At 41.7% G+C, this 72089-nt stretch overlaps 3 protein-coding genes across 4 annotated transcripts in view; all 3 read right to left on the bottom strand.

The window, feature by feature from the left end:
- The window catches only part of LOC132095932 (NACHT, LRR and PYD domains-containing protein 3-like), a 9308-nt gene extending 3182 nt beyond the window's left edge, over positions 1-6126 (bottom strand). The window contains exons 1-2 of the mRNA XM_059501019.1: positions 4154-6126; positions 3836-4009 (exon numbers count right to left, since the gene is read on the bottom strand). Of these exons, the coding sequence (XP_059357002.1) occupies positions 3836-4009; positions 4154-6126 (2147 nt within the window). The remainder of the gene's footprint in view (positions 1-3835; positions 4010-4153) is intronic.
- A 15280-nt stretch (positions 6127-21406) lies between these two features.
- LOC132096908 (oocyte zinc finger protein XlCOF26-like) lies at positions 21407-25416 on the bottom strand. 2 transcript variants are annotated; one of them, XM_059502595.1, is made up of 3 exons: positions 25353-25416; positions 23098-23261; positions 21407-22532 (listed from the first exon to the last, which is right to left on the bottom strand). In XM_059502595.1, the coding sequence occupies exons 2-3, from the start codon at positions 23180-23182 to the stop codon at positions 21553-21555; spliced, it is 1065 nt and encodes a 354-aa protein (XP_059358578.1). In that variant the 5' UTR covers positions 23183-23261; positions 25353-25416; the 3' UTR covers positions 21407-21552. The 2 variants fall into 2 exon arrangements, with proteins under 2 accessions (XP_059358578.1, XP_059358577.1); XM_059502594.1 differs by having other exon boundaries at positions 25006-25378.
- A 10502-nt stretch (positions 25417-35918) lies between these two features.
- On the bottom strand, positions 35919-68768 carry LOC132096901 (alanine aminotransferase 2). Its single transcript, XM_059502582.1, has 11 exons — positions 68095-68768; positions 67642-67731; positions 43939-44047; positions 43454-43587; positions 43079-43322; positions 41909-41988; positions 40201-40337; positions 38250-38424; positions 37834-37989; positions 36463-36575; positions 35919-36259 (listed from the first exon to the last, which is right to left on the bottom strand). The coding sequence occupies exons 1-11, from the start codon at positions 68197-68199 to the stop codon at positions 36169-36171; spliced, it is 1434 nt and encodes a 477-aa protein (XP_059358565.1). The 5' UTR covers positions 68200-68768; the 3' UTR covers positions 35919-36168.
- Between the last annotated feature and the right edge of the window lie 3321 nt (positions 68769-72089).

Raw genomic sequence — 72089 nt, 5'->3', positions numbered from 1 at the left:
CAGACAAAACATCGATCTCCTCATTCGCCAGCAAAAACCTTGTCAATTCCATTTGAGAGTGTTTTTCATATAGCATAATGTTAAGTGCAAGTGTCCAATACAGCACCAACACTGACGACACAGTTTTGTCAACAACCATCAGACATCATATTGTGGGCATTTGGTTTTTGGTTTATTTGGTGTGTTTGGCTGCAACAGTTTATGAAAAATATCTCTTATATAATAATCGCGAGGCGGCCTTATACGTGCAAACTTTGGATGTGACTGTAAGGGCACATAATACAGCCTCTGGAGCGCACAAGTACCAAATGGCTTAAAATACTTAAAGTAGTGCAAATTATACATATTTTTGTGACAAAGCAACAATGACCCGATTAGTCAAGTGACAATTCTATCAGCTGTCCCGAAATGCGAGTGAAAGTCTTGTATCGCAGCATGCAGCAGGTCGCTGTGGTCAAGATGTGCTGATGTGCCACTACTTTTTCAAAACATTTTTTTTCAGGCCTGGAAATTGCTGTTTTAAAATTGTATGTCATTTCCAGATTATTCATGACTTTACAGACCCTAAAAGCAACTGATGCACGCTCTTAATCGCTTAAACTATTCCACCAATGTGATTGCGCGAGTGCTCCATTACTTGTTATTATTCTGTTGAAAAAATAAAATGAGTTTAGGCCATTATTTCTATTTGAATTACTGTTCTATTGATTCCCCCATGCCAAATTAGATCCCACCAATAAAATCCATCAAATACCAGTAGACACCATTATAGTTTACATTAATATAAATATAATTCCCATTATATCCATTAAATCCATTAAATTTTCTATTTTATTTTGGGAGGGTTTCTGTTTCTTGTTTTTGTTTTTTTTGCACATATGCATCAAGCCTTCTCCATATTGCCAGATGTGCTCATTGAGACTTGCGGTGCGGAGCCAGGGACATGAGTAGGCTATAATCGACATTACACAATAGGCTGCATGTGTGCGGCAAGTGTAAATGGCTCGTCCGTGAGACATATACCCCACGTCTCACGGACGAGCCATTTACACTTGCTGCACACATGCAGCCTATTGTGTAATGTCGATTATAGCCTACTCATGTCCCTGGCTCCGCACCGCAGAGAGGAGCGAGTGTGAGAAGCTTTTAAAGATACAGGCCATGTGTGCTGTCTTCTGAATTGGGAATAGCAAACATGCATTCATTATAAAGTTATTTCAAATTAGAATCTGTTTGGGAGATAAAATGTGTAAGAAGATGTTCATGTACTGTTAAAACATAAATATATATATATTTTTTTCTCTAGTACTGAAAACAGGACCGATGTGCTGCCCTCTGGCGTTTAGTTATAGTTCCTAGTCGGACTCGTTTAATTAACAGACCTGTAAGAGCAACAGCGCAGGAATAATTCACGAGTCTGCTTCATTACACAGCTTGGTCAAATATGTGTCTGTAAGTAATTACACGTCAGAATTGTGGTTGTTGTATGATGTATATGCTTACATTCAGTAATGTATTTTACTATGTTCGTGGCTGTTTTCGCTTTCTCGCGTATGCTCTAGATCTAAGCCTTTTGTTTTTCTGACGCTCTGATTTATCTGTTCAGCAACGAGCATAGACACTTCGCCTCAGATTAATTAATTTAGTTGGTTTGCTTTCATCTGCTGATTTGCATAGATTATGCATGTAACAGTGTAGCAGTTAGTTTGGTGATACTGATGATGTTTGTTTGATTTCTACACATTAAGAACATATGTGGTTCATTATGTAAAAGAGTGATATAGAGAATATTGTTACTGGGTAACTTTATATTTGATTGTGTAAAAGACACAACAGACGTTACACTTTTGTAATGTTTATTTGTTCTTTTTATGTTTATTGTTTCAGTCTTACAGACTTAAATGGAGAAAAGATTAAGAAATAAAACTGAGGAAGAAAAGAGAACAAAAGATAAAACATCAATCCTCAACAAGATTTGGATTTTCTGGACATCTGGATTTTCTCTTCTTCATTGCTGTTAACTATCTGTCTAGCTGTACAAAGCAGACGTCGTACATGCGAGGGCAGAATAACTGATACATGGAGCTCTTGATATGTGTTGACACAGGTCTTGCAAATTACCTTTTTTGTTCCGTGCCTGTCATTTCGAAGCCAAATCTCATGTTGCTTTTCTTTAGTATTTATTTGCCTAACTATCAATCTAACCCTGTAGACACCATAACCTTAACACCGTATTGCGATTGCGATCCGATTTTGATTAATCGCTCAGCCATAAATTATATTTGTACAGAGTGGACCAGCCTACCACAGTACAAACATCTTGCAAAGACAGCTTTGAATAGCACCTTTGAAGAAGTCACATGATGGGCATGAGAGTTCTGATACCTTGAGGCAAAGCAATACTGCAAAAGATATTGCATCAGTAACGGAATGCAATAATTTCTACTTGTTAGTAGCAGAACATCAGTTGCACCCACCAAAGCAGATGAAGAGTTGATCAGACTTACACCACAGGACTGAATAGTAAACATAAATCCTAAGGGCCCTGACTGGATACACTCTTTCTCTGGCAAATAAGACAGAAGAAAGCCTGAAGAACGACAAGGCAAAGATGGAACCTTAAAGTGCAAAATGCAGCTACTAAGAAGGCCTACATGTTTACTACTCTCTTGATCAATGTAATCACCAATTACAATAACAGAGCTACCTTGAGAGTTGTAAACTCCTCAAGGATTCAACAGGAGCATCCAATAAGCTGTCCAAGACTATTGCAAGGTCCTAGGTAGTAGAACCCTGCATTTCATCCCAAGCCAGATGGGGCCCAACTCATTTACACCCCTAAGGTTGGGCTTTTGGTCAAGTTTAAAGAAATTAAACGAAATATAACCAACTTGCAATTAAAAACATAACTGAACTATATTTTAATGGCTGCAACAGCATGCTTTGTAATGGGGAAGAGAGAGAGAAAGAAATAAAGACACGGGTAGAGAACTTTGGCAAGCGGTTGGACAAGGGCCAGGGCCGGGCTAGGGCTTAGAATTGAGGCCTGTGTAGTACTCTAATAGGGAGGAACTTGCATTCTGAAAATAGGTCTCAGTCACCTGGCACCACACAAGAAACAGGATGCTAAAGGGTACCGTAGTGACGTCTGCCCCATGGCATTCATCCCTAATGGATATGGAGATTAGAGGGAAAACCTGAGGAGACAGTGGGTCAACCTGACTGAGGCAAAAAAGTCTATTTTGGTTTGGCTGTACCTCTGCCAAATCAACTTACGCTGCCCACAGCTGAAACTATTGACTCCACTCATGCTGGAGACACATTGTAGTCCAATCCCATAACACCACTGGTAGTCTGACTTACAGAAAATACTTTTTGGGAGGTTCAAACTCAGACCCAAGCTCATTAAGTTAATGAGAACATAATTCCAATGTTGAGCAGATCTAGAATTGGATGTAACCCCTCATCCCTTTTGGAGACCAGAAAATAATCTCTGTAAAGGTGGAAGGTGGGGGAGGGCACACTCCTGAAATAAGGAGAATGAGTATGGAACTGATTGTATCCCCATTAGTGTCCCACTTTGCATTCAGTTGTCCCCCTCCAGTGTTAAGATGGATGTGCTAGTGCTAAAAAGGGCATTACATTAATCCCTAAAAGGTCCATGAGAGGATGAGGACTGGCACACCTGGCTGAGATGGACGGCAAATAATAATAATAATAATAATAATAAATAATAATAATAATAAGCATTTTCTTGCCTGAAGCTTATTTTTTCTCCTCTAGCGTAAGTCTGTAGATGGAGTACATTTACTTATGTCAACACGTTTTTACTCACCTCAGTATCTCCAGCAGACAATTTTGATTCTTCAGTCCATCAGAGAGCAGCTTCACTCCTGAATCCTGTAGGTCATTGTTACTCAGATCCAGTTCTCTCAGAACAGAGTTTGATGACTGAATAGATGATGACACAATTTCAAAATCCTGAGCAGTGAGATTACAGTCAGCAAAACTATGGGGAAAAATACAAGGAAGGAGGATGTTACTAATTGTATTTATAAGTATATCAGCAAAGGACGAGTGAAGTATACAAATGCCATGTGATTTTTAGATATTGTAAATATTTAAAATCTTTTATCACAAATTTAACACTCACTGAGCTTTTGTGCAGTTGATCACAGCTAGTATTAATCTTCTTCTTCCCTCATCTGATGTGTTGTATTTCTTGAGATCCAGCTCATCCAGCGGATCCTCGGACATCTGAAGCATGTAGGCGATTGTTGAGCAGTGAGCAGCAGAGAGTTTCTTCTCTGAGTGTTTATCTGAATTCACAAACTCCTGAATCTCTCTGGACAAAGCTTGATCTTTCACTTCCAGCAGACAGCGAAACAGATTGATGGATCTTTCAGTGGAGAGCCCATGTCCATCTTTGATCTTCTCTGTAATATACTGTGTGGTTCTCCTGATGCTCTCTGAGCTGTTCTCTGTGTGTGTCAGTAGATCCTGTAAGAGTCTCTGATTGGACTCCAGTGAGACGCCCATCAGGAACCGCAAGAGATGATCCAGGTGTCCAGTTTCACTCTCAAGGGCTTTATCCACTGCACCTTTAAGCAAATTTTGTACTGAAACAAAATTGTTTAGTCCCTTCATAGTTGTACTTACATAAAAATAAAACACATGAAAAGCTGCAAGAAACTCCTGAATGCTCAGATGAATGAAGCTGTAGACTTTCCTCTGATGAAACACCCATTCCCCCTTAAAAATTTCAGTGCAAATACCAGAATACACTGAGGCATCAGTGACATCTATGCCGCTCTCAATTAGGTCCTCCTCATAGAACATCACATTACCCTTCATCAGCTGTTTGAAAGCCAGTTCAGCAAGTTTCACAATAACTTCTCTGTTGGACTGCTGGAGTTTGTCTGGCTGTCTCTCCTCATACTTCTGGTTCCTCATGTTGATCTGAATCAGCAGGAAGTGGATGTACATTTCAGTCAGAGTTTGAGGGATTTCTGCACTCAAATCTTCTTCCATGAGCTTCTGAAGCACAATGGATGAGATCCAGCAGAAGACGGGGATGTGGCACATAATGTGGAGGCTTCTTACTCTTCTGATGTGTGAGATGATTCTTCTGGCTTGATACTGGTCACTGATTCTCTTCCTGAAATATTCCTCCTTCTGAAGGTCATTGAATCCATCGATTTCAGTTAGACGGTTGATGTATTTGGAGGGGATCTGACTGGCTGCTGCTGGTCTGGAGGTGATCCAGATGAATGCAGAGGGAAGCAGCTCTCCTTTTATGAGGTTTGACATCAACACACCCACTGATGAAGTCTCAGTCACATCACAAACTTTATGAGCTTCTGAAAACATCAGTGTGATTCTGCTTTCATCCAGACCATCAAAGATGAACACAACTTTACACTCCTCATAAATCTTTGAGTCCATATCTTGAAGTTCAGGATGAAAGTCCAGCAGAAGTCTGTGAAGACTGTACTGATGATCTCGGATCAAGTTCAGCTCTCGAAATGGAAGCACAAACATGAAATCTACATCCTGATTGGCTTTTCCCTCGGCCCAGTCCAGAATGAACTTCTGCACAGAGATGGTTTTTCCAATTCCAGCAATGCCTTTAGTAAGAACAGTCTTGATCTGCTCTTTCTCCTCAGATCCTGCTTTAGCTGAGACTTTAAAGATGTCATTGCAGTAGACTGGAGTGTCTTGTGAGTGCTTTGTTCTGGCTGTTTTCTCCATCTGTAAAACCTCATGTTCTTCATTCACTCCTTCACTCTCTCCCTCTATGATGTAGAGCTGTGTGTAGATCCTGTTCAGAAGGGTTTCATTCTCTTGGGTTTTGATTCCCTCAAATAATCTCTCATACTTGTTCTTCATGCTGTTTTTGTGTTGGTCTTTGCCTCTCTGAAGGTGGTCATTCACTGGTTGGCCCATGACAGCTACTTGTGTGTCATCTACTCTGAGTTCAGAGGGCACTGGTGCATCACTGAAGTCAATGGGTTGAGACATAGATCTGTTACTCTTCACAGACACAGAACAGGTTTCTGAAGTCTCTAATCCCTGTCTTCTGCTAATGCTGCCAAAATCAAACAAAACAACATTGTATCCATACATTTTGTATACCTTGAATGATCTTCAGAATTACATTGATTCATTTACAAATAAGGAATACCATAAAAATGTTCTTGTGACAAGAGAAGTGCTTTAGACATCTGGGGATTAGACATTAACGTACATGCTTGTGTTTTCAAGAGAACAACGTTTATGTGTGGTTAGTGAAAAAATGTGGTTAGTGAACATTTAATTCACTTAAATAAGGCCATAAAACACATACAGTACATTTTGTCACAAGACTTTTTAGAACTGGATGTGGGAGACTTCATTTTTTTATATAGAATTATGTAAAAATCATCATGCTCACTCAATCACTATATATATATATATATATATATATATATATAACTTCTGAAGAGACGGCAGAAAGTGCATTGTTTTCTTATTATGAGTCTATACAAATAAAGGTAGACCCTTTATAGATTCAAAATATGTATTGCTCTTATATGTACAATAAAAAATAATAGAGTAATTTTGTTGTCACAGAACATTTTTTAGACTTTACTTGAAAAAGGACTTCACTTCAGGTAAAGACTATGCCAATTGCTAAAATGGTTAGTGTTTTACCTGGGGTCAGAGGTCAGTGTTCCATCACTGAGTTTAGGAGGATCTTTATTCATAAATGCATTACTCTTTGTAGACATACAGCTTGATCCAGAAGATGGATAAATAATTTTAGAGGCAGTGTCCTCATCTTCTCTCTCATTATGGCGTTTCATTTTAAAGTCACTGTCTTCACAGTCTAAAAAGAATGTTGAGAGGTTAATTTTGGACCTTTTATGTGGGAAACAGAGTTTAAAAGTTTTTGTAATACTATGAAGTTGCTTTAATCCGATTTTTTTTTTTTTTGAAAACTGAAGTGCAGCCACATTACATTCTTAAATTAAATGACATACCAATATTTTAGCCTTCTTCATAATTTTATAAATTAATACTAGTTCATTCTAGTACACTCAAAAAAATAGCTTGTAGGTCTAACTTAACAAAATTATGACACACATTTCAACGTATTTAAACTGATTTATTTGAACTTGGATTTAGTTAAATGTACTGATGAGTAAAATTCATGCTAATTTAATGAGATCACAACAATTTCACTGTACATGTTCTGTGAATGTTCCCTGAAATTTTTATTTTTTTAAATAGAAAGACCTGTTAGAGTTTAAGTTTTTAATGTTTAGTATAGCTCACACAACATAAAATAGTTTTTTTTAGGTTACCATTGTGGTGAAGAGTAGAGCTTGAGCTTAGGTTGTCAATAGGTGCATACACACATGTACAGTATATGTTCTATGATTGTTTGATTGTGAAGGGTAGAAATGCTGACAATATAGACTGTGTAAATCATGTGCTTGTCACGGATTTGCCAGGTCCTCCTGCCCTCACAACCACTTAACCCCGATCACAATCACCTGACTTTTAATTTGCAGCACCTGTCACTCTTCATCATGCGCTCACTACAAAAGTCAGCCACAAACACCCAGTCACTATCCGGTCTTGTCTATGCAACTTTGAGTACATGTGTGGACTAAACCTGACTCTCTCTTGCATCTTGGAGGATTCTCTCATCGTCATCAATTGGATACTTTGGAAAACCAACTATCTTTCTGCACCTGATGGTGCTGAAGTGTGTCTTTGTGCCCGTGGCTTAATTCTGGCCTGCCATCCATCCCTCATCTACCATATACCATCACCCATTCAATAAACCGTTCAAACCATTCATGTAACAGGCAACATAACACTTGTTCAGTACAACATAACACTAAGTACAGTTTTTGCAGCATGCAAGTACAGATCAAGCAAAAGCGTTCTCATGACATTAGCATAGTTACAGCTCATGTGGCCTATAGCCTAACCACAAAGTCTGTACTTCACCATAATGGTAACCTCAAAAATAATCATAAACATGCTCTTTTAAGTGTCAAAAATAACTAAACAACAAACTTTAATATGTCTTTCCCTTTAGCAAAAACACATTAAACAGCACTTAATTTCAACATTTTTTCTCCTGGTCTATCCCTACACAAAGCATGCTGGGAACTAGAAATCCACTACTCAGTTTCAGTCAATGCAACATAACTGATTCATGTAGGCCCAACTTAACTTTAATGGTTTGTTAACATTTTACAAATGTAATTTCAATTAACATGATAAAATTTAGTGCAATTGACAACTGAATAAAAAACTAAAGGTTAATGTTGTTTAAGCTTATTTGAAGTAAACTGAGCAAACAACTAAAATCATTTTTTTGAGCGTATGAACAAATATGGTTGTTTAAAAGTTATATTAACTTTCCATTCATGCTGAAATTATTCTTTGTGGATCAGAGTTCCTTGTTCCTGCCTTCTTGTGCTTTCGTCATAATAAAAAATAATTGCTTTTACTTAAAAGAAAGAGACTGTGCATTTAAATAATAATTTTTGCCATGACAGTCACATGCCAAAGGCACATCATCTCAAGGGAGGAACTGACACTCAGTCACACCAAAATGCCAAAACCACATCATCTGCAAAGAGGAACTGTTAATCAATAACAGCAAAACACTCATACAAAATTCTGGGCAATGAAGCCATTATACAGGCTCGCTAAGATACTTTACAGGAACTTATTTTGTTTTTGTTTTTACTTCTTTTTAATAATAATTATTAAATAATATATACAGCTTACTGTCAGTATTTTATGTAATACCCTGACTAGATGGCATATGAATAAATGAATAACAATATTTATATTAATACACAGTTATTACACAGCTATTAATTCTTTTGTAACACTGTGAGTTGTTGATTAAAGTAAAGATTTTTGAAGTTGTTGATTTATATATATATATATTAATTTCTAAACATATTACTTTGTAATATGTAATACTTTCTAAATATGTTTAGAAATTTACAACAGTTTTAGTACTAGTATTTTAACACTAATTTAGTTATTTGGATGGAGTAGAAGTAGAGTATTCAGCACTGCTTTTGTACAGAGTAATATTTATCACATTTGTATTATAGTTAAACCCAACCAATTATACACAAAAATAAATTATGCATTTTCAATGTATAGTCTTTTTATAGTGTTCAATATTATATACCAATTATATATAATTAGTAAAAAGCAAAAAATAAAAATAAAATTATTTTGGTCAGGCCTAAGATTATAAGCAATTATACAGACATATAAGGTGAAAAAACATGTTAGCCTGATTGCACTGTAAGTCGCTTTGGATAAAAGCGTCTGCTAAATGCATAAATGTAAATGTAAATATAATAGGGTTAACCAAAAATTGCACAAAAAAAATCTAATCATCTGGATTTGAAATCTCTTGTAAGAAAGAAAAATAAAACAAATTCATATTTTTGCAGGATGTTTATATTAAGAATAAGTTCTGAACTTACCACCGAATATGCAGCCGTTTCAATGTTCAGTGTTAACAGTTTTTGCCTTGGAATAGTTTCTTTCATTCTCTTTTACTTTCAGTTTCAGGCATAAAAAAACTAGGTCATACTCTGGTGACAAAGCTGCATTTCATTATCAGAGTGGTTTTGTTTTAAGATAGCTTGGCTGACTAAATACACAGAGTAGTTCAACTTAAATTACTGTAAAATAGATTTATTTAATAAAGTATATTAATAGCTTTTCCCGTCAGTCACCAGTATTAAGCTTCCTACCAGCCTAAGATGCCCTAAAAGTAGTTAAAATCATCTAAAATTACAACATGGAAACATTTTGTGAGGCAGAAAATAAGCTGTTGAGACTACTACTGCACTAAAAATGTTAAGGTAAGAGAAACTCTTTTCCTTTTGTGATGCACATACTACAGCTATTACCTACATTGTTAAAGTGTGCTTAAGTGACACAGTATGAAAATTTGACTTTCAAACGGCAAATTCCATGGTTTCCAATGTTTGATCTTTTTGGTGTGGTATTTTTAAGTTTATGTTGTTTTCTAGTTCCCTTTTGTGCTGTGATAAAGTCAATTCTGTACAGCCATGGTAGTATTTTTTGGTTTTGTTTTTTAAGTGCCAGACTACTTCAAAAATAAAAAAAAATGTTATTACAAAACCACAAATCTCATCCTTCAGCCACTGCAGTTTGATGGACACCCAGGCCACACCCAGGGTCCAAATTGTGTCTGCTTTGAAGTCAAAGTATTCTGTGATGGTGAAAGGGCTTGCCTAGACACAGCTCCTTTAGATGCACTGTTGTTTTTACTCAAGATAAACATAGAGAGACATAAGTTAGTACTTTAAAGTTGTGTTATGTTATGATTTACATAGGTTTGTTATGTTGGTTTTGTTGTGTTACCGTTGTGGTGAAGCTTAGAACCTGTGGTTAGGTTGAGGATGGACAGCAAAAAAAAATATATATATATATATATTTTTTGGTAACTACATTAGTACATGCCAGTGTGCTGTTGCTAACTAGCAGTTATATATAAAGAGTTGAATGAATGTTGTCCGATCGTTGTGGTTTTTCACACACATCCACTTACAATTTAATGGACTTCTTTCATAAATTGCTTTGATTGCTCTAAAATATGACACGCCATAGTTTATGGAGTTTAATTCACAGAATAGGACACATGCTTATTCGATAACTTTCATTTCCTATTTGGGTTTATTTATATGAAAAAGTAATCAAAAGTAATCAGTTACATTACTTCATTAAAGTAATTGAAGTAGTTAACCTACTTGTTACATTTTAGATAGGACAATTTGTAATCTGTAACCTATTACATTTCCAAAGTAACCTTCCCAACACTACTCACATGACACAATGCAATCAAAGTTAAAATATAGAGCTGTATGACTGACATGCATTTCATTTTTTTCAGCTTTTTTTTTCTTGTATTAAAAATATTAATACATTTGTTGTTGATGATGATGTCATACACCGTAAAACCTGATAATCTAAGAATACTCAAATCATTTGAGGAAACTTATTGGCTCAAAATATTTGAATACCGTAATTCCTCAAATAAAAACCGGTAGTCAAATATACCGCCGGACCTCTTATAGTGGCCGGGTGCGTGGTCAACACGGACAAATAAAGGCCGGTCTTAAATAAAGGGCGGGGGAAAATTTGTGCAGCAGAGCCAGATAACGAACTTACACGCCCACTACTGGAGCGTTTCTCGTTCTCGAGTCAAGAACCGGATGCATCGTTCTCGGATCACCAGTACACTGAACCGAGAAGCGTTTCTGTCGGACGCGTCTGATTCGAGAACCGAGGAGCTGATGATACTGCGCATGTGTGATTCAGCGTGAAGCAGACCGACACCCAGAGCGTCTGAACCGAACTGGTTCTTTTGGTGATTGATTCTGAACTGATTCTGTGCTAATGTTATGATTATGATATCTTTGTCCACTGAAACGCTATCGCTTTTAATTTAAAATGGGTTATTTAAAACAATTACTTATCAAACAGATGGAATTAGAAATAAAGGCCTGCCTCTAATAAAAGCCTGCTTCAAATAAAAGCCTGTTACCTCTAAAGTTCAGGTAAATAAAGGCCCCGGCTTTTATTTGAGGAATTACGGTAAATGAACTAAAAAAAATTTAAGTTAGGAGAGATGGAAGCATAAGCGTAAGTTCTACTAGGAAGACTTAATGGCACGTCACATTAAGGTCTAGCTAATCGTCTCTAAACACGAGGGATATAAAAGGGCACTACTCACATCCTATTGTGTTTGCAGATACTGCCGTTGTTGTTTCTTGCTCAAGCTGTCGCGTGATTTATTGCTGGACTTTCCCTGGGTTACTTGCATATAGTTAAGTTTGTTTCCTGCAAACTATTGCAAGTTTGACGTTCCTCTCAAGATGCACAAGGGATCGTTGGCATTGCTTGGTGTCGCAGTGAATGTTTGCGGTCGTTTGTGTTGGATGATATACAGGCTTCTGAGTTTTCTTGGCAGAGGATGGCGGAGTTCCGTGTGCTTTCCAGGGTTGCCAGGTTGCCTCCAAACTACCAATTACTATTCAAAACTAGCCCAATCACATTTCAAAAAGGGGTTCCCTGGTAAAATTCACATTCCAGAGGCTAAATATGACATTATTGTGGTCACCTTAACCCACAGACAGGAAAATCAACCCACAGCAACAGTGTTAAAAAAGCCCAATTTCACAGACTTGGCAACCCCGGCACTTTCCGAGTTGTCGTGTCGGCGCTGACTGGGTCTCAGTCAACAAAATATTTAATCTGTATGCTTATGTGAACCTGCAGGCATGAAGTCTCTCTGGACCTGCAGACAGAACAAGGCTGATGGTCTCCTTCGGCATCTCGCCTCCATCACTTCATCACTCTACAGCATTATAAGTATAATTTGTTTTATGCACTTGTGGTGCTTGGGCATTAATTTTATTCTCTGCAAGGTTATATACTCACACATTCAAGATAAAGCGCTGTGTGTTTCGTGCTTATTTATCTAGCAGACTCGCACTGCATAATTAAGATGCTGATCAAATTAATGCATGCAATGTTTGGAATAACACTTTTGTAATGAGGCATTTTAAGGCTTGTTAATAAAGGCTACAATCTTTTATACTGGTAAAGATTGTTTCTCGCATTATTAATTTCTGTAAAAATATGCTAGGTCTAGCACACTAAAGGAATGTGTTGCATTAATCATTGTTTCATTCGCATCTATCTACAACAATTCCTGAATGCTTTGTACTGTAATGGGGTATTACGATTTAAGTCTCTCCTGTCGCAAAGATCATTGTGCAAAGAGGTCTTCGCTGTCTATTTCTGCACCAGCATCCTCTGAATAAGAGCATCAATGTAAATGGACACATTTTCTTGCTATGCTCAAACACATTATATTGACTAATTATTTCATCATACTTTTGTCTAATCTGTCATTCTTTTTCTATTCTCAGGACATATTTAAGGCGATTAGCTCTAGCATAGCTATGTGGCTTTAGTTTGCTCTGATTAATAACTAGCTGTCGTCTTTCTGTGTGGCGAGCATTAAATAATTCCATTTTGGGACTTTCACTCACCAAAGCCGTCCTATAGTCTTGTGGCAGGGGGGGGCGTGGTTTTTAAGTTAATAAATACGTCAGCAGTCCAGCCGACCCCTTTTTCCCTCTTCCTTTCCACCCACGAACATACTACAAGTCTGTTTTTATGTACTTCCTATCATAGGTGACTTCATCTCCAAATTTCCTCGTAGACTTCACCAATGTCTGGACTTAGAGGTTATATTTACTGTTAATTTAGTTTGTGCCCTGTGATTTAACGTCCTGAACAGTGTATGATCACTCATAACATCTACTTTAAAGTTCTGCAAAAATCTTTGTGTAAGGACTGTATGCTTTTACAGGATTCAATAGGCATTGAAGTTAAATTGGCTAGTAAGGCATCGTTGTTAAATGTAAAGCGTTTTTATCCTTCTGCAAAGGTAATGTAACAAGATTTATTATTCTTTATCTTTGTCCTAGTCCATACATTACTAATATTTGCGATCTGCTTTCTTTTTAAATGTTCAGTCTATCATGTTTTTGTGGGAGTTAGCCAGAGAATAGTTCTGTTTTACAGTTCAGATATTTATGTGTGTGTTTTTACGCTTTCTGCATAAAACGAATTACTTTATTAGATTTTACTAACCTTGGTATTTCATTACAATGCGATAATTTAGATTCCATGGCTGAAGTTGCAGAGAACCATTGCTCTCACTTCTTCTTTACACAGCTCACTCTTTGGACTGGCGCTATTATGAAGATGGGATCTATCAAGCTGATGTATACATGGTCCTATTCTATTTGAGTTCTAGGTAAAATTCAGCTCAATGCTCCGCAGGCATCCTAAAGTCCACGTGACCCGGAAGTGGCTGCTGACTTTATTTCATTGTAGTGACATATCTCCAGCTGAAACAGAATATTAATTAGAGGGCATGGTTTAGTTTGCGCTCCTGGTCTCTGTCTCTCACTCATAGCAGACTAACGACTGGAGGGGCGTGTTTAAGGATATTCTGCACATGCTCAGTTAGGAACCTAGGTGTGCTACTTGATCGCAATCTTTCCTTAGAAAGCCACGTTTCTAGCATTTATAAAACTGCATTTTTCCATCTCAAAAATATATCTAGATTACGGCCTATGCTCTCAATGTCAAATTCAGAAATGTTAATCCATGCATTTATGACCTCAAGGTTAGATTATTGTAATGATTTATTGGGTGGTTGTTCTGCACGCTTAGTAAACAAACTACAGCTAGTCCAAAATGCAGCAGCAAGAGTTCTTATTAGAACCAGGAAGTATGACCATATTAGCCCGGTCCTGTCAACACTGCACTGGCTCCCTATCAAACATCGTAGATTTTAAAATATTGCTTATTACTTATAAAGCCCTGAATGGTTTAGCACCTCAGTAAATGAATGAGCTCCTTTTACATTATAATCCTCTACGTCCGCTACGTTCTCAACACTCAGGCAATTTGATAATACCTAGAATATCAAAATCATCTGCGGGCGGCAGATCCTTTTCCTATTTGGCGCCTAAACTCTGGAATAACCTACCTAACATTGTTCGGGAGGCAGACACACTCTTGCAGTTTAAAACTAGATTAAAGACCCATCTATTTAACCTGGCATACACATAACATACTAATATGCTTTTAACATCCAAATCCCTTAAAGGATTTTTAGGCTGCATTAATTAGGTAAACCGGAACCGGAAACACTTCCCATAACACCTGATGTACTGTACTTGCTACATCATTAGAAGAATGGCATCTACGCTAATATTTGTCTGTTTCTCTCTTGTTCCGAGGTCACCGTAGCCACCAGATCCAGTCTGTGTCCAGATCAGAGGGTCACTGCAGTCACCCGGATCCAGTACGCATCCAGACCAGATGCTGGATCAGCACCTAGAAAGGACCTCTACATCCCTGAAAGACAGCGGAGACCAGGACAACTAGAGCCCCAGATACAGATCCCCTGTAAAGAGCTTGTCTCAGAGGAGCACCAGGACAAGACCACAGGAAACAGATGATTCTTCTGCACAATCTGACTTTGCTGCAGCCTGGAATTGAACTACTGGTTTCGTCTGGTCAGAGGAGAACTGGCCCCCAACTGAGCCTGGTTTCTCCCAAGGTTTTTTTCTCCATTCTGTCACCGATGGAGTTTCGGTTCCTTGCCGCTGTCGCCTCTGGCTTGCTTAGTTGGGGACACTTCATCTACAGCGATATCGTTGAGTTGATTGCAAATAAATGCACAGACACTATTTAACTGAACAGAGATGACATCACTGAATTCAATGATGAACTGCCTTTAACTGTCATTTTGCATTATTGACACACTGTTTTGCTAATGAATGTTGTTCAGTTGCTTTGACACAATGTATTTTGTTTAAAAGCCTATATAAATAAAGGTGACTTGACTTGACTTGACTTGACATGCTGTCAACCTGACGTCATCAGAAAACTAATGCATTACAGAGTGGAAGTAAATGTTCAGATTTCGATTAAAGATTACGAAGACAAAGAATGATTAATTGTTTACATCAAGACTAGCGATGTGTGCTAGTAAGTAAAGTCAATTTTGATTTTATGCGGACTTTAAACTGTAATCAAGGCTCGTTTATTTTGTGCATCTACTAGTGTTGGTTCATTCTGTCCCTCATACCTAGGGGTGTAACGATACGTGTATTCGTATTGAACCGTTCGGTACGAGGCTTTCGGTTCGGTACGCGGTACGCATTATGGACCTAACGGTTCGTTGGACTAATTAATTATATTTGGAAAATAAATAAAAAATTGTGAAATATAACGATATGCGTTCAACAAGGTAGCCCAATAACCCAAAACGACGGAACAGGCAATGCCCCTGACACCCCTGAAGAAGAAAAAAACACCAACTTATAAGTTTATGTTAGGCTACTCAGTCAGGCGCTCGCTCACTCAGTACGCGCTGAAGGCTCGTTGCAAAATGGCCAATGCGTTTAACAGACCAGAAATAGAAGACCCTCCAATAACCAATAGGTCTGGTGTTTGGGTGCACTTTGGATTCTCTGTAAGTGAGCGAGCGCCTTTATGGGCCTTTCACACAGGACGCGGTATGCGCGGCGCTGCGCTATAAAACCCATTCATCTCAATGGCTTGCTCCGCGCAAGGACGTTTTGTTGCTGCGTCGACCAAAAGCGCAAGCGCAGCAGTGCGCATCATTTGCGTGCTTGCGCGCACATTGCGGTCAAAGTTCAAAATAGTTCAACTTTTGCCGCTGCGCTCTGTGACGATTACCAGCGCAACCAATAGGATCCAAAACAAGCACGGAAATCAAAATGAATGAATGGCTAGTACAGTACTGTGTGTGTCAGAATTTCCTGAGCTGTACGATACAAGTTTGAGGTAGTATAGGCACATCGTCAGGAAAGCTGTGTCATGTAGACATATCTCCATTCAAGGAACAACAGACTATGATAGAGCTCCCGCTAAAAGTTTTTAAAACTCCGCCTACGCCATAGCGCAGCGCAGCGCAAATCGCGTTGTATCTGAAGGGCAATGCTGAACCCAGCGGCAAGCGCCGCGCATACCGCGTCCTGTGTGAAAGGCCCACTCTGTAGTGGAAAACATAGGTTTTAAGAACATGCTTAATGTAATTGAGCCCCGTTACAATATTCCTTCACGAGCCCATTTCAGACAGACCGTAATTCCTGCTTTGTTCCAAAAAACATAAGCCCTATAGAGAACCAATTGAGTAAAAACACACTCAATATAAAGAGTTATAGAGTTCCATATAAAAAGTTACATCTTTGTATTTGTTCATAACTACTACAATAATATAACATTTTAATTTTTTTATAAGGAGCTGTTTTGTTTTATACAGTATGCTGCTAAGAAAACACTATAGAAGATGGGTAAAGAATAGCTCCATCATTGTTCAATGTAAAAAAAAAACATACTTTGTTAGTTTTAATAAATAAAACATTTTTTAAAAATCAAGGAAATTTATCTGCCAATTTTTTCTTTTTGCTGTATCTAAAACGTACCGAACCGAACCGTGACACCAGTGTATCGTATCGAACCGAACCGTGAATTTTTTAACCGTTACACCCCTACTCATACCTATTGACTTCGGTTTTACTTCGCTGTTGCATCCTTCACATTACACGGACTGTTGTGGCACCTTGCATAACTCTACTATGGTGGTCTATCAGGTAATTTAGTCCATTACGGTTTATGAAATTTGGCCTATTTTGGCCTTCACATATCACAGTCGTATCGAGGTCTTCATTTAACATTGAGTATCTCTTTTTATGGTCCTGCTGATTGGGCTCATTTTCTTTTTTTGGGGGGGGTTTCGCCTGCGGGTTCTCTCAGTTAGATGGAGTTCTATCAAGCGTGCACAGGTGTCTAGCCTAAGGAATGTTATGTATCGGTGTATATGCTCTTAAGTCGCTGCTAGGACCTTAATTCAACCTCTATCCTTTAACCTAAACTAATGGTCTCTCTTACTCAAAGCGGTGGTTTAGAATTCCCATAATCAGAGGTGGGTAGTAACGAGTTACATTTACTTCGTTACATATACTTGAGTAATTTTTTGGGGTAACTAATACTTTTCGGAGTATATTTAAAGATGGGTTGACTTTTGAGTCAACTCTGTTCAAAGGCTTGATCAAACCAATTGGCAAACGAGTGAATTGGTTCATGAATCAGTTTGAATGAGTCGTTCAGTTCCCTGCCGCATGCGCTGAGAGTCTGAAGCGGTTCACTCAGAGTTGTAACGTTAAAGAACAACAGCGTTGAAAACATGGCTATGGAGATGCACTGAATTGAAAGCAAATCTGCAAAGGCTATTATTTGCTAGCGATGGAGATCCTTATTAGATGAACACCGCGTGTGCTGTCTACTGTTTAACAGGTAATAACTTGGGCTACATTCGATTACAGTACACGATACCACTGTGACATTAGTTTGTTGTACGTGTGAGGCTTATAACAGAGGGGAGTCAAGTTGAATGCAGCTTCCAAAAGACAAAAAATAGCCGATTAAGATTTTATTAATTTTAATACAGTCACACCGGTGCGAGTACATTCAGCAAGTCCAGCTGCTAAATTCAGATCTGTGATTGCTTGCTGGCGCTGAGCCAGAGACACAGACGCGTTTTTACAGCACTGCGCATTATAACCAATCACACATGATTCTGTTGAGCTTATTAAAGCATTGGCCAATCAGAAGTGTTCCGATGAGTCATCGCTAAAATGCCGGTGCTTCCTTCACTCGCTCACTGACTGAATACCTCTTTCTGGCGAATTCTCTCACAGGAACAAAGTGCAGATGTGTGTACGAATCTATAATTAATATTGATTTCACAGTGTTAACAGTTTCAGTGATTTTAATGGGAGTTTCTGAGAGTGATTGAAATCTAGACTGTCAGTGAAAATGATCTTTAATAATGTAAATGTTATTTGCTCTCTTTCTGAACAATGAAAGATTAGTAGCAATATTTATATCACATTAACGTTCAATGTTAAATTCACATTTAATATAAAGTCAGTCGTATTAAAAATATGTTATGGCATGACACCTATATCTGTTACTTAAGTAAACAGACAGGGTTTTATAATAAATTACATAAATTGGAGTAAAGGCTGATGAAATATATACATTTATACACGTACGCATACATTACATACATTTTATCTATATATCTAAATAAAAATAGGCTCAGTATATATGACCTAAAGTAACTAGTAACTAACTACTTGAGTAGATTTTTTATCCGATACTCTTTTACTCTTACTCAAGTAACTATTCAAGACTAGTACTTTTACTTTTACTTGAGTAAATATTTCTAGAAGTACTTTTACTTTTACTTGAGTACAGTTTTTGGGTACTCTACCCACCTCTGCCCATAATCAGCATCAATTGCTATGTACATGATCGTCCTCATCGTATTTCTGTCAAGATAAGACTCTAAACTATTTCAATTAAAACTCAAGGTACAGTATACTCTTCGCAAACTACTGGTGGTGGTCCTTCTCACATGCTCCTCATGTTAAGATAATCACAGTCTTCACATACAATGGCCTATTGCGGTCATCTACACACAAGGCTTTCACATCACACAGCCCATGGGGCCTCACTTTACATGGCCTAATGACGCTTCACATTACTCACCCTATAGCAGCTCCAATGTTTAGATGGCTGTTCAGAGGCTGCCCATTCCAACTCCGGATCTGCTACAGCCTCTGTTAGGATGCTTATAAGCTCAGCGTCCATTGAAGTCGGGGTGCAGCTAGCCTCTTAAGGGACCTTCGACCAGGCACGCGGGTCAGAGGCACAGGTGGACATGTCATCGTCCTCTCCACAGCCGAACAAGATCATTTCCCACGCTTTTACTGGAGAGTGGGATCTCTCATTAACATTCATGAGCGGGGGCTCAAGAGTGCGAGGAGTTTGTGGGCGCTGGGCCGACATCAACCCCTCGGTAGAGCCTCCTGAAGGAGTAATCTGCAGTCTGCCAGCCCGCGGCTCGAAGGTAGCGGCCGGAGGTGATGCAGGAGCCAGCGGGCCACCGATACGAACAAAGGCCAGCCTCACACAAAGGATCTTTATTGGCAATTCCCTGCAAATCTCGGCAAACCGATTCTTCCATTGCCGCCTGTGGATGGGCGTGGCCACACAGATACAGCACACAATCCTTGTGTGTATCAGGTAATATTTGTACTCTGCCGGAACACAAGAGTTATTGGTGTCGTCCACTCTAGTTGCGCAGGTCAACGACAGATTGCGACTCCAGGTGAAGAAGAAACATTCTGTGGAATTCTGGTGCCCGACATCGCTTATATAGTGGGTGAGCCAGCCAATCAGGCGAATGATCGGACGCCATTGGCTACTGCAAGGCAATAGAGTGATTCAATCAGGCTTCAGCATTTCCAGGAAAAGAGTTTCCCCATACACAATGTCGAGAAACCGACTCAATAAGGCAACTCTAAACAGAGCAGGGTTACTAATTTCCTCGAATTATGTCAATTACTATTCCAAGGACTTACTGTATGACTTAGTAATTCTCTCCCTCCTTTTAAACAAACCATAGGAGTGTTGTGTTCTCTCACAAGTGCTGTTTGATAATGCTTTCAGCACAATCAACCTCGATACATCACTACAACACTAGCTCAATGCATTATCAAACATTAATTCACTTCATAAAGCACTTTGCAACTGCAGAACAAAGCGCTGTAAAAGCAGCATAGAAAACAACACACAACCTAGTAAAGTAGTAAAACATCAATTACTAATTATTTCTTCTTCTTCTATGGATTGTGCTGTTGTTGGCGGTGAGAACAAACATCCATATATATATTCTGGTTAGATGCTAACTGCATTTCGTTGCCTTGTACCTTACATGTGTAGTGACAATAAAGCTGAATCTAATCTAATCTAATATATATATATATATATATATATATATATATATATATATATATTAGTAAATTAGCCAGTTAAAAAATAACTAGTGAATTACCTTAACGTTAAACAGTTTTTGGGTAGCCATCTAATCAGCGTAGATAACAAGGAGGGTTTCTAATACCACATTAAGCTATGGGTAATTTTCAGTATTAAAGTATAATCAAAAGCAAATTGTTGATTCAGCTCTAGCCTGACAAACAAAGCAAACCTGATTAAAATAAACGTGAATCAGCTAACATTAAGTGGTTGTAATAGAGCATATTACATTCAAAGTCTCAGGTGAATGAATATAATAATTAAAATCTGTTTGACGCTGCAGTTGGGAACTAGTTTTACACTTGCTAGGAACATCTCAGTAATGTTTTATTAGATTATTTAAAAGTAACTGATTTAATTAAAAGAATGTGAAAATGCAACATGAAAAGTTTGTTTAGCAAAATGCCTCTTTTGCCTTCAAAATACACTATAAAAGCTGAGAGGAAGAATGTGTTGTTTCCCACACAAAGCATGTTCGTCTAAAGTGTATAATTAGCTAGGGTATATGTATATTTTTTTAAAAACACTTTGCATGATAAATTGTTTAAAGTTTGAGATATAAGTTAGAATAACACTGCTAATTCGGTTTTGTTAAACAAAAAAGAAAGAAAGAGATGGGTTCCTCATTCACATACACTTTTGTACTTGTCTACATTTTTTTTCGTAGGTTTTCTTATAATTTCTCACTTATTGATTATGGCTGAAGCCAGTGTTGTTGCTGCAGTAATTTTTTGTTTATTTGAGTTTTATTTCCAACCCATTTTGAGTAAAAACAAAACAAAATCAAAGCCCAGGCTGTTCGTAGCAGGGGTTATTAAATATTGAATTTATTTCAATATATCTGTGACACTGATGACTGCTTCTGTGCTGCAGGGACACGTGATAATAACAGATACAGATCATTTTAATACAATTCTTTGAAGTGATCCCAGACCAACTTTGTCAGCAGTACACATCTTTTATTAATAAGTATCAGAGTCTGATCTGTTATTCTGGCAGAAGCTCCTCCTTCGGGTGAATGGTGAGTGTTTCACCTGAGGATGACTGCTCCCCCGGAGGCCTGAAGAGGAACTGCGTCAGCTTCGGACAGCTCTGCTGCTTCAGGTGTCTCAGTAAATGGCTGAACTGACTGAAGCTGGCAGCACACGAGGGACACTGGTAGGGCTTCTCTCCGGTGTGAACGCGCTGGTGTTTCTTCAGGTTTCCAGACTCGGCGAAGCTCTTCCCGCAGCACGAGCAGGTGTAGGGCTTCTCTCCGGTGTGTGTCCTCTGGTGCATCTTCAGCTCGCTGGCTCTCGTGAAGGCGCTGCCGCACTCGGAGCACACGTGAGCTTTCACACCCGTGTGCTTCTTCTGGTGGTCTTTGAAATAGCAGAGCCACAGGAAGCTCTTCCCGCAGAAGGAGCACACGTGGGGTCTCTCGTTGGTGTGGATCCTCAGGTGTCTCTTCAGGTGCGCCGCTAGGATGAAGCTCTGTCCGCACTGATGGCAGCTGAAGGGCCGCTCTCCGGAGTGAGACAGCAGGTGAGTCTTCAGACTGGTGGCGTGTGTGAAGCTCTTCCCGCACTGATGGCAGGAGAACGGCTTCTCTCCTGTGTGGATCCGGATGTGATCCGTGAGGTTGGCTTTATGTGTGAACCTCTTCCCGCAGTGCTGACAGGAGAAGCGTCTCTCTCCCGAGTGAATCCTCATGTGATCCTTCAGGTTTCCTTTGTGTGTGAAGCTCTTCCCGCACTGGAGGCAGACGTAAGGCTTCTCTCCGGTGTGAGTCCTGATGTGATCCTCAAGATGACCTCTCTGTCTGAAAGTCTTTCCGCAGTGAGGACAGATGAGTGCTGTTTTCTGAGTGCTTTTATTTTCAGTCTGTGAGAGACTCTCTGATGATGTATCACTGGTTATGACTGCATGAGGTTCCTCAAACGGACGTTCATTCAGCGCTTGACTTTCCTCCTTCAGCTCCACCAGGTCTGAAAAGAACACAAAAGGTTTAAATTTATCAAGCAATGCAGCAACTAGCCACTTTTGTATGCTTCTAGTTTTTTTACCTTGAAAACTACAGGTGCATCGCAATTGACGTGCTTATGCACACTACAGTGTGTTTCAATGTTATAAGAAAATGTGCACTTTAAATATCTGTATGATGCACTTAACCCTAAAAAGGACAAAGCCATAAAGAGACAACAGAAAATGTATTTACTGCTATTTCCCCTCTTATTCTGACTCAAATAATACAATTTCCAGATTTTTTTTTTCAAAACTTGAATCTATATATAAACCTAATGTTTGATTAGTAATATGCATGGCTAAGAACTTCATTTGAACAACTTTAAAGATGATTTTCTCAATATTTAGATTGTTTTGCTCCCTCAGATTCCAGATTTTTAAATAGTTGTATCTCAGACACATATTGATCTATCCTAACAAACCACACATCAATGGAGAGATCATTTATTCAGCTTTCAAAAATGTTACTCATATTACGTATTTGATTTATATCAGCTATAACCATAAGTTGACAAAACTAGGACTGACCTGGGTGCTCCTCGGGGTCATCCTTTAAGATCTTGAAGGGTTCTGGGTCGCTCAGGTCCCCAATCAGCACCCTGACAAACTCCATGTCAGATTAGAGTTATTCTGCTTCTGAGACGACGGATTCACTGAAGATCAAGAATCTGCTGAGATACAGCGCTCCAGATCTGCCAAGACAAAGTAAACTATTAACAAATCAGTATGCTTTCTAGTAGTGTTGTCAAAAGACCCGGTACTTCGGTACCATGTCGGTACTAAAAAAATGTAAATGTGACGGTACCAGGTTTCTTTAAGTACCGGTAGTACCGAGGTCCCGTTCAAACCCGGTTCAGCGCTATGATTTCTGCGAAGTCATGAGGACGGAATTTCAAAATCCAGTCATGAAAATGAAACTTACATTTTAATATGGACAGTCATAGAATTTGTCAAAGTTAGCATAAATTAATCAAATCAAATCTCCATATGGACCAGTATCTGTAAATGGTAAGCCGCAAATGTTGTTTGAAATATGAATCCGTGTTCTGCGCGTCTCTGTGTGAATGAATGAATGGCAGAGACGTGCGGGTTTGTTTACTATATAGACCGAAGCGCGTGACGCTTGCATTAATTTCAGCATCTGAGCTTCAGAGTTCTGTCTCCATCAAGCGATCTTTTCAGTTTCTCACACATGCAAAAGAGAGAGAGAGCGAGAGTCTTACCACGCTGAATCGACACGCTGTATGTAAACTATTCTTTATTGTCTTTTCCTGTAATGGAGTTTAATGGAGTTCATTTAGAATTATTCATATTCATTTTTGAACAAGCAGAAGACATACCGGTTTCTCCGGTAGTGGGCGGAGCTAATGCGCAAATGGCAATGTCATTGGCTGGCGCTGATTTAGTACCGCCCCTGTTTTGATTTCAGCAAATCAGTTTGACCGAACGCAGACAACGTGATTAATATTCATGAATCCAGCAGCTCATCAATTCATAGTGCATTGGATATACATTAGTATGATAGTAGAATTAGTAGTAGTATTATCTTTTAATAATAATTAATATGAATAATAATTAATATGATCTATTACTATTTTTTACAGAAACCATCAATGACCAAAAATATCTTAAGCATCACCACCAGTCTTAAGTTCAGTTAAAATGACAAATATGCATTCATTAGGCCTAAAAGTTAATTTTTACATAAACGCATTGTGCTAGAAATATTACTATTATTTAGTAAAATGTATGTGATACTGCTACTACTGTTGAAAAAATGTATAAAACTTTATTTTTTTTAAGAAATAAATCACAATATTTCTTACATTTTTATTTTTATTTTTTAATTTTAATTTTAATAGAAAATCCCCTTTATTTACCAGAAATAAAATGTGTTTAAATTTCATAAATTAAAAGACAAATAAAATTTGGGTGAAACTTGTTTACTGTTTTTCATAATTATATAACTTGTAGAAAAACTTTAAACACAATTGTAAATAAGTATAAAGAATGGCATTGGTTTTATTTTTAGTGCTAAAAAGTGTTTTTTTTTAATTAGCATATTTTTGTGTTTTGCTTTGGTACCGAAATTGGTACCGAGAACCGTGGATTTTCACTGGTCTCGGTACCGAATACTGAAATTTTGGTACCGTGACAACACTACTTTCTAGTAATACTGCTAAAGTACTGCAATGCAACGAGTTTTACATTTGTTAAACCTCTACTTCTGTATTTTTATTGGAAATGCATTGTAATTGAAATAATAAACACTGGGTTGGACAGATATTTAACTGTTTTGAAAATAATGTCACAATGCAAAAACTCTTAAATGGTTCTAAAACTGTTATAAAAAATAAAAAAAATTAAACAGTCACTTCAATCATTCACCTTTAAAACAAGAATGGCTACAAATCACACTCAATAATGAAGACATACCTGCTATAAAGTTCTGATGATCTTATTCTGAAGGACTATAAAGGGTACTGGTTGTTATTATTATTATTATTATTTTTAATGCAGCTTCAGTGATACATGGAGCAGTGCAGAGTAATTATAAATATATTTAACATCCTTATATTGTACGTTTGTGCTTCTCTCTTGATGGGAGCAGGGCTCAAAACATTACAGCACTACATTCTGTAATTTTCTGCATCCACTTCACATTACTGAGGCACGATGGTTTCAGTAATATTTCCGCGCTGTTAACAGCAGAACTTCAAGCACCTTTAACGTTTCATATCGCTTTAAATACAGTAAACACTGAAACGCCGTAAAGCACAAACCTTTCCTCAGCTGACGCATAGCTGCCTGCGTCACTCTCATTGTGACGTCATCAAGCCGTTCGGCGGAGCCAAAATAAAAGTATCTCTATAGCATGAACAAAAATTGTTTAAATCTTCATTATGTCTTCCATTATTTCCTCTTGAGTTCAAATCTCTGATTCTGTCCCTTAGGCTTTTGCAAAATAATACAAAAATCATATTTAATATGTTTAAATAAGAGTTTATTTAAATTTTTGATTTAATTTTCACTACTGTGTTTTAAATGTAATTGTGAATAAAATAAAATGGCATGTCTTGTGTATGTATATGTATTGCTTCATCTTCAACTTCAACTTTGCTTTATATTCATTAAGCCACATACACTGTATACAGAAGAACGAAATGTTGTTTCTGACTGACCAAGATGCAAAGAGTGACAAAACAAGTATACACGTGTTCATGACAACAGGGGTCAGACATAAGATCACATTAAATATATGGACAATAAACATTGAAGCACGCAGGGACAACAGCCTGGCTCAGGGAGATGTTGATGAAGCACCTGCTTCTCAGGAGTGGGCATGGATTTAAAGAAATACTCCACCCCAAAATGAAATTTTAGTCATTAATCACTTACCTCCTTGTTGTTCCAAACCTGTAAAGGCTTTGTTTGTCTTCGGAACACAATTTAAGATATTTTGGTTGAAAACCAGGAGGCTTTTTACTGTCCTATAGACTGCAAAGTAAGTTACACTGTCAAGGTCCATAAAAGTATGAAAGACGGCGTCATGAAGCGAAGAGAATACTTACGATATTTCCAGACAGCTGAACAGTGCGGGCCCTTCAGTCACAAAAATGAGGCATTTATACAGCGATCACAATAGCGATCTATTGTGCCAAAGGGAAAGCGCTATTGCAAGCTCAAACTAGACTGACAAACAAAATAAAAGCAGCGCTGCAAATAAATTTATAGATATGACCATGGAAAATATGTATTGCAAATTCATTGCTTTCACACGGTTTCATCTATGTTTTGCAATTCTTTATTTTTGTTTGCAAATAGCAAATTTATTTTTCTCAATACTTTAATTTTCGTTTGCAAAACTTAATTTTTTATTTAATTCATTATATTGACTCCATACTGAGCGGCCCCAGCTGCAGCGGTCACCTGGTCTTCAGTTGAGTCATTCAGAGCTGGAGAGAGCAGCAGGAGCTTCTGGACACATAGACTCAGTCTGGAGCCAGTCTGCGCTTCGTACATGGTCAAGAATCACTGACACTATATGGCCATCTAATAAAACTGAATACAAATCTAATTTATACAACTGTTGAGGCCATCATTATTATGAGCGCACAGGTCCATGCTGAGTTTATGAACACTATCCCTCATAAAAATGAAAATAAAAAAATTAAATTGCATAGTACATTTTAGTAAGGAAATGGAAGTTTACAAACCCTTAAAATACAAATTTTTTATATAATAATTGTTTATTAAGAGATATAACCATAAAAAAATGATACAATTTTGACCATTAATTGCTTCATTTTTTACCATTAGGTGTGAAAAACACTTTTTGTAAAATGATCTATTAACATTTTTGTAATATCTGGGCATTTATATATATATTTAGTAATATAACTTCACTGGCATTCAGACAGACAAAGCATCTGCGTTTCTGTTCTGCTTTTGTAAATTGTATATCGGCCATTTGACTTAATGTCATGCTTGAGAATACAGTATAACAGACATATAACAGCTAAATGCCCAGGGGGTGTCATGTTCTCAGTTATAGGCTGTTGTGTGTCTCAGGCCTGATGCAGGTGGAGGGTTCTGCTGAATCTCAATCAGCACAGTCAGCAGGAGCAGCTGGTGAAAGCCGTGCTGATCGCCAGACTCTATCCTCACCTCATACAGGTGCAGCACACCTTTCTTTAGCATGTGTCTAAATACATTTAGCATTCATGTAGGAATTGCATGCACATACATTTTGTAATCCAATAATTTCAGACCTTATTTAAAGATTCAAGCAGATTTGAAAAGCATCGCATTAATTGAACTCGCACTACAGTCCATTTTTTTGGTGCATTATATATATATATATATATATATAATTTTTTATCCGTATGTAAACTTAAACCATTAAAAAAAAAAAAGAAAAACTTTAAAAATGAGTAAAACACAACAAAATTACTAAGAATTTACCTAAAATTTCTATGAAAAAAAAAAAAAAAACTACTTCAAAATAATAAAAATGAAAGCATTAGCTGAGAAACAGCAGACTGAATACAAACCGGATTACAGACTCTCTCTTTTCTGTCTTTTAGGAATAAAAGTTTCTGTGCATTTTTTGATTATCGGTTCACTGTTAAATAATGAATTGTTTCTCATTTTGGATCTGTCGAGTCGCTGGCTCACCTTCTTCTCCACGGTCAAATCAAACGGGTCAAGTCTTAATTCGAGACACTTCAGTGGTTGATCTGCTGGCACTGTTGCTCCTCACCGACTGTGACATCAGCGAGAGAGGTGACGCCAGACCTAGTTACTTCACTTTGTGCATGAAAACTATGACCCAAAATATTAGTTTTTTCATGATCCTGAAATCAATGAACACTTTGAATGTATCACATGCAGCCACGTTGATTAAAAAAGATGACTATCTCATCTATAAATCTCTATATCCAAACTTTCTCTAAAAGAGGGGGGAAAAAAACCTTTACCATGTGCTTCACATATATCAAGCATTCAAATCCCCCAACCAGAGCTTCTTTTTTCTTTCTTTCTGTAAAAATAAGAGTCAAAGTCAAAGTCAAAGTCACCTTTATTTATATAGCGCTTTAAACAAAATACATTGCGTCAAAGCAACTGAACAACATTCATTAGGAAAACAGTGTCAATAATGCAAAAATGATAGTTAAAGGCAGTTCATCATTGAATTCAGTTATATCATCTCTGTTCAATTAAATAGTGTCTGTGCATTTATTTGCAATCAACTCAACGATATCGCTGTAGATGAAGTGTCCCCAACTAAGCAAGCCAGAGGCGACAGCGGCAAGGAACCGAAACTCCATCGGTGACAGAATGGAGAAAAAAACCTTGGGAGAAACCAGGCTCAGTTGGGGGGCCAGTTCTCCTCTGACCAGACGAAACCAGTAGTTCAATTCCAGGCTGCAGCAAAGTCAGATTGTGCAGAAGAATCATCTGTTTCCTGTGGTCTTGTCCTGGTGGTCCTCTGAGACAAGGTCTTTACAGGGGATCTGTATCTGGGGCTCTAGTTGTCCTGGTCTCCGCTGTCTTTCAGGGATGTAGAGGTCCTTTCTAGGTGCTGATCCATCATCTGGTCTGGATACGTACTGGATCCGGGTGACTGCAGTGACCCTCTGATCTGGACACAGACTGGATCTGGTGGCTACGGTGATCTCGGAACAAGAGAGAAACAGACAAATATTAGCGTAGATGCCATTCTTCTAATGATGTAGCAAGTACATCGGGTGTTATGGGAAGTGTTTCCGGTTCCGGTTTACCTAATTAATGCAGCCTAAAAATCCTTTAACGGATTTGGTTAATAAAAGCATATTAGTATGTTATGTGTATGCCAGGTTAAAGAGATGGGCCTTTAATCTAGATTTAAACTGCAAGAGTGTGTCTGCCTCCCGAACAATGTTAGGTAGGTTATTCCAGAGTTTAGGCGCCAAATAGGAAAAGGATCTGCTGCCCGCAGTTGATTTTGATATTCTAGGTATTATCAAATTGCCTGAGTTTTGAGAACGTAGCAGATGTAGAGGATTATAATGTAAAAGGAGCTCATTCAAATACTGAGGTGCTAAACCATTCAGGGCTTTATAAGTAATAAGCAATATTTTAAAATCTATACGATGCTTGATTGGGAGCCAGTACAGTGTTGACAGGACCGGGCTAATATGGTCATACTTCCTGGTTCTAGTAAGAACTCTTGCTGCTGCATTTTGGACTAGCTGTAGTTTGTTTACTAAGCGTGCAGAACAACCACCCAATAAATCATTACAATAATCTAACCTTGAGGTCATAAAAGCATGGATTAACATTTCTGCATTTGACATTGAGAGCATAGGCCGTAATTTAGATATATTTTTGAGATGGAAAAATGCAGTTTTACAAATGCTAGAAACGTGGCTTTCTAAGGAAAGATTGCGATCAAATAGCACACCTAGGTTCCTAACTGATGACGAAGAATTGACAGAGCAACCATCAAGTCTTAGACAGTGTTCTAGGTTATTACAAGCGGAGTTTTTAGGTCCTATAATTAACACCTCTGTTTTTTCAGAATTTAGCAGTAAGAAATTACTTGTCATCCAGTTTTTTATATCGACTATGCAATCCATTAGTTTTTCAAATTGGTGTGTTTCACCGGGCTGCGAAGAAATATAGAGTTGAGTATCATCAGCATAACAGTGAAAGCTAACACCATGTTTCCTGATGATATCTTCCAAGGGTAACATATAAAGCGTGAAGAGTAACGGCCCTAGTACTGAGCCATGAGGTACTCCATACTGCACTTGTGATCGATAGGATACATCTTCATTCACTGCTACGAACTGATGGCGGTCATATAAGTACGATTTAAACCATGCTAATGCACTTCCATTAATGCCAACAAAGTGTTCAAGTCTATGCAAAAGAATGTTGTGGTCAATTGTGTCAAACGCAGCACTAAGATCCAATAAAACTAATAGAGAAATACACCCACGATCAGATGATAAGAGCAGATCATTTGTAACTCTAAGGAGAGCAGTCTCAGTACTATGATACGGTCTAAATCCTGACTGGAAATCCTCACATATACCATTTTTCTCTAAGAAGGAATATAATTGTGAGGATACCACCTTTTCTAGTATCTTGGACAGAAAAGGGAGATTTGAGATTGGTCTATAATTAACTAGTTCTTTGGGGTCAAGCTGTGGTTTTTTGATGAGAGGCTTAATAACTGTCACTAATAGCGCCTCTTTGGCCCTTTCTGACCGAACACAGCGGGAACCATCACCCGAATATTAGTTCCGCCCGGACTCTTTTCTCACACGGACCCAGTACTTTTCCGTCTCAGCTGTGGCTTATCATCTCATTAGTTATTGCCTTTAATAGGCACAGACTTTCTTTGTTCATTGCGAAGTCTTATCGTTCCCTATGGTCGTTATTCTGAGCGTTTATCTCTGTGTTGGATTTTCTGTGTATGACTCTGGAATGTGTACCCCGTTGACGATTACTGCTGCCTGCCATTGCGACCATTGCCTATCTATTGAACTGTGTTCCGGATTACCTACGTTGTTCCTCTTTTCTGGTGATTTTTTCTGCCTGTTGACGATTCTAAATAAAGCCTTGCGAATGGATTCGAATGTCTCTGACTCCGTGTTACAGAAGACTTCGCCTCCTCAGGATCCAGCGGCTTTAGATCGAGTGGTTACTGAATTGACACGACAAGCCTCCCTGTTGACTGTGCATCACCAACAGTTAGATCGGCTGACCACCATGACCGAGGAATTGGTGCGGTCTATGCGGTCGCTCCCACAGGCTGTGCCACAAGATCTCACTGCAGGCCCCACCGCGCCGCCTTCCGCGGTCTTCACCAGGGGAATCCACGCACCCCGCTTGGCACTTCCAGAGAAATATGACGGCTCCCCAGGCAAGTGCAGGGGCTTTCTTATGCATTGTGCCATCTATGTGAACTCGCTGCCACCGGGCTCAGTGACAGAGGATGGCAAGGTTTCCCTCGTCTGCACCCTTCTCACCGGTAAGGCCTTGAGCTGGGCAACGGCTTTGTGGGAGGGCCAGCAGATGGTTTTTCCGTCGTATCAGCACTATCTCACCAAATTCCGTGAGGTGTTTGACCACGATGAGGATGGCAAGGAGGCGGAGGAGGAACTATTGAACCTTCGCCAGGGATCTTCCACCGCTGCGGATTACGCTCTCACGTTTCGCACGCTAGCAGCCCAGGCGGGCTGGGAAGGAAAACCCCTTAAGACCATGTTCCGTCGAGGGCTTCGCACGGACCTGCAGGCTGAGCTCGCTTGTCGGGATGAGAGCAAGACTTTGGAGGAGTATATGGAGATGGCGATCAAACTGGACCATCTGCCTCGCTCTCGCAGGAGTCGTCAACCACGATTAGCTCTCGCCTCACCCCAGTCTTCGGCTCACGCCCTGGAGGAGCCCATGCAAGTGGGATTTTCCCGCCTCTCTGATGAGGAGTGCGAGAGAAGGATGAGAAATCGTCTATGCCTCTACTGTGGTCAGTCTGGTCACTTCCGAGCTCAATGTTCCGCTCGTCCTCCTAGAACCACCAGCACTCGGGTAAGCCACAATTCCTTGTCACCCTCTCTCTTGTTGGATGTGTGCTTGATCATCCACGGCCGCCACATCAAGACTAAAGCCTTTATTGACTCAGGGGCGGCCGGTAACTTTATTGACCAAGACTTTGTTAATCGCCATCGCATATCTCTTGTTCCATGTGACCCTCCTATGGCGGTGGCAGTCCTGGATGGAAGACCACTAGGTGCTGGAAAGATCTACCACATCACTGAGGCCATCACACTGATCACCAGCTCCCTGCACACCGAGACCATCCAGCTCCATGTCACTCAATCACCTCACCACGCCATTTTTCTTGGCCACCCCTGGCTCACCCTCCACAATCCACAAATTTCCTGGAAGGATCAGGACATCATCCAGTGGTCCCAATCTTGTCTCCAGCGGTGTCTCAAATCCCCACAGAGGAACCATCACGTGGTCCCAGTTCCCCAACCTGAAGGTCAACCCCCGCAGGACCTTCCCGAGGTTTACTGGGATTTCCACTCTGCATTCAGCAAATCCCGGGCCACCCAGCTTCCACCTCATCGGGACATGGATTGTGCCATCGAGCTCTTACCTGGAGCCACGCTCCCCAAGGGTCGTGTATACCCCCTGTCCCAACCCGAGACTCTGAGCATGCAGCAATACATCGACGAAGAACTCGCCAAGGGGTTCATCCGACACTCCAACTCACCTACCTACCCGTATCTTTACCAAGCTCGACCTGAGATGCGCCTACAATCTCATTCGCATCCGGGCAGGTGACGAGTGGAAGACGTCCAACAGTCCCTCCGTCTTTCAGGCCCTTATCAACGATATTTTCCGAGATATGCTCAACAAGTGCGTCATAGTCTACATTGACGACATACTGATCTACTCCGACACCCTGTCTGAACACGTTCAACACGTACGAGCTGTGCTCCAAAGATTAATCCAGAATCAGCTGTACGCCAAACTCTCTAAGTGTGCCTTCCACCTCTCCACCGTCTCCTTCTTAGGATACATCATCTCTGCTGAGGGAGTCACGATGGATGACAGCAAGGTTTCCGCCGTGCTACACTGGCCTCGTCCCCAAACCGTCAAGGACCTCCAACGTTTCCTGGGGTTTGCCAACTTCTATCGAAGATTCATCCGGGGTTTCAGTCAAGTAGCAGCTCCTCTAACTTCTCTCACTCGCAGTGGAGGTGGATCCAATAAGCTGGCATGGTCTACGCTCTGCGAGAAAGCATTCCAAGATCTGAAGACTCGTTTCACCTCGGCTCCCATCTTGAAACACCCAAACCCCCGACGTCAGTTCACTGTGGAGGTGGACGCCTCCAGCACAGGTATCGGAGCAATACTGTCACAACGCCAGGGAACCCCAGAGAAATTTTACCCGTGTGCCTACTACTCTCGCAAACTCAATCCCGCGGAACATAATTATGACGTCGGGGACAGAGAACTGTTGGCCATGAAAGCGGCCCTAGAGGAATGGAGACACTGGTTGGAGGGCTCGACCATGCCCTTTCTCATTCTAACCGACCACAAAAACTTGGAGTACTTGAGAACCGCCAGACGTCTCAATGCCCGCCAGGCCAGATGGTCGTTATTCTTCTCCAGGTTTCTCTTCACTATAACCTATCGGACCGGGTCCAAGAACGGTAAGGCGGACGCACTCTCCCGCCAATACGACTTGTCCCAATCAGACACCTCTCCGGCTACCATCATTCCCATCTCCCAGATCGTCTCCCCCGTGCAATGGGACATCATGGCCGAGATCACTGAGGCCCTAGAAACAGACCCTGCTCCTCCGGAATGCCCTCCTGGACTGACCTACGTCCCCGCTCCCCTACGGCATCGCGTACTGACACTGATCCACGAGAATCCCAGCGCCAGCCACCCCGGCGACCAGGGAACTCGTTCTCAATAAGTTCTGGTGGCCTTCCATGACTCAACAGATTCTAACCTTCGTCAAGGAATGGGTCACATGCAACCAAACCAAATCCCTACGCCAGCGCCCTGCCGGTCTGCTCCAGCCTCTCCCTATCCCAGAAAGACCATGGTCCCACCTGGCCGTCGACTTCATGACCGACTTGCCCCCTTCTCAACACAGAGAAGGACTCTTTTCTCACATGGACCCAGTACTTTTCCGTCTCAGCTGTGGCTTATCATCTCATTAGTTATTGCCTTTAATAGGCGCAGACTTTCTTTGTTCATTGCGAAGTCTTATCGTTCCCTATGGTCGTTATTCTGAGTGTTTATCTCTGTGTTGGATTTTCTGTGTATGACTCTGGACTGTATACCCCATTGACAATTACTGCTGCTTGCCATTGCGACCATTGCCTATCTATTGAACTGTGTTCCGGATTACCTACGTTGTTCCTGTTTTCTGGTGATTATTCCTGCCTGTTGATGATTCTAAATAAAGCCTTGCGGATGGATTCGAATGTCTCTGACTCCGTGTTACAATAACAGCCAGTTTGAAGGTTTTGGGGACATATCCTAATGACAATGAGGAATTAATAATAGTCAGAAGAGGATCTATGACTTCTGGAAGCACCTCTTTCAGGAGCTTAGATGGTATAGGGTCTAACATACATGTTGTTGGTTTAGATGATTTAACAAGTTTATACAATTCTTCCTCTCCTATAGGTAGAGAATGAGTGGAACTGTTCCTCAGGGGGTCTATAGTCTGATGTGATACTGTAGCTGACGGCTGAATGGTTGCAATTTCATCTCTAATATTATCGATTTTAGAAGTAAAGTAGTTCATAAAGTCATTACTGCTGTGGTGTTGCGAAATGTCAACACTTGTTGAGGCTTTATTTTTCGTTAATTTAGCCACTGTATTGAATAAATACCTGGGGTTATGTTTGTTTTCTTCTAAAAGAGAAGAAAAGTAATCGGATCTAGCAGTTTTTAATGCTTTTCTGTAGGATATGTAACTTTCCCGCCAAGCAATACGAAATACCTCTAGTTTTGTTGTCCTCCAGCTGCGCTCCATATTTCGGGCTGCATGGTGTCAAACTGTTTTCCTTAACCTTCCTTAAGCGTAAAGGAGCAACTGTATTTAAAGTGCTAGAAAAGAGAGAGTCCATAGTTTCTGTTACATCATCAAGTTCTGAGGTTTTGGATATGCTAAGGAATTTGGATACATCAGGAAGATAACTTAAAAAGCAGTCTTTTGTGTTAGAAGTGATGGTTCTTCCATACTTGTAACAAGAAGTAGGATTTACAATTTTGGCTATATGAATTTTGCAAAGAACTAAATAATGATCTGAGATATCATCACTTGGCTGAATAATTTCAACACCATCAACATCAATTCCATGTGACAGTATTAAATCTAGAGTATGATTTCGACAATGAGTAGGTCCTGAAACGTGTTGTCTAACACCAATAGAGTTCAGAATGTCTATAAATGCTGATCCCAATGCATCTTTTTCATTATCAACATGGATATTAAAATCACCAACTATTAAGACTTTATCTGCAGCCAGAACTAACTCGGATGTAAAATCACCAAACTCTTTAATAAAGTCTGTATGGTGCCCTGGTGGCCTGTATACAGTAGCCAGTACAAACATAACAGGGGATTTATCATTAACATTTGTTTCTCTGGATAATGTTATATGAAGCACCATTACTTCAAACGAGTTATACTTAAAGTCTGCTCTCTGAGAGATCCTGAAAACGTTGTTATAAATTGAAGCAACACCTCCACCTTTGCCTTTTAGACGTGGCTCATGTTTATAACAGTAATCTTGGGGGGTGGACTCATTTAAAATAATGTAATCATCAGGTTTTAGCCAGGTTTCTGTCAAACAGAGTACATCTATATTATGATCAGTGATCATATTATTTACAAAAAGTGTTTTCGTAGAAAAATAAGACACGTTTTCTACCGTGTTTAATCTATTTTCACAACCCGGCAACCCTTTCACACCTGCTCGAACTCACACTGCAGAAAAAGTGCTAAAGATCTGAAAACAGTGACAAATATGTCATTCTTATTTGATCTCGACTATGTAGAAAAAATGTTGAATTAATATTAGGAGTGTCACTGTTTTCATTTTAGAGAGTTTTACCAGTTTGTAGAAAGTGCTTTTTTATTTCTGCTAATATACAGTAATAAATCAGGAAACTGAACCATGTGTATGAGTTGATACACACTTTATTTGTGCTTAAACATGAAACTGCAGTAATTTTCATGTAACTGACAACACAATTATAATTTGAGCAAAGTAATTGCAATAATCAGTTTATCTATAATGCAGCATAACTAATATATGGCCAAGTTTTAATTAACTAAAACCTGACTAAAAACCAGTACAGGTTGCCTAGATATGTGTACCAGAAGCACAAAAGCAGCCATAAGTGCCACAGGTAATGAAACATGCTTTATTTTTCCACTTTGCAATTGTAATTAAAATATCAGGACAGTTTAATACTATTGGGGCAGTTTAGAGATCATTACAGGTCTGATTTGTGAAACATGTATGCATTCAAGGATTAAAAAGATCTGATAATCTAAAGATGACACTAAGAAAACTCCTTCATGAATCGCATGTGGAACGTCTTCAGCCTTTGCAGAGCATCTTCCATTATGTTCTGTTGAGTTGCCACAAAAAGCCTGAAAAACAATAAGAATCTGTTTTCACAGTAAATCAATGGGAGATGCAGTTAAGACGTGTTAATGTTTGATTTATTTGAATGGCTACAGGGGTAAAACTGACTGTAATTGACAAATTCACATTTTCCAGCATGATTTGGTGTTTTGTGTGGGGTTAACATTCACATACATGCAGTACCTGACTACAGTGGCAGCGCACAAACCTGATGTGATGGCTATCCTTTCTCTGTCCGTATTCACAACCTGGCCTCACATGCAGTCCGGTTTCCTCCAGCAAATGCAAACAGTACAGCATGTCTGGTTCCATCTGTCTTTTCTATGAAGAGAAAACATCAGAACTACAGTCTGATGAATGCATTTGCTCACTGCTGAGGTACACAGAATTAATGGCTGGACTGAAGACATTGCAATCGATCACAGATCATGTGTATCGAGACAGTTATGCTTTCACGGCTCAGGAAAATTACATTCTGCCTCATGACACATTACTTGCTTCAGATAAAGGCATGATGATGAACAACTGTAAATAGATTCCAGTGCTGACTGGATGATGGCACATATTTTGTGTAAATATACTACTTTTATTAGCCCTCAGTGGAGATGCACTGTTTTATTTCTTTGTATAGAACATTTACCATTCTTCATGGCCACATCACTGGACAAAATGATTCAACTTCATTTGAAAGTCCAACTCTGGTTACCCTGTAAAATATCAGTTCCAGACACAGTTCTAGAATGCGTTTATGAACTGTATTTCTATGTTTGCTTCTCTCAGTATCATCAAAATTAATGTACAGTTTGGAATTACCTGGATTTCTGCGTTGATTATTCCAATGATGATATTGGTCACATTTATAGACAAACACAATCTAGACTAAACTAGTAACATGCAAACAGTTGTACTTTTCCAAAATTTTAAGCAAATACAATCGGCGATCATTCAATGGAAAAAGTAACTGAACCCTTGAAATTGGTATACTGTAGATTGCTCAATCATGTTCCTGAAAATCTGCCTTTCTGCAGTGTTTATCTCTAACCCCAATCAAATGCACCTGATTTTCTGATTGAAAAAGCGGAATGAACAGATCCTGTTGTAGATCCTCCATTAGCAGCAACAACCTCCACCAAATGTTTCCTGTAGCTTCTTATAAGATCTGAGCATGCATTTCAGATTTTTCCTCCCCAGAGATCTGTTTCAGTTCAGTATTTTTTGTGTGGTATTGATTTGCACAGATCATGCCAAAATATCATCATTTGGGTAAAATGTTTATGACTTGGCCATTCCAAAACACATCACTACCAGCCATCTGGGAGACTTACAGGTTCTTCACTGGGTTGAACATCCATGGAAATTTTCCATTCCACAAAATGTTATTTTTAGTTCTTCAGATAATTCAAATGTTCTACACACTAAGACAATATGTTTTTTTTTTAAGAGCTGTTCATAGAAAGGTTATCTGGCAAGCCCAAAATGACTTTGTTGAGCCCCTGATAAGCTTGAGTCTGGCATTACTTCCAATTAACAACAGTACTTTTAATTCAGTCACAAATTTTTAAAATACACTGATTCTCACCTTGGCCCATTTTATTGCCTTCGGAGGGAAGTGTAGACAGGGGAAGACAAAAAAGCCAGCCTTCAGCGGCTGGCAGCTGATCCCCGGCAGCTCAGAAAATACCTCCTGAATCCGACCAGTGTTTTTACATATCATATTTTTTATGGACTGGGCCTCCTGATAAAAAAGATTAATTCAGTTAAATTCAAAATAAAGAAAATCTCATAGACTGATAATTAGTTTGCCTACTGTTGTTTACTGATGTTGGACAATTTCCTCTCATAATTTCAACAGTTCTAGAGACTGAATAAAAAAAGATAATTATGTAATGTATAAAAAAGTTGTTGTTTTTTCTCTGGATGCATGTAAACCTATTGTAAGAACTTTTTAAATACCTTAATAGGGTTACTTTAATTGCTAAAATGGAGCACACCAACCTCAGAGAAGGTGGGGAATGAAGGATCGCCAGGTTTTGGAGGATCTGCCATGAGGTCAAGTGCAATTTGTCCAATAACAGGTGGGCAGGACCTAGTGGAAAAAAGTCTTCGAGCGTATTCCTTCACCGCAGGGTCGAGATTCACCAGCTCCACGTAGCCTCCGCGAAGCCCACACCTGGACGCAAAGTGCACTCAAGCAGGGGACTAGCACAGCTTATAATATACAAACCCGATTCCAAAAAAGTTGGGACCCTGTACAAATCGTGAGTAAAAAAGGAATGGAATAATTTACAAATCTCATAAACTCATATTTTATATACAGTAGATATCATATAAAATGTTGAAAGTGTGACATTTTGAAATTTCATGCCAAATATTGGATCATTTTGGATTTCATGAGAGCTACACATTCCAAAAAAAATGGGACAGGTAGCAATAAGAGGCCGGAAAAGTTAATCATCATCTACAGTGCATAATATCATCCAAAGATTCAGAGAATCTGGAACAATCTCTGTGTGTAAGGAACAAGGCTGGAAAACCATACTGGATGCCCGTGATCTTCGGCTCTTAGACGACACTGCATCACATACAGGAATGATACTGTAATGGAAATCACAACATGGACTCAGGAATACTTCCAGAAAACATTGTTGGTGAACACAATCCACCGTGCCATTCACAGTTGCCGGCTCAAACTCTATAGGTCAAAAAAGAAGCCATATCTAAACATGATCCAGAAGCGCAGGCGTTTTCTCTGGGGCAAGGTTCATTTAAAATGGACTGTGGCAAAGTGGAAAACTGTTCTGTGGTCAGACAAATTATTATCAAATTTGAAGTTCTTTTTGGTAAACTGGGATGCCATGTCATCCGGACTAAAGAGGACAAGGACAACCCAAGTTGTTATCAGCGCTCAGTTCAGAAGCCTGCATTTCTGATGGTATGGGGTTGCATGAGTGTGTGTGGCATGGGCAGCTTACACAATGCTGAAAGGTATATCCAAGTTCTAGAACAACATATGCTCCCATCCAGACGTCGTCTCTTTCAGGGAAGACCTTACATTTTCCAACATGACAAAGCCAGACCACATACTGCATCAATTACAACATCATGGCTGCGTAGAAGAAGAATCCGGGTACTGAAATGGCCAGATCTTTCACCCATATAAAATATTTGGTGCATCATAAAGAGGAAGATACAACAAAGAAGGCTTAAGACAGTTGAGCAACTAGAAGCCTGTATTAGAAAAGAATGGGTCAACATTCCTATTCCTAAACTTGAGCAACTTGTTTCCTCAGTCCCCAGACGTTTGCAGACTGTTATAAAAAGAAGAGGGGATGTCACACAGTAGTAAACATGGCCTTGTCTCAACTTTTTTGAGATGTGTTTATGCCATGAAATTTAAAATCAACTTATTTTTCCCTTAAAATGATACATTTTCTCAGTTTAAACATTTGATATGTCATCTATGTTGTATTCTGAATAAAATATTGAAATTTGAAACTTTGCATTCTGTTTTTATTCACAATTTGTACAGTGTCCCAACTTTTTTCGAATTGGGTTTGTACTTCATTTGGTGATTTATTAAAAGTGCAACCATCAAACCCCAGCCACCTCCCATTATTAGTACAATTTGAATTAAGAGTCATTTTAATATGGAAAATGATATGGTTTAATTATATTTATAGATAAATCAAATAAGAATTTAGTTTTTTCAACAAAGGGTGCAAAAGTTAAACATAAAACATAAACATTTGAAAAGTCTATTTTTGAACTGGCAGTGAAGAGTTTGTCCTAGAGATACTATTTAGGTCCACAACTATAAGTCTGCTAAATTTAATAATTTTCCTGTGTACTGTTCATAGGGCTGCCACTGACTACCTTTAAAAAAGAATAAGAACACCGACAGATGCAATAGGGGCCCTTCATAACATTCAGGAGCACAACTACTCACTCTCCCATGAAGCCCTTAGAAACAGAATTGAAGGAGGCCAGTTCCACAGTGCTGGAAATAGTAGAGCCCATTTCTGATAACACCTTCTTATAGGAATAAAACTCAGTGTCATCTCCATACACACAGCTCTGATACACCTAAAGAGAAACAAATGACTGAACATGTCAAAAGGGTGGTCCTAGAGAAGGGGTTTCCATTCCTGCTCCTTCAGGGCAACTTTATTCAGAGTTTAGCTTCAACACACCTGTCTGGAATTTACTAGTGGACCTTGATTAGCTGGTTCAGATGTGATTAATTATTATTGTTATTACTAGTATATTGTGACAGTATAATTACCAGTATTATTATCAGTATAGTATTGAATTTCTAAACTGAAAGAGGCTAATAAAAGTCTCAGAACAGTGAACTGTAAAATCACAGTTTACTTCTGGGTCAAAACTGACCCAAAAGCAAAAGGTGTAACAATTAAGTTTGAATGGTTATATATCTTTAAAAACATATTTTAAAGTGATGTGATGGACAAATATGGTAACCATATTCAGAATTTGTCAATTTAACCCATCCAAGTGGTACACACAAACACTCTGGATGTGTAATTTTTTGCTGTGGTGCCCAGGAAGCAATTGGGGGTTTAGCACCTTGTTCAAGGGCACCTCAGTCATGGGTATTGAAGATGGAAGAGAGCACTGGGCCGGGTTTCCCAAAAGCTTCGTAAGCCTAAGAAGTTCGTAAAAACAATCGTACAACTGATCTTAATATTACGGTCTGTTTCCCAAAAGCATCGTAACTTAAGTAGCACTTAAAAATCATCGTAGATCTACGGGTACTCTGGAGTAATCGTAAAGCCCTAAGTGCAGGACAATCAGCAGATTACACCTTTAACTTAATTCAAGTGCAAAGTGATTATAATATAATGATTTGATTGTGCTTTATTGTACACTTTATGACTCGTTTTCTTATATTTGTTTTATTAATTTATAAATGAAATAATTAAAAAGGGCAGAAATATTGAAATACAAATTTAAATTAAATGACTGAACAAAAAATATGTCAATGATTTGCTGAAGTGCACGAAAACCAGCTATGTATTTGGTCCAAAATAACGTCTCACTCTCTCTCTCTATACTGTGTATAAATAAATTAATTTAAATAATTGTATGCATTTAGCAGAAGCTTTTGTCCAAAGTGACTTACAGTGCATTCAGTCTAACATTTTTTACCTATAAGATGAGATTTCAGCACTTGACAAACGGACAGCGTTCGTACGTGAAACAATAACGAACAATAGCAAAATTACTTGTAGAAAACACTCTTAAGCACTAAGATCAATTGTTATCGAGAAACCCGGCCCTGGTCATTCACTCCCCTTGCGAAACCACAACCTTTGGGTTACAAGTACAACTCTCTAACTACTAGGCCACAATCACCTAATTTCCTCCACTTCAAATTTTTAAATAATAAAATGAATAAATGATGAGTATTTTGGTAATCTTGATGAATTTGCTAAGTTTTTCCCACACTAAAAAATATTTCTGTACCGCTTCTCGGTCAAAGCTGACCTGAATGCAATGAGAGTGTTAAAGCTAAAGCTAAACTCTGCTAGAAGGTAACCCTCCAGGAGCAGGAATGGACACTCCTGATCTGAAGATTTAGAAATATTTGAATTATATTTGACAGAGAGCTCTTACTTTACCTGAGATAAACTCACCTCATCAGCCAGTATAAACAGCTTTTCTTCTGCAGCGAAGCGGATCACTTCTTCTATTGATTTCCTACTCTGCATGTGACCTAATATTCAAAACAACATTTATTCATCCATTCATAAATCCAAGGAGCTACTTTCCTTGTTTTCAATATTGGACACTAAATGCATTTACTTTTTATAAGTGCATTTCAAAACAGTGAGCAAAGTTGGGTACACCAAAGAGGAGAGGCATTACATTAAGCAATATGTGAAGGCATGTACAAGAACACCAGTACTAGTTGATGCAAGACATGCAGATGACTCATTTTCTCTAGATGGAATTATATATGGACCAAGTCATATTATTAATGTCTGCTTCAAAGCATAGGCTACTAAAATGATGACACCCAAACTCTTGTCCTGAGAAGATGGAGAAATTATAGGTTTATCAATAATCAATAAAAATGGTCAGATTTTGTCAAATTGAATTTAGTTCTAACTTCAGTTTTATCACCATTTAATTTAGGAAAAATGCAAAAATGGAATTGAATGGAATCAGGCTTAGGGGACAGAGCTGGGTGTCATCCACATAGTAAGGAAAATGAAACCCAAATTTCCTAATAATATAACCAAATGGTAGAATTGGTAAATAGTAAACTAAAGATGGCACAATACAGAGCCCTGAGGAACACCAGTAGTAAAAAATGAAGTACATGGCCTAAATTTGTATAATTGAACAAACTGATCTAACCAGGTAAGTGGGGTACCACAGATTCTAATAGAAGCTTATCTCTCTATGAGGATTTTTTAATGAATACAGTTAAGAGTACAGAATCAGCCAACATCAACAGATCATTAGTAATTTTAACCATTGCAGTTTCTGTACTATGAAATGGACAAAAGCCAAACTGACATTGTTAGTTTAGTATTTAAAAGGTGAGCATGGAATTGAGCTTCCACAGTCTTCTACAGTATATTTGAAAGAAATATTATGTTAGAAATTGGTCAAAAATGAGAAAAGTTAGTAGGGTTAGGACTAGTTTTCTTTATCCTTGGAATTATTACAGCAGAATGAATTATAAATATGGTTAGAGAAGAATGTATGTTTTAGACAGGATAATGAAGGTAAACAAGCTTCAGCCAAGTTAGACTGCATAGATTTCTTGCAATAATGAGAATAATTCCTTATTGTACCAGTTGGATTTCCTGGGTTGCAGATATAAAGTGCGACTGGATTGCAGGTCTTTCTGCCTGTATGAAGTGCCTTGCGAAGCTCTTCCACATGCAGCGTCCAGCCCTGCTCCTCACACAAATGGTACGGTATTATGGCAGCTCCCTGTTCTTCCAGAGCAAGAGTAAATGAAGCGTATGTGGGTACAGGTATGAGTACACCAGTCTGACATGAGTCCTTGCTACGAATCAGCAGCTTCAGCATAATCTACAGAGAAAATATTAAATTAATCTGGCATAAAGTGCCACACACCATGTCCAGTTATTCATTTTTAAAGGAAAGTATTATAAAATGATAATAATAACTATGATAAGATAAATTATTTTTGTTGACTGAACCATGAGAGCCGTCTGTGACCCAGACTTGATGAAGATGTTGTCGGGTGAGGAAGGAACTCCTCCATCTCTCCTGGTAATATACTGAGACACGCAGAGTTTAATTTTGGCAATTCCGCTTGAATCTGTATATGAGCCTGAAGTGATTGTCACCACATAATTATCACATACACATGAAAGGATTCATCATTAAACTCAACCGATTCATATATGTTAATGAATATTCAAACAGACCTGTCCACATTGTAAAAAAAAAAAAAAAAAAATTAACATTTGACAAGTGGTGCAAATGTTACCTTTCTGATAACTTTATGTTCGATTCTCAAAACTTTAAGCTTCCAAATGGAAATGAGGATGCTTTTACATTTAGTCATTTAGCTTTTATAACGTGAATTTTTTTTTTTTTTTTTTTTACAGTTTAAGGTAATTAAATGTATGAAAACAGCAAGATATGCCAGTATATTTACTGTGCTGGGACAAAAACTCACCTATGCTTCCACCATCACATTCACTTAGGAGAATTTCGGCCCTTTGTTTAACATCTAAAGGCAGACTGTCATCCTCCAAAAGGGCTGGATAGAAGCAGGCAGCAAGGACCTGCAGATAAAAATAATAAGGGATTGACCAATTATTACGATCGCCAGCTGGAGTACCCATGAGCTCTGCTAGAGGGAACTTGTCGGGTCTCGGGGCTAATCACCTGTCTTTTTGGTGTGGGTGTGTGTGTTGGGATGGTGACTGCTCACCACGTCTGCCTGTTTGTGTTTTCCCCGCCTCCCTTGTTCCCCGTGGTTAACCATAATTGCTCGCCACCTGTTCTCTATGTCCTTCTAATTTTTTCCCCTTTATTATTCCCTGTGTTTCTCTGTCTATTGTCAGACTGTTGTTATTCGTTCCAATAGCTCCGATCATCCAGCAGTTCTTTGTACTCACCCTGTCGTGTCTTGTCCTCAGGCTCCAGTGTGTTTGGCTTATTTCTCTGCTCTAGTTCTTACAAGCCCAGAGCTCCTAGTAGCTTCAGCTGTTCATCCTGTCACTACGAGTGAATCCTGTGAAACGTGACTCATCTGCTGTTCATCCTGTCACTACGAGTGAATCCTATGAAACGTGACTCATCTGCTGTTCATCCTGTCACTACGAGTGAATCCTATGAAACGTGACTCATCTGCTGTTCATCCTGTCACTGCGAGTGAAACCTGTGGAGCGTGACTCTTTCTTCTCTGTCTCCGCTTTGTGAATAAAGCCTTGAGTTTACCCGCACCTGAATCCAGCCTGCTTTCTCCTGACAGAACAGTCTGACCATATTATGGATTCAGCGGGATCTGGTCCGCTTCGCGCGGCTCTCGCTCAACAGGGAGTGTTGATCGGGCAGCATGCCACTCAGCTCAACACCACCGCGCTGGATGTGGAAGTTCTCAGTGCCCGAGTCTCCGAACTCCTCACACGGGTGGACGATCTTCAGCAAGAGGCAACGAGCCGGGGTCCCGTTCCTCACACCGGTATGTCACACGAGTCCGAACCCCATGCCAACAATCCACCGGTCTACGATGGCGATCCTAACGCCTGTCAAGCGTTTCTCTCCCAATGCTCGCTGGTGTTTTCTCTGCAGCCCCGGCGTTACGCTAATGAAGAGACCAAGGTGGCTTACGTCCTTACACTCCTCTCGGGCCGTGCCCGCGAATGGGGTATCGCCGTTTGGAGATCGCGGGCTCCCTGTTGTGCCACCTTCGCGGTTTTCAGTCAAGAGATGGCCAAATTGTTTGATCGCTCTGCTCAGGGCGACGAGGCGGCGGCCCAGTTATCACGACTGTCTCAGGGGAGGAGCTCCGTGACTGACTATGCTATCCAGTTCCAGACTTTAGCTGCGGCATGCGGCTGGAATGAGAGCGCGCTGCGCGCTCGTTTTCTTGAGGGGTTGGATTTCGCCATTTCGGATGAGCTCGCGGCCATAGAACTCCCGCGGGAATTGGATCGGCTCATTAGTCTCGCGCTCCGCATTGAGGGTCGTCTCAGCCGGCGCCGCAAACAACGGCAAACACCCGCCCCGTGTCGCCACCTAGAGCTCTCTTCAGCCAGTTTAGCCAGCCGACAGCCCTCGCAGGAGGAGCCCATGCAGTTGGGTCGTCTACGGCTTACACCACGGCAGAAGCAGGAGCGTCTGTTGTCGGGGGCGTGTCTATACTGCGGCAAGGGAGGCCACTTCGCCCTTCAGTGCCCATTAAAGGGCCAGGGTCCACCAGTGAGGCGGAGCGTCCTGGTGGGCACTGTTCTCAGCTCAAGCTCTCCTGCAACTCGCACTCAGCTGCCGTTCCAACTCTCCTTCCAGAGTCATTCACACACTGGACTCGCCCTTGTGGACTCAGGGGCTGAGGGGAACTTCCTTGATGCTGCCTCTGCTCAACGTTGGAAGATCCCGCTTGTTCCTTTGGCTAGCCCCGTTTCAGCATGGTCATTAGCTGGCCGTCCCCTTACCACCATCACCCACGTCACTCCCAAGATAGACCTCCATATTGCTGGCAGTCATCATGAGCGGATTGAACTGTTTATTATTGATTCCCCTAAGGCTCCTTTAGTTCTGGGACACCCATGGTTGCACAAGCACAATCCCCACATTGATTGGGTCTATAATTCTGTTTTAGCCTGGAGTCAGTCTTGTCACGTGTCATGTTTGGGTGCTGCTTTCTGTCCTGTCTCTGTGTCTTGTGTTCCTCAGGAGGATCCCTCTGACCTGACTGGTGTTCCGGCGGAGTACCACGATCTTCGGGCGGTCTTCAGTAGGGCCCGGGCCACCTCGCTACCTCCGCATCGCCCCTACGACTGTGCCATTGATCTCCTCCCGGGCTCTTCTCCGCCTAAGGGTCGTTTATATTCCCTTTCAGGTCCAGAGAGAGAGGCCATGGACAAGTACATACGTGAATCACTTCAGGCTGGGCTCATCCGCCATTCCTCCTCTCCCGCTGGTGCAGGGTTTTTCTTTGTTCAGAAGAAGGACGGCTCCCTGCGCCCTTGTATTGATTACAGAGGTTTGAATGACATTACTATCAAGAACAGGTACCCCCTACCTTTAATGTCTTCTGCTTTTGAATTGTTACAGGGAGCTCGGGTCTTCACCAAGTTAGACCTGCGCAACGCCTACCACTTGGTGCGCATTCGGGAGGGGGATGAGTGGAAGACGGCATTTAACACCCCTTCGGGACACTACGAGTACTTGGTTCTTCCGTTTGGTCTGACCAATGCTCCAGCCGTTTTCCAGGGACTCGTCAACAGCGTGTTGGGTGACATGATTAATCATTTTGTCTTTGTGTATTTGGATGATATTTTGATTTTTTCTTCTTCTCTCCAATTACACACCCAGCATGTCAGACGGGTTCTCCAGCGGTTACTAGAGAACCAGTTGTTTGTCAAGGCGGAGAAGTGCGAATTCCACGCTGAGTCTGTTACGTTCCTTGGCCATATTATTTCTACGGAGGGGATCAAGCCTGATCCCGCTAAGATTGAAGCTGTTGCCCAGTGGCCGGTCCCTGACTCCCGGAAGGCTCTGCAGCGTTTCCTGGGTTTTGCCAACTTCTACCGGCGTTACATCCGGAATTTTGGTCAGATCGCTGCACCGCTGACAGCCTTAACCTCCACTAAGGTGTCTTTCAGGTGGAACCGGGAAGCGCAGGTAGCCTTTGACATTTTAAAGTCCCGTTTTGTCTCTGCACCTATTCTGATGGTTCCAGATCCGGAGGCCCAGTTCATTGTCGAGGTTGATGCTTCTGACGTTGGGGTTGGCGCAGTTCTATCTCAGCGTTCCCTCCATGATGGGAAGGTTCATCCTTGTGCATTCTTCTCTCGTCGTCTCAGCCCTGCAGAACGTAACTATGACATCGGCAACAGAGAGCTGCTGGCGGTACGATTGGCCTTGGGTGAGTGGCGTCATTGGTTGGAGGGGTCAGCGCAGCCCTTCTTGGTCTGGACGGATCACAAGAACCTTGAATACATCCGTTCGGCCAAGAGGCTGAGCTCGCGTCAGGCCCGCTGGGCGCTCTTCTTTGCCAGATTCAATTTCACCCTCTCGTACCGGCCGGGATCAAAGAACACCAAGCCTGATGCCCTCTCTCGCCTGTTCGGTGCTCCGGGGGGAGAGTTTGCGGCCGAGGCCATCCTTCCTGAGGGGGTGGTGGTCGGGGCTCTTTCGTGGGGTATCGAGCAGCGAGTTGAGGAGGCCGGTCGAGGGGTGCAGGTGCCGGGAGAGTGTCCGGCGGGCAGGTTGCTGGTGCCGGCTGCGCTGCGCTCTGAGGTCCTTGAGTGGGGCCACTCATCCAGGTTAGTCTGCCATCCAGGTATTCGGAGAACGTTGTCTGCCATCCGACAGCGTTTTTGGTGGCCTACTATGGCCGCAGATGTTAGACAGTTTGTGTTGGCCTGCCCCACATGTGCCCAAAGTAAGCCTGTCAATCGCCCTCCTGATGGTCTACTGCATCCTCTCCCTATCCCTTCCCGTCCTTGGTCACACATTGCCCTTGATTTCGTCTCTGGGCTTCCTCCGTCGAAGGGAAACACTGTAATTCTCACGGTGGTGGATCGCTTTTCCAAAGCGGTTCATTTTATTCCCCTGCCCAAGCTACCCTCCGCCCGGGAGACCGCCCAACTGGTGGTGGATCACGTCTTCCGTCTCCACGGGTTACCGGTGGATGTGGTTTCTGATAGGGGTCCCCAGTTCGTCTCCCGGTTCTGGAGGGAATTTTGTAGACAGATTGGGGCCTCTGCTAGTCTGTCATCTGGTTTTCATCCTCAGACCAATGGGCAGTGTGAGCGGGCCAACCAGGATCTAGGAAGAATGCTCCGCTGTCTAGCATCCAACAATCCGAGTTCCTGGTGTCAGCAGCTCTCCTGGGCAGAATACGCCCATAACACCCTTCCTGCGGCCGCGTCAGGTATGTCCCCTTTTGAGTGTGCTGTTGGTTATAATCCACCTCTGTTCCCATCACAGGAACCCGACGCAGCGGTTCCATCCGCCCTGGCTTTCGTCCAGCGCTGCCGTCGCACCTGGGAGAGAGTCAGGAGGATTTTGGTCCAAGCCTCTGACAGAACCAAGGCTGCAGCTGATCGTCGCCGGTCCTCTCCTCCTACCTATGTGTGTGGTCAACGGGTTTGGCTCTCTACCAAGGATCTGCCTCTCCGGGCGCCTTCTCGTAAGCTGGCACCCAGATTCATTGGGCCTTTCCGCATCACCAAGGTGGTTAGTCCGGTGGCGATCAGGCTCAAGCTCCCTCCTACTCTTGGTCGGGTTCACCCGGTGTTTCATGTTTCCAGGGTCAAGCCTGTGTTCTCTTCCCCCCTTAATCCTGCTTGCAGTCGCCCCACCCCCCCACCCCCTCGTCTTGTGGATGGATCTCCTACCTATACGGTTAAGAGATTACTCGATGAGCGGCGCCGCGGCAGGGGGTTTCAGTATCTTGTGGACTGGGAGGGGTATGGTCCAGAGGAGAGGTGTTGGGTGCCGTCCCGGGACATTCTGGACCGTTCGTTGATTGAGGACTTCCGGCGGCATCGAGGTAGGCCCCTTCCTAGAGCGCCAGGTGACGCTCCTGGGAGGGGGGGTACTGTCGGGTCTCGGGGCTAATCACCTGTCTTTTTGGTGTGGGTGTGTGTGTTGGGATGGTGACTGCTCACCACGTCTGCCTGTTTGTGTTTTCCCCGCCTCCCTTGTTCCCCGTGGTTAACCATAATTGCTCGCCACCTGTTCTCTATGTCCTTCTAATTTTTTCCCCTTTATTATTCCCTGTGTTTCTCTGTCTATTGTCAGACTGTTGTTATTCATTCCAATAGCTCCGATCATCCAGCAGTTCTTTGTACTCACCCTGTCGTGTCTTGTCCTCAGGCTCCAGTGTGTTTGGCTTATTTCTCTGCTCTAGTTCTTACAAGCCCAGAGCTCCTAGTAGCTTCAGCTGTTCATCCTGTCACTACGAGTGAATCCTGTGAAACGTGACTCATCTGCTGTTCATCCTGTCACTACGAGTGAATCCTATGAAACGTGACTCATCTGCTGTTCATCCTGTCACTGCGAGTGAAACCTGTGGAGCGTGACTCTTTCTTCTCTGTCTCCGCTTTGTGAATAAAGCCTTGAGTTTACCCGCACCTGAATCCAGCCTGCTTTCTCCTGACAGAACTACATTCCTTATTATTACTGCATTTCCCAGGTTCCCTCTGCCTAGGAACGCGTTATTGGCTATCACTTGTTTCATATTATAAGGACTATAAAGCTTGCACACGCACATTGACACATTGTGGAGTATTATTAGCCTGTAACATTTTCCTGTTTTCTGCCTTGCCTTGCCTTTGTCTGTTTGATCTCAGACTGTTTATCTGTTTTATGATCATTTGCAGCCTTCCCTGTCTATTACTGTTTATTTTTATAACCCTTTTGGATAACCTTATTTGTTACGGTTTGCTGGTACTGGACCCTACCTGTCTGTTAATTAAAGCCTGCATTTGGATCCACATCTCTAATGTCACGTCCCCTTTTTACATAATACTCAGCCACACCCGGATCCAGCAGCTCTATTTAATGACCCAGACCAATCATGGACCCAGTACTCATATTTGCTTATAAAACACATGTAATCTGTCCCTTGAGGACCACATCCAAGATTTTCTAGACATTGCTCATCACTCTGACTTCCCAGACTGTGCACTCATACACTTTTTTTGCTATAGTCTAAATGAACCTTTAAGATCTGTGCTTACACAAAGTGGTCCTCGAGGGTCGCTAAGTGAATTTATGGATTTTGCACTTTTGCTGATTCCCCTTTCAGCTGAAAATGCCTGTCAATCCAGAGTCTTGTCCCATCATGGCTGTCATCCCAGAGCCTCGTCCTGTCATGTCAACCATGCCTACAACCACAAAGTCAGTCCCAAGGCTACCGAGTCCGGTATTATGGAGGATCCATCGCTGGTGTCAGTGCGAGTGGTTGGCTATCCTGTGACCTCAGCACTCTCAAGCACTGTAGTTTCCGCTGCCTGCTACACACTCTAGTACTGGTTACAGTGTCATCTCTCATGGAAAAAACTGTTCCTGAGTTTAGCCCAGAGATGGCTTCGGTTACAGAATTTAGCCCAGAGAGGTCTTCTGATCCCAAAGTTTAGCCCAGAGAGGGCTTCTGTTCCTGAGTTTAGCCCAGAGAGGGCTTTTGATCCTGAGTTTACCAAAAGAGGTCTTCTGTTCCTTAGTTTAACCCAGAAAGGGCTTCTGTTCTAGAGTTTGCCCAGAGAGGTCTTCTGTTCACAAGTTTAGCCCAGAGAGGGCTTCTGTTCCTGAGTTTAGCCCAGAAAAGATTCCAGCCCCTGACCACAGTCCACAGCCAAATGTCTGTTTCCTCCCTGATCTCAGTCTTGTGTCTGTTTTAGCCTCTGTACAAAGCTGAGTCAGTGTTCAGTCTATCCCCTGACATTAGTCTACTTAACTCCTGAGCCCAATACAAAGATGGCTCCAGTCCCTGAGACTGATCCAGGACCCGCTTTAGTCCATAAATATGTTCCAGAGTCCGTTTCAGTCTATGAGTCTGATCCAGCATCCACTCCAGTCCATGAATCTGCTCCAGCTTCTTCCAAGGTGGCAAGTTCTTCTGCAGATCCTCCAGAGTTGGCGACATCCACTCCAGCTCCTACCGAGGTGGCAGCTTCCTCTTCAGATACTTCAGAGGTGGCGGTAGTATCCACTTAGCTCCTCTTAGGGCATGGGCACCCGTTTACGAACTCTGTTTGTCCTGTCACTGCCAAGGAGGCCATTCTTGAGCTCTCAGTTTGCCCTGTCCTGGATAAAGAGGCCATTCCTGAACTCTCTGTTTGTCCTGTCATGGCCTAGAAGGCTGATCATGAACTCTCTGTTTGTCCTGCAATTACCAAGAAGGTTGTTTTTGGACTCTCTGACTGTTCAGTCATGGCCAAGAAGGCCGGACCTGAACTCACTGTTTGCCCTGTCATGACCAAGGAGGCCGTTTTGTAACTCTCTGCCTATCAAAAGGGATGCACCTGAACTGTCTGCTCACCCAGATATGGCCAAAGATGCTGTTTCTGAACTGTCTGCTTGTCCTTTTATGCCCCCTGATACCACTGTTAACCTCTCTTTGCTCTTTGTTCCAGTTCTGCCTGATTCACCTTGGTGGTTTCCTGCCTCGTCATCTCCCTGAAGGTGGAAATCTGTCTATCCTGACCCATCATAACTGTCTTGTCACAGTTATTGATGCTGTTGGTGAACTGTCTGCCCCTCCTGTTACGGCCACAGAAGCCGCTGTTAACCTCTCCGTGCTTTCTGTTTCAGTTATGCCTGATCTTCCTTGGTGCTCTTAATTTCTACTCTGGTTGTCTTCAGCTCTGCCTGCTCTGCCCTGGTAGTCTTCATATCTGCCAACTCCACCTGCTCCATCCTGGTGGTCTACTGCGCCACCTGCACTGCCCTGGCTTCCTGCTTAATCAGCTCTGCCCTGTCACACTGTTCTGCCTTCTCCACCCTGGTGGTCTTCTGCTCTGCTCTGGGTGGTTGTTCTGCAGGCTTAGTAAACAAACTACAGCTAGTCCAAAATGCAGCAGCAAGAGTTCTTACTAGAACCGGGAAGTATGACCATATTAGCCCGGTCCTGTCAACACTGCACTGGCTCCCTATCAAACATTGTATAGATTTTAAAATATTGCTTATTACTTATAAAGACCTGAATGGTTTAGCACCTCAGTATTTGAATGAGCTCCTTTTACATTATAATCCTCTACGTCCGCTACTTTCTCAAAACAATTTGATAATACCTAGAATATTAAAATCAACTGCGGGTGGCAGATCCTTTTCCTATTTGGGGCCTAAACTCTGGAAAAACCTACCTAACATTGTTTGGGAGGCAGACACAATCTTGCAGTTTAAGTCTAGATAAAAGACCCATCTCTTTGACCTGGCTTACACATAACATACTAATATGCTTTTAATATCCAAATCCGGTAAAGGATTTTTAGGCTGCATTAATTAGGTAAACCGTAACCGGGAACACTTCCCATAACACCCGATGTACTTGCTACATCATTAGAAGAATGGCATCTACGCTAATATTAGGCTGTTCTGTCTTATTCCGATGTCACCATAGCCACCAGATCCAGTCTGTATCCAGATCAGAGGGTCACTGCAGTCACCCGGATCCAGTACGCATCCAGACCAGATGGTGGATCAGCACCTAGAAAGGACCTCTACAGCCCTGAAAGACAGTGGAGACCAGGACATCTAGAGCCCCAGATACAGATCCACTGTAAAGACCTTGTCTCAGATGACCACCAGGACAAGACCACAGGAAACAGATGATTCTTCTGCACAATCTGACTCTGCTGCAGCCTGGAATTGAACTGCTGGTTTCATCTGGTCAAAGGAGAACTGGCCCCCAACTGAGCCTGGTTTCTCCCAAGGTTTTTTTTCCATTCTGTCACCGATGGAGTTTCGGTTCCTTGCCATTGTCGCCTCTGGCTTGCTTAGTTGGGGTCCCTTCATCTACAGCGATATCGTTGACTTGATTGCAAATAAATGCACTATTATGGCATTATATTTTAGTCAAAAGTTATGAGCGTGTAAGACATGCTCACGAGCACATTATGTTATTTCACACGCGCAAAAATGAACCTTCAGCTGGCATGATAAAAGTACTCGCGCACAAATTCAACAACCGAGAGGTGTACAGGTAGCTGCGAGCGAGTGCCTGGCATACTCTCATAGGTTACCTCTGCTTTTACAGTGGAATCCTGCACGCGCGCAGCGGGCTTCTGCTCGCGAAGTGCTGTTTTGCTCGCGCAGTGGATTTCTGCTCGCTCAGCTGATTTCTGCTCCCTCGAGTCTACATGACTTTTGACAATTTGGGGGCGGAAACCAAGGAGGGCACTGACCCTCTTATGATTGGTCACTTTCACACAGGGACATCCTTGTACCTTGATTGACAGCTCTCATTACAGGAAGCACGGAGTTGGGTTAAGTTACCACCGAAGAGTGGGAATGAATTAGAATGAGTTTTCTAATATAAAAAATGTCTCTGCACATATAAAATGCGGCGCAGATCATAGTTAAATCAATTACCATCGATGTATATATTTGCGAACGATGAAGCCTACGTTTTGTAAGTTAACATTAACGTTACATATTTTTGAGCAACAAGTAACGTAACTGGCTAGCCTATTCGTTCTGTACATAGACATATAAATACCTAGACGCCTCATTGGCCGCTCGACCGCAAGTCAACGTCGCCGCCATATTGGAGCGGGCAACGCTCATAACTCTCGCATCAGGACAGAAGAAAACATACCTGACTCATCGACAGATTGGACACCTACAAAACGTCACACGATAATAAAAACAGATCTCGGGGTGTTATCTTTCACAGGTAAGACTCAGCTGTTCTTTCTCGATGTTTTTTGGTCATTTTTAACATTATGTTGACAGCTTAATTAACCACCAGTGTCAGACTATTAATAATAGATAGCGATATCGCTAACGTAGTTAGCAGTGAAAGCTGAGACTTTATAATAATTTTAAATGAATTCTTATTACGTTTTAACTTATATTGCTGTTTATATAATAAACTAAATGGTGTTATGAACACAATATACAGAGTGAGCCCTTTGACTGTCTAGATTAATGATGGAGCTAAAGCTTCTCTCTTCAATTTCACTACCCTTACTTATTTACAAAGATTAAGTGGTAACACTTTAGAATAATAGTCCTTTAGTTAGTTAATGTTAATGTTAGTTAATTCATTAATTAACATGAACAAACAATGAACAATACATTTATTACTGTATTTATTCATCTTTGTTCATGTTAGTTAATGCAAATACAGTTTTTCATTGTTAGTTCATGCTAATTCAGAGTGCATTAACCAATGTTAACAAGCACAACTTTTGATTTAAATAATGCATTAGTAAATGTTGAAATGAACATCAACTAAGATTAATAAATGCTGTAGAAGAATTGTTCTTGCTTAGATCATGTTAACTAAAGTAGTCAACTAATATTAACTAATGGACCGTTATTCAGAAGTGTTACCGATTAAGTTTATCATCACTTGATTATAAGGATTTCATTGCTTTTCATAAAACTGTGAACTGATTCTATGTATTCTTTTTTCTTCCCTTTTAGCAACTTGCAAACAGGACAAAGACAGCCTTAAGGAAAGCTGAGGAAAGCTGTTCTCTGCATTTCCAAGAGACAAGACTATACCTCCCTAGACTAATGTTGTGTTTGTACTAAACCCAGAGCAGCCCTGAATGAATCGACAGAATGACCCAGCTCATATTCTAATACTATAGACTGCATTTAAAAAGCTTTGCACAGGCTGTTTAATGCTGATCATGTACTGCGTGTCTTTACACAAAAACTACATGATTTAAATAGCCCAGAAATGAAAAACACAGGAACTCATAGTGAATCCAGCTGCAATATCACGATGAACTCATTGTGATGTTGTTATAATGATTATTAAATTTGATTAATCTAAAGTTTTTTGAGGGGAGCATCTCATATTCTGGTCTGTGATAAACATAACTATACTTTGAGATTTTGTTGTGCAAGGTAAACCTCACACACTCACACCCAAACATTCATATGTGTTAACATACATGGAAAAATAGCGGCGGATAATTAATCTTTATTAGTCAGGTTTTGTCTTCACAACTAAACCACTCTATTCCAAGAGAAAGACAGAACTGAAAACTGAAATAAAATGTGTATCTTGAGCTGAGATTGATTCAGAGGATTTTTATTATATATATATATATATATATATATATATATATATATATATATATATATATATATATATATATATATATATATAATGTATGTGAGTGTACATGTATATTATTATACTTAAGGAGCTCATTAATTAAACACAATTTGGAACTCATGTCAACAATTTCTTAATTTGATTAATAATTATTACACAAATAGTATTTTAAAATTACATTTCAAAATATTTTATTTTACTCTTTAATTTACTATTAATTTATTCTTCATTTTTGTCTATTCTGTATTATTCCACCCTTGATATTACATATTCTATTAACCTATTGTTGTTCAGTTATTTATTATGGTATTATACATATTATACATATAATTTTATGCTATTATAAATCTATTATATCACATACCGGTATGTTATTGTACCGTTGTACTCGCTTTTCATATTATTCACTTTACTTTAAGTTGTACTACATATACTTTTTAATATAACATATCACTTTTACTATATTTGTACTGTGCACTGTATCAGTGCATATTTTCATTTTCACTGAATCCATAAAGCCTCATCAGTTACATGTGTTATTATTTGTTCATCTTCATCTGTAGGCTATAGTGCTATCAAAATGAAAAGCAGACTACAAGTGTGTCACTTTTTTATTTGTATTTACTTGTTTTATTCAATTTTTTCAACGATAGTAAATTATTAGTGTTTAAAGATGTATTATTTAGATTTTATCCCAGTATTTCAAAGGAAATGCTAAATACTAAATTAACATTAGAATTGTAAACCGAAAAAATCTACGAAATCAACAAGTGAGACAAAAGTTAGCTTTTACAATTCCTTACGAAAATTAATAATTTTCCAAACCTAACTAAATAAGGAGGCAACGTTTTTTTTTAACTGCACGTAGATCACAAACCTCTGAAATCGGTTGATAAATGTGAACATTATCTGTAGCTAACGCCTTAGCCAACACTTGTGATGCTGATCGACCGACACTCATTTTAAAACTTTTAATCTTAAAACTGCCTCTTAGACAACTAACGTTAGGCTAATTGAATCATAACATAATTGTTTTCACATGTAAAAATACATGTAAAAACAATTATGTTATGATTCAGTTAGAAAATATGTAACGTTAATGTTAACTTACGTTTATGTATATTAGAAAACTCATTCTAATTCATTCCCACTCTTCTTCGGTGGTAACTTAAACCAACTCCGTGCTTCCTGTAATGAGAGCTGTCAATCAAGGTACAAGGATGTCCCTGTGTGAAAAGTGAAGTGACATGAAAAGTGAAAGTGAAGTGACATTCAGCCAAGTATGGTGACCCATACTCAGAATTTGTGCTCTGCATTTAACCCATCCGAAGTGCACACACACAGAGCAGTGAACACACACACACACTGTGAGCACACACCCGGAGCAGTGGGCAGCCATTTATGCTGCGGCGCCCGGGGAGCAGTTGGGGGTTCGATGCCTTGCTCAAGGGCACCTAAGTCGTGGTATTGAAATGCAGTCTATAGTTTTAGAATATGAGCTGCGTCATTCTGTCGATTCATTCAGGGCTGCTCTGGGTTTAGTACAAACACAACATTAGTCTAGGGAGGTATAGTCTTGTCTCTTCAAAAGAAAGTGACCAATCATAAGAAGGTCAGTGCCCTCCTTGGTTTCCGCCCCCAAATTGTCAAAAGTCATGTAGACTCGAGGGAGCAGAAATCAGCTGAGCAAGCAGAAATCCACTGCTCGAGCAAAACAGCACTTCGCGAGCAGAAGCCCGCTGCGCGCGTGCAGGATTCCACTGTACAAGCAGAGTTAACCTATGAGAGTATGCCAGGCGCTCGCTCGCAGCTACCTGTACACTTCTCGGTTGTTGAATTTGTGCGCGAGTACTTTTATCATGCCAGCTGAAGGTTCATTTTTCCGCGTGTGAAATAACATAATGTGCTCGTGAGCATGTCTTACACGCTCATAACTTTTGACTAAAATATAACGCCATACACTATTTAAACTGAACAGAGACGACACTACTGAATTCAATGATGAACTGCCTTTAACTGTCATTTTGCATTATTGACACACTGTTTTACTAATGAATGTTGTTCAGTTGCTTTGACGCAATGTATTTTGTTTAAAGCGTTATATAAATAAAGGTGACTTGACTTGAATCTGATTTGGTGTTCTTCTTCTCCACTTGCTACACCCTGGTGGACTTCAGCTTCATTAGCTCCACCCTGGCCCCCTGCTCTGCCGTCTTCGGTGTCTTGTTCTACCAGCTCCACACTTGCTTTCTGCCCTACCTCAATCCCCTGTTCCTCCACTTCCTTCATTCCAACCACATTTGCTCCACCTCCTATAGTATGTCCTATAGTTTGATTTCTTTGCTCATCATTGATGTTAAAATTTTAGCGAAGGTGCTTGCCTTAAGACTGGAAGAGGTCCTCCCCACCATCTTCTCCCCTGATATATTCTCAGCATCAGGCCATTCCAGAATGTGTTGATTCCTTGGATCCCGAACAGGCATTCAACAGGGTGGAGTGAGGTACCTTTTTTTTAGCTTTGGGAAAATTTGGATTTGGAACCGAAAAAACACCTCAGCAACAAAAGCACATACACCATAAACACATAAAAAAGACTTTGCAACAGGGGACGGAAATTGGGGGGGTCGAAGTAATGCAGTGCAGGCAGCAGCCGTCCTACCCTGCATCTATTAAAGCGCTGGTCACAGACCCGCTTGACAGACTGGCGGTACAAAGTGGCGAAGGCGAGGGATGGGGGGAGGTTGGGGGTGAATGCATATCTGTATCTGTGTGTGTGATAGAGTTCGTGTATTTGTAGGCCTGGAGAGTTGCGATTCAATCTAGGTGCCTCAGTCCGCAGATTGTGATAGCGTCAGAGCAAGTTGCCATGGAGACAGCCTTGCTCAGGTCCCAGACAGAGTCAACATCAGCAGGCGGAAGACGGGAGAGCGAGAGCGTCTCACTACAGAGCTCTTCCAGGGTTGTTGTTGTTCCAGCAGCGTCCTTGGCCGAGACCAGTGCTGGTAGCGGGAAGCCGAAAGAAGATAAGATCGCAATTGTTTGGTCTTGGGGCGAGTAGCCGCATTCCATTTCCACGGCTACTCTCTTTGTCCATTTCTGGTCGCCACAGAAACAAGAAAGAAATGCATTTAAACATTACTTTGGCAATAAACTCAGTTAGTGAGGGCTCATTTACAATATTGCACATACAGTACATAGGACGTTCAGATTACCTGTTAAAGTGCAATGAAATTCCTTATATCTGCAGACGATGTACGTCTGTTTGAGGATGTAGACTCTGTAACGGCCAAAACTATGTATTTTGCATACATCACATTATAGTCTGGTGTGCATGAAAATAATAACAAGTCGGCAGAGCAAACTTATCATCCTTAGAGGTTCTCACGTAGTCCTTCTACGTCATCACCACATAGTGTGTGTTATAAGTTAAGTGATCAGTCCTTAAGAGAATGACTACATGAGAACCACTACGGATGATAAGTTCACTCTGCCACCTTGTTATTATTTTGTCTTTACTTTATTTGTAACGCCATGAAAGATTTAATCTCTCATGTATGAGAAGAGCAAGTTGCAGTGTACCAGCCATTAAATGTGTGGGACATTAACTCCTCATTTTCTATTGCTTTCATTTCATGGATTTAATGAGTTATCTGAGTCAAAGAGCTACAACTTCACAGACTACAGGCTGTAATCCTCTTTTGTGCGCGTGCGTGTGTGTGTGTAGCATCTGCTTAGGATCATGTACGATCGTTGGGGCTTCATGTTGTATGGATTTCTTTAACCTTTTGACATTTTCATATAAATAACAGAATCTGGCCCCATAGTATACATTTATTTGAGCGCTTAATGGCTAGGTTTACCCCCATTATCTGGAAGATACTGGGCAGACCTTCTTTAAGGTCTCCCCATCCAACTTCAAACACATTCTGAGATAACTAGATAGCCCTCGATGCCAGACATCAAATGGGCCTGGCTGAGCAGCCAACTCACATTCTCACAATACACAACACACACACACACACACACACACACACACACACACAGACACACACACACACACACACACACACACACACACAAACACTTTTATTCCTTTAGACTATAATTAATCAGTTACAAATGTATCTGGTATATGCATGTATTTTTTGTATGTTTCACTATGGTAGTAGCCTAGTTACAATTTTTTATTTGTATTTGTTAGACTCTAAATGCTTATATTCAGGCATATAAGTGGATCTCTGTTTGAAGATCTTTGACATATGTTTTCCTTGGTATCAAAATGCTTTTTATTCCCCAAACAATTATGTACACTATGTGAGCCTAAAATGTATTATATTATTTGTACCATAGTTTGGGTTACCAGATAACCAGTTCATCACACCATTCATAAAATATGCAGATGAGGTGTCATTGAGACAAAGAAACACTTTCCCGCTGAAACTATATGCCTTGTTATTGGTAAATCCAACCAAAAGGGGTGTTAAAGGGAAACCAGATAAAACCTCTTTCACACCCAAAAAGTGGGCTTCTCTTAACTTGCGCTTCCTTGGAGACACCCATCACCTTGGACACCTGGCGACTCCCCTTCAGGGGGGAGTCCGATCCTCTGACAGTTTTCAGCAACTTTGTTGATTCACTTCGAAGCAGTCAACCCATGGATGCAATAATGAAGGTTTTACTCCTAACAAGATTCAAAAGGAATCTACGCATTATACATGCAACGGGACAGTTTACTCAGCAACTACAGAACCAATGCAAGTAACTGCTTGTTAATTAATTAGATGCACTTCTAGGCTTTGACCCCTTTTAATTAGGGTGATGCGATTCTTTTATGGTTCTTAACAGGTGGTGATTTAGTTTATGAGTAAATACTGCCATGACTCTCCACTCTCTTGCCCTTGAGCACTCGCTCTCTCTCAGTGGTGCACTCTCTCTCTCTCTCTTTCTCTCTCTCTGCAGTGCACGGTCTCTGTCTCTCTCTATCCATGCCTTCCTTGCATCTTGGCATCTATGCTTAATGTGTGTATGTTTGTGTTTAGTCTGATGTTACATGTTACCCTGTAGTGTAGTTTAATAATCATCAATAGGTATTCACACTTGGCTGTCCGTGTTTGCTGCTCACAGGACGAGGTCACTTTAACGTTCCAGTTTTGTTACATGCTCTGGGAGCAATGTATTAGTAGTAAAATTATTTTTCGTGGCCAGAGAAATCATTTTACTTAAGAGTCAATAAACGATTAACAATGTCCACCCTGCGGACAAACAAATCATTTTATTGTACTATTAATGCTATAATGCTACAAGTAATTCCTGAAGATGAATGTAGTTAATAATAACCCGTTATGATTAATTATCCACATCTCACTTTGAGCTATTTTGTTACAGAGCGTTGTTTGCAGTTCCCCGTGTTATGCCTGGTTTTTCGTTCCTGTTCTTTATGTTCTTCTTTTTGTTGGATCATCTGTGTCTCTGGAATCCCATCCACTCCTCAACACCCATGAATTATACCTCTCACCCCCACGGCTCGCTCATCTCAGTTCCTGTGTCACGCTCTCCTGCTGCATCTCCTCACCGCCACTTCCCGGATCGCCATCAGACTTCATCCTTCACCCACCTGTTATCCTGTTTTAATGTTACTCGTGTGTCTGACTGTGTTTATTAAATATCCTATTACTTGCACTTGCTTCCTCACCTTCTTTCGCCATTACAGAACGCTCTGACCCATCATGGAAGCAGCAAGTTCCACATCACTCTCTGAGTTTATCCACCACAGCGTCACCCATATGGATCAGCAGCAGAAGAGCATCGTCAACACCGGACGTGCTGTCCAAGCACTGGTGACACAGGTGTCCGAGCTCACCCAGCAGATCCAACAGCTGACCACTCCCGCTGCGCCACCGGGCTATCCCCGAAACCCACTACCGGCCGGAACCATGCCTTCCTGTGCCGGAGAACTACTCTGGTGAGCCCAACTACTGCAGAACATTTTTGAGTAAGTGTTCCATGCATTTCTCCCTGCAGCCTCACACCTTTGAGAACGAGGAGTCCAAGGTGGCGTTCGTTCTGACTCTACTCTCTGGGAGGGCCACCCTGTGGGGACCAGCGGTGTGGGAGAACCGAGACCAATGCTGCACCTCGTTCCATTCCCTCTCTGAGGAGATGAGGAGAGTTTTCAACCAGGACGCCGTGGTCGTGGCCGGCAAGGAGGCGGCCCAAGAGCTTGCGGACCTCAAGCAGGGGAATCACTCTGTGGCAGACTATTCCATCCAGTTCCGCACCTTGGCGGCCGTGTGCGAGTGGAAAGAGGAGGGGCAGTGGGATATGTTCCTGCATGGGTGGCCGACCGTGTTCACAAGGAGATCTACTTTCTAGAGTTGCCAACCAGCCTTAACGGGCTAATCGACTTGGCGCTCCGCGTGGATGCTCATATCCATTCACTGGGGGCGCACGCCTGTTCTACACGTCTCCCCGGCAACTCAAGCAGGGAGAACACGGCTGGTCCTGTCGTCGATCACAAACCCATGCAGGTGGGTAGAGCTCGACTGACCCGGGAGAAGAGAGAGAGGCGGTGCTCCTGAGGACTTTGCCATAGAGTTAGTTCCAGGTAAGTCCCCGCCTAAAGGCAAGCTTTACTCTCTTACTCTCTTAGCATCGAGGTTCATCCGCCCTTCCTCTTCTCCAGCGGGGATGGGATTCTTTTTTGTTGGTAAGAAGGATGGCTCTCTGTGACCTTGTATTGATTACCGAGAGCTAAACAACATCACGGTAAAGAATACGTATCCTTTGCCATTGATGTCTTCAGCCTTCGAGAGGTTACAGGGAGCATCCGTCTTCACAAAACTGGATTTAAGTAATGCTTATCATTTGGTCCGCATCAGGAAGGGAGATGAGTGTAAGACCGCTTTTAACACCCCTAGAGGGCACTTTGAATACTTGGTGATGCCGTTCGGGCTCTCCAACTTGCCAGCGGTTTTCCAAGCACTCGTTAATGACGTGTTGAGAGACATGGTAGATCAGTTCATATATGTTTACCTAGATGACATACTAATTTTTTCCTCATCTCTCCAGGAACACGTGCAACACGTCAGACGAGTTCTCCAGAGATTACTAGAGAATGGGCTTTTTGTCAAGGTGGAAATATGTGTATTTCATGCATAGTCTGTTCCCTTCCTAGGGTACATCGTCTCATCTGAGGGAATACGTATGGATCCTGATAAGGTTAAGGCTGTGATAGATTGGCCATGTCCAGATTCCCGTAAGGCCCTATAGCGGTTTCTGGGGTTCGCCAATTTTCATCAATGTTTTATTCTCAATTTCAGCCAACTAGTCTCGCCTCTGACCGCCTTGACCTCCTCTAGTACTACATTCAGGTGGTCTAATACAGCCGAAACTGTTTTTTCCAACCTTAAGAGCCACTTCGTTCCGGCTCCCATCTTAGTAGACCCTGATCCCACACGTCAGATCGTGGTGGAGGTCGACACATCAGAGGTGGGAGTAGGTGCATTTCTTTCCCAACGCGCTGCCTCAGACGACAAGATGCATCCGTGCACATTTTTTTCTCATCATTTATCTCCTGCCGAACGTAATTATGACATTGGTAACAGAGAGTTGTTGGCCGTCAAATAGCATTGGAGGAGTGGCGTCATTGGTTGGAGGGGTCGGGGGTACCTTTTATTGTCTGGACCGATCACAAGAACTTAGAATATATTAGAACTGCCAAAAGACTCAACTCCAGGCAGGCTCGGTGGGCACTTTTTTTCGGTCGTTTAGATTTTTCTCTATCGTATCACCCAGATTCCAAAAACGTCAAACCCAATTCTTTGTCACATATTTTTAATCCATGTGTATCCAAAGTGTATTTTACCTGAGAGTATAGTCATCTCATCATTCATATGGGAGGTCGAATCGAAGGTCAAGACAGCCTTAAATGGGGTAACGCCTCTGCCCAGGTGCCCCCCGAATCAGTTATTCATTCCGAAGGAGTTACGGTCCAACGTTATTCAGTGGGGTCAATGCCCTAATGTCGCTTGTCATCCAGGGATGAGCCGCACCAAGTGCTTAGTGAAGCAACGATTCTGGTGGCCACTTATGGCTCGCGACATTCACGATTTTGTATTGGCCAGCCCAGTTTGCGCCAGTGGTAAGACATCTAACCAACCTCCGGATGGGCTTCTTCAACCGCTGTCTCTCCCTTCGAGACCCTGGTCCCACATCGCTCTAGATTTTGTTATCGCCCTCCCGCCCTCTAATGGCATGGCGGTCGTTTTGACCGTAGTGGACCGATTCTCGAAGGTGGCATATTTCATTCCCTTGCCCAAATTACCCTCAGCCAAGGAGACGCGGTTACTGTAATTGATCACATCTTTTACATGGCCTCCCGGTAGACGTGGTTTCTGACAGGGGATCCCAATTTGTGTCCAAATTTTAGAGGGAGTTTTGTAAATTATTGGGAGTGATGGTTAGTCTGTCTTCGGGTTATCATCCGCAGAGCAACGGTCAGTCTGAGCGGGGCCAACCAAGATTTAGAGAGAACGTTTTGATGTTTAGTCTCCAAGAATCCTTCTTCCTGGAGTCAACAACTCTCTATGGTTGAGTATGCTCAAAACTCGCTACCAGTGTCAGCCACGGGCCTCTCCCCATTTGAGTGTAGCATAGGTTACCAGCCACCTAATTTTCCTAGTCTGGAATCTGAAGTCGCGGCCCCCTCCGCACGTGGACCAGAGGCCATGAGACTCTTTTCCAGGTGTGGGTGCGCACCAAGGCCAAGGGCGATCGCCACCGGTCTAAGCAAAAAAAATATTGTATTTGAAAAATATTGTGTTTTTTGAACATATTAGCCAAGGGCTATAGGGTAATATGGTTTCCATTATTTTTAATTTAATGACTAATCTGGCAGCTTCCTCTCTTAATCAAATTAAGAGAACTTTGGAGGAAGGACTTGACAGACCACTTTCTGAAGACAATATCATTGAATATCCTTCCCAGTCCACTAGATATTCAAGTTGTCCACCACGCCGCCGGGAGTCCAGGATGTCTCTAACTTCATAGGCCGCACCGTCTTCTAGGAGGAGTGAAGGGGGGGCTTCGGTTTCGCCAGGTTCTGTGGAAGGAGAGACAGAGGGATGGTGAGGTTTTAGGAGAGATACATGGAAAGTGGGGTGAATCCGGTACTCAGGGGGTAATTGGAGTTTATAAGTGACCGAATTGATCTGCTGAAGGATGGTGAATGGGCCAATGAATCTGGGACTTAGCTTGCGGCAGGGCAGGCGCAGGCGGATGGTCCAGGTGGACAGCCAGACCTTCTGACCGGGTTGGTAAGTTGGGACCTCAGATCGGCGAAGGTCGGCTATCGTTCTACGTCTGCGTAAGGCCTGCTGGAAATGGTGGTGTGCCGCGTCCCAGACCATCTCGCTCTCCCGGAACCAGTAGTCGATGGCGGGGACATCCGAGGGTTCACTTGACCAGGGGAATAGAGCTGGTTGGTAGCCGAATACGCACTGGAATGGAGTGAGTCCGGTGGTAGGTTGTTGAAGGGAGTTTTGTGCGTACTCGGCCCACCCAAGGAACTGGTTCCAGGAGTTCTGGTGGCCGTGACAGAAGGTACGGAGGAAGCGTCCAATCTCCTGGACCTTCCTCTCCGTCTGCCCGTTCGATTGGGGATGGTATCCGGAGGACAGGCTGATGGCCACACCTAGGAGTGAGTGGAAAGCCTTCCATACCCGGGAGATGAACTGAGGACCTCTGTCCGAGACGATATCCTCTGGGATGCCGAAGTACCTGAAGACATGGTTAAATAATAACTTGGCCGTTTCCATGGCCATGGGCAGACCTTTCAGAGGGATGATTTAGAAAATCTATCCACTATGACAAGAATGCAGGTATTATTATCTGAAGGAGGAAGATCAGTAATGAAATCCACCCCTAGGTGTGACCACGGGCGATTGGGAACGGGCAGAGGATGGAGCTTGCCTGATGGAAGATGGCGTGGGCTCTTGGATATGGCGCAGTTTGTATATCCGTTCACATACCTCCTGACATCTGAGGCCATGTTGGGCCACCAGAAGTGTTCTTTAAGCAACGAGAGGGTTTCATTGACCCCCAGGTGACCAGTGCCAAGAGATGTGTGAGCGGAGTGAATGAGTGGAGTGTGCCGTGTGATGGAGATGATGACCTTTTCAGGGAGAATGGTTTCGGGTTCTTCAAGATTCTCTTCAGGGGCGTGACACCGGGACAGGGCGTCAGCCTTTACGTTCTTTACCCCTGGGCGATAAGAGATGGTAAAGTGGAAGCGGGTGAAGAATAGCGCCCAGCGGGCTTGTCTCGGGTTTAAGCGCAACTCGAAAATACTCCAGATTTTTGTGATCCGTGAAAACCAGAAAGGGGTGTTTGGCTCCCTCCAGCTAATGCCTCCATTCTTCCAGGGCCAACTTGATGGCCAACAGCTCCCGGTAGCCGATGTCATAGTTTACCTCCGCCGGGTTGAGCTTCCGGGAGAAGAAGGCGCATGGGTGGAGGTGACTGGGATTCCCCTGCTGCTGAGATAGGACCACTCCTACTCCGGTAGTTGAGGCGTCGACTTCCATGACGAAGGGTCGGTCGGGGTCAGGATGGACCATGAGTGGAGCGGTCGTAAAGGCCTCTTTGAGGGTGTGGAAGGCCTCTGTGGTGGCAGGAGTCCAAGAGAGTGATTTTGGTTTGTTAGGGAGGAGACTGGTGAGAGGGCTGGTGATGGTACTGAAGTTTTTGATGAACCGTCTATAGAAATTGGCAAAGCCAAGGAATCGTTGTTGTCCTTTGATGGTGGTAGGAGTGGGCCAATCTCTGACGGCATTAACCTTCCCCTCGTCCATCCGGATGCCACTGCTGCTGATGTTGTACCCAAGGAACTGCACTGAGGGCTGATGGAAAGAGTATTTCTCGGCCTTGAGGTAGAGCTGAAAGGCCCTCGGGCGTTGCAGGACCTCCGCAACGTGGCGTCGATGTTCCACTAGGCTCCGGGAGTATATGATAATCGATACAGGGTGTCAAGCCTCCGTCCTTCTTCTCCACAAAGAAGAAGCTCGAAGTAGCAGGGGAGGTAGATGGACAAATGTAACCCTGGGCCAGCGCCTCCTTGATGTATTCCTCCATGGCCTTCTCCTCCGGAATGGATAGGGGGTAGATCCTTCCTTTAGGCACTGGTTCACCCGGCAGCAGATCGATGGCACAGTCCCACGTCCGGTGTGGAGGCACACTATGACGTACACATCTTCTACTCAGCGGCCTGCCGGTAATTGTGTGGACTTGGTAGGCTGACACCGTTGCCGTGGTAGCGAGTTTGAGTTGACGGCAGAGGGCACCAGAGATGAAGTTGCCGGCTGACCCAGACTGACGGGCATACAGTGATGGCATGCCCCGGGGCTGCACAGTAAAGGGAAAGATTCTGGGCCAGCTGTCTTTGTCTCTCAGCCATTGAGAGTCGATCTGAGTCCACTAGCATGGGTTCGTTGGCTGGTTCTGGGGAGCTGACAGCCTCTGGTCGGCAGAGTGGCGTGGTGGAATACGCCTGGCCCTGGTGCTCTTCTAAGCACGACTATATACGGGTGGCAAAGCGGATGGAAAGCTGGATGAACCGTTCAAGCCCGATGGTGTCCTCGTATGCAGCGAAATGCAACCGCACTCGAGGTTCCAATCCCTGACGGTAGGTAGTCAGTAAAGCCTGTTCGTTCCATCCACTGGAGGCCGCTAGAGAAAACTGGCGTGTTTGTAACAGTTCTGGACATGCCCCAAATTGGAGTGTTTCTGGCCATCAATATTGCACACCCTTTCAGTGATTCTTAAGCACAGTTCATAGCCAAAACCTCTAGTGGCATTATTTGGAGTAGCTCCAGAGGAGTCATGGCTGTCACCATCTAAGTATAAAGCCTCCTTGTTTGCACATAGAGCAATACTATTAAAGTGGAATGATCCCAGTACATAATTAATGGATTAGAGATATGATGTCTTGTCTCTGACTTGAAAAAATTAAGTATTCTCTAAAAGGGTTAGACTTTTTTTATTTAAAGATATAGCACCCTTTTATTGACTATGTTGATAAGTCTGTTTAAATAATGCCCTGTTATTGGATGATTTTTTTTTCTTTTTTTGGCCTTTTCTTTTTGTAATGTATTTTGTTTATTATATATATATATATATATATATATATGCTCAGTTCTTCTAATTACAATATCTGAATTAAAGGACAGGATGGACGCTACTCTAGAAATTTGATTGTTGATTGTTTGATTGTTGGATGTGATTTAGAATGTAAACATAATAAAAAAATAAAAAAAATTTAAAAGAAAGAGAATCGACTGATGCGAGATTCAATCCAAAATGCTTTGAGCCACATGATATATTGGGAACAGTGAATTATATACCCACTTGACGAACAAAGGTGATGGGTTTTATTCCTCCTCTGTGCAGATCTCCAGAAGACAAATCAAGCACCTTGTTATAGTTTGTTCTCTCACCCTAAAATCAGTTGACATAAGAATCACAAAAAGGAATTGTTGTTTCCCTGTGTAATCATAAAATCAGACTATGCTTAAAAAATAAGATTCAGGCAGTTCAGTTAAGGCTGACTGGTTTTACTTCATTTACTTCAGGATCCAGATTTTAAATTGTTTATCTAATTCTAATATGATACAAGTAAAAAACTAAAACAACATAAATTAATATAAAATTAAAGTGAATTAAATGAAAAAGCAACAGGTTTTCCACAAATAAGGGCATGCCACCAATCTATCCATGCTGCCTAGAGTTAGATTAATTTGCAGCAAAATACCATACTAATGCTATAAAAGTTGAGAGACTATTATTAAAGTAATACCACACCTGTTGTATTTCAACTGTGATCTGTGCCGCACGTCTCGATAAAACATCAATTCCAGAGAGAAAATTGTTCCTCACCAATGGAGTGATGTCTTTCATGAAGGACATTGTTGTTCAATAGCGTCTTGATCTGTGTGTATTTTCTTTGTTGTTTAATTCACTTGGGTAGACGACTTTCCTGGTCTGATGGACCAACTGAATTCAAAATCTTCACAGTTAGCTGAATGTTCAAAATCAGTCTTTATCATGTGTTTAGTTATCAAACCTGGATCTTTGGTCCTACAGTATATGGAAACTTTCTTATAGGAGCAAAGTCCCAATAGTGGGTCGGGCTCGTTGAGACATTAACAAAGTCATTTTGGGATAAATGGATGACTTTTCCATGCTCAACGTCTCACCACAGGAGAGGAATGAAAATCATCTACCGAATTAACATTCCATTTGTAGTCATGTCTCAAACAAGCATTTTTGCTTATTCATCCAGTTATGCATTTGTGATCTGTAATGTTCATCCACACCAGACTCATCCAGCCATGTCTTTCTGGACCTTGCTTTGTGCACTGAGGCAAAATCATGCTGGAACAGAAGACAACCTTCCTGAAACTGATCCCATAGCTAGAGTAAAGCATTGTCCAAAATATCTTGGTATGCTGAGTTGCACAGGTTTAATCTTCTCAAGTTTTTTTTATGCAATATTTTCCATTTGAGATATATACATAATATTTAAAGCCGTCTGTGGGAGTGTGTGGTTCATGATTATGAGGATGCAGTCTAATAATTCACAATCGGTCTGCATTTACTATATTTGTGTTACTTGATTTTATTTTGGATCTTCCAAGTTGCAACATCTCCAGGTTAACAATTTCACTGACACTGGGTTTCTCTAAGCCACACCCACTGCTGCCTATTGACCAATCAGAAACACACACTGAAGTGAGTAGTGATTATGAGAGTGAAAACAGCAAGAACTGGAACATTCATACACTACTGTTCAGAAGTTTGAGACCGTATAACTGATACTTCAATTCAGCAAGGACTTGATCAACATTGATCATAAGTGACAGTAAAGTAATTTATAATGGTAGAACATATTTCAATTTCAAATAAATGCTGTTCTTCTGATCTTTCCATTCATCAAAGAATCCTGAAAAATAAAATGTATCATGGTTTTGTATCATTGACTTGTTATAGCACTTGTATATCATTGGTCTTTTGTTGGTTTTGATTACATATTGTCAACATTTGTAAGATCCTTTGGATAAAAGTGTCTGCTAAATGACTGAATGTAATGTATACTTTAGGTAAAATTGAAGTTTTACAGATATTCACTTAGAAAAAATCTATTTAAATTATAATGATATTTCACAGTTTTTACTGGATTTTTGATCAAATAAATGCAGCCTCTGTGAACATTAAAAAATCTTACCAACTCCAAACTTCTGAAGCCTGTCCTCTATGTGACTCCTGGACTATTGGTGCAGATTTAATGAGAGACAGACTGGTTTGTATATGACACTGTGAGTGACACAATAACATGTGCTGTTAATCACTTATACACCAGGAAATACACTTTTATTAGACACAGTTATCCCATAAAAAGGCAAATATACATAGGAAGTGCTTTTAATACAAAGTATTAGACATTCAGATTAGTAGAACGGAGGGATTGTAATAGTAGGAGGAGGATGGAGTCAAATGTTGATGCAAGAGATGCTGTCGCTAAAATATTGTCAAGGATTCTGCTTTCTGGATTGAGCTGGAAAGATCATTCCACTACTAATCTACTCTACTTAAGTATTCTGTTACAAAAATATCAAAAGTTTAAAATGATTTAGTCATTACTACAGACTTACCATGATCTTCACTTTAGAATACCGTTCCCAATAATTCCAATAATAATAATAATAATTCCAAGGATAACCTCCGAAGACTCTTCTTCCATCTTCTCTCCAAGGATTGCCTCCAAGATCCTCCAAAACCCCTACGGTGCGTGTGTGTGGTCACTACCTTCCCGGCACGGATCCCAACACCCATCCACTCCTCACTTCCTGCTCCTCTGCTTGTGTCTTTAAAATAAACTCTAACTCATCTGTTACTCCTCTGTCTCCGAATGATCCGTAACAGATGACCGGACCAGCACCGAGAGACACAAGCATGAGCCTCACAGACCCCTTCCAGGAATTAGTTGATGCACTCCGTCGGACACTCATGTCAGCACCTGCATCACCACCACCAGCGAGCACTTCCGCGGATCCCGTTATCCCTCCTTCACCTGCCGTGCACGCCAGTCCCATGGCACGGCCAGCGTCCTACTCTGGTTCGGCGGAGGAATGCAGCAGATTCTTACTCAAGTGTTCACTGGTCCTGGAGATGCAAACGCTCTCACACCCAACGGATCGATCTAAGGTAGCTTTCATTATTTCCCAGTTGCAAGGCATTACAGTGGGCAGATTCTCTCTGGACCCAGAATAACCCTGTAACCCAGTCATATTCTAGCTTCATCGAACATTTCCGAGAAGTTTTCGGCAAACCTGCCTGGGACTCCTCGATAGGTGAGAGACTATACAATTTGAAACAAGGGAATATGTCTGTCAATGATTATGCCTTGCAGTTCAGAACTCTGGCGGCCTCTAGTGGGTGGAACGAACAGGCCCTTCTCACTACCTATCGCCAAGGATTGGAGCCCAGAGTGCGGTTGCATCTCGCTGCATACGAGGATACCATCGGCCTCGAGCGATTCATCCAGCTGTCCATCCGCTTCGCCACTCGTATGCAATCGTGCTTAGAAGAGCACCAGGGCCAGGCGCATTCCTCCTCTCCGCTCTGCCAACCAGAGAACGTCAGCTCCCCAGAACCAGCCAGCGAGCCCATGCTCGTGGACTCCTACCGCCTCACTATGGCGGAGCGTCAAAGACGGCTGGCCCAGAATCTCTGTCTGTACTGTGCAGCCTCGGGGCATTCCATAGCTGGGTGCCCCGTTCGTCCTCCTCGTCCCATGGTGAGTGCCATCCTTCCTTCACGATATCAAATGAAACCACTCACCACTGTTGTGACACTTACTGCAGCTGATGTGTCTCTTCCAGTTTCCGCCCTCCTCGATTCTGGGTCAGCCGGCAACTTCATCTCCGGCGCCCTCTGCCGTCAACTCAGGCTCCCAACCTCGGCCACGCCGGCCGCTTACCAAATCCACACCATCACCGGCAGGCCGTTAAGCAAGAAATATGTACGCCACTGCGTGGGCCCAATCTCCCTCCAAACAGGACTCCTTCACCATGAGGACATCCATCTGCTGGTTCTGGAGGATTCCACCGCTGACGTCATCCTAGGGCGCCCATGGTTGGAGCTGCACAACCCGGTGATCTCCTGGAAAACCGGAGAAATCCTGAAGTGGGGCGAAGCCTGCTTTCAATCATGTATCTCCGGCTGTCCAGTTCCCGTGGAACGTCCCCCCGAATCACTACCAGTCTACACCACCTCTATTGAAAGCCCTGTCGTCAACCAGTCCATCTCCATACCCCAGTGCTACGCCCCCTTCAGTGATGTCTTCTGCCCGAAGCGGATCTCCAAGCTGCCTCCACACCGGCCATGGGACTGTGCAATAGATCTGCTGCCGGGTGAACCAGTGCCTAGGGAACGGATCTATCCCCTATCCGTTCCCGAGGAGAAGGCCATGGAGGATTACATCAGGGAGGCGCTGGCTCAAGGATACATCCGCCCATCTACCTCCCCTGCTGCTTCAAGTTTCTTCTTCGTGGCCAAGAAGGATGGAGGTTTACGGCCATGTATAGATTACAGAGCCCTTAACAAGATAACTCAGAAGTTTCGCTATCCTCGTCCCAGCGGCCCTAGAACATCTCCGTGGTGCCACTGTATTCTCCAAGTTGGACCTCCGCAGCGCGTATAACCTCATCCGGATACGCAAGGGGGACGAGTGGAAGACTGCCATCATCACCCCTACTGGCCACTACGAGTACTGCGTGATGCTGTATGGGCTAGTA

Source organism: Carassius carassius, chromosome 20 (genome assembly GCF_963082965.1).
Source record: "Carassius carassius chromosome 20, fCarCar2.1, whole genome shotgun sequence".
Taxonomy (NCBI): Eukaryota; Metazoa; Chordata; class Actinopteri; order Cypriniformes; family Cyprinidae; genus Carassius; species Carassius carassius.
This window is presented reverse-complemented; position numbering and strand designations above follow the sequence as displayed.

Excerpts from the sequence above, each read along its gene's own strand:
- LOC132096908 (XM_059502595.1), bottom strand. The coding sequence starts at position 23,182 with ATGGAGTTTGTCAGGGTGCTGATTGGGGACCTGAGCGACCCAGAACCC. Across the intron at positions 22,533-23,097 it reads TGACCCCGAGGAGCACCCAG|ACCTGGTGGAGCTGAAGGAG; the intron begins GTCAGTCCTAGT and ends TGTTCTTTTCAG.
- LOC132096901 (XM_059502582.1), bottom strand. The coding sequence starts at position 68,199 with ATGTCCTTCATGAAAGACATCACTCCATTGGTGAGGAACAATTTTCTC. Across the intron at positions 41,989-43,078 it reads CAACCCAGGAAATCCAACTG|GTCACATGCAGAGTAGGAAA; the intron begins GTACAATAAGGA and ends TTTGAATATTAG. Across the intron at positions 40,338-41,908 it reads TGTTTATACTGGCTGATGAG|GTGTATCAGAGCTGTGTGTA; the intron begins GTGAGTTTATCT and ends GTTTCTCTTTAG.